Here is a 72,089-nt window from a genome sequence, read left to right on the forward strand (position 1 = left end):
ATCCAAGCATGACAACAAATATAATGTAATATAGCATGTGCTGTGAGAAAAGACTTGGAAATACATAAAATTGTAAAGAAAACAGCACATATAGGAAATATTTGGTGGGAACTTTGAGGTATAATTGCTGAATACATTGCTTGCATTCTGAACCTAATGATCATCATTAAGAAGCCCCAGGACCACTCATTTATTTTTATGTTAATGTAGTCTTAACTTTAGAAATAATTTAGAATTTCTAACACAGATTCTTTCTGCACTGTCTGTGTGTTTTTTTCATAATTGGGCACAGAGGTTTATTATAATAGAGGATTTTTGTGATTATCAGAGATACATTTATATGGAATTCAGTGCCACAGCACCATCCACCGACAACATGAAGACCAATAAGGGAATACCAGGATTCGCAGCATTTATTCTGAGAAGATCCATTGTGGTTCTATTTGATTTAAGGGGACCCCACAGTGAGGGTGTATAACATTGACTGAGTCAGAGGAAGGAGTGGATGGATAGTAAGTACGGAAAAGGTGGGGAGGGAGGGGTGGGTAAGAAAGAAGGAATGGGAAGGAAGGGTTGAAAGGGTTAATGGTACATCTCCCCTTACATTCCCGCCCGTAACCTCCGTTCACAGGATAAATCCCTCCTCTCAGTACCCTTCTCCACCACCGCCAACTCCAGGCTCCGCTCATTCTGCCTCGCCTCACCCTATGCTTGGAACAACCTTCCTGAACCCTTACGCCAAGCCCCCTCCCTGCCCGTCTTCAAGTCTTTGCTTAAAGCCCACCTCTTCAATGCTGCGTTCGGCACCTAACCCTTACCGTTCAGTGAATACAGACTGCCCCAATTTGACTGCCCCTATCGGACTGACCGTTCACTTGTCTATTAGATTGTAAGCTCCTTGAGCAGGGACTGTCTCTCTTTGTTAAATTGTACAGCGCTGCGTAACCCTAGTAGCGCTCTAGAAATGTTAAGCAGTAGTAGTAGTACATTATAGTAGGATAGCAACTAGAAAGAAGCAGATTGGAGGATTATGAATGGTGTTTGATTGGTGGTTGGCATGGAGATGGCTTGGGGAAAGCGGAAAGGTTTTGGCGTTTTTTGTTAATCTCTGGGTGGGCAGGAGCGGGTGTGGGTGGCTGGGGTGGTTAGGAAATTTTGCCCATCCCTACCCACCCTATTGGTCTTCTACATCTGTTGTCTTGGTTTGTTATGTTTTTTTCTGGTGTTAGGAGTGGTAGTGGGTTGGGGTGGGTTAGTATTTTGTTGAGGTTGAAATTTCTTGTCTGGGGCTTGGGGGTGGGGGTGGGGGGTCAGTCGTAGCTTGTAGCTGGCGGGATTTGAGGAGAGAAAAAGGCTCCAGATGCAGTGAAGTTTATGTTTGGTTTACAGATGTTTGATTAAAGAGTAACTCATGGGCGGAACCGCCATGAGTACCGTGAGTCACATGGACTGAAGGGGGGTAATTGGGGATAAGGTACGGAGCTAGTTTTGTTACCAAATGGCAACTAATATAAACAATCAAAATGGGAGAGACTGAACAGTGCTGTAAAAAAACAAAATATGAAACCAGCACATAATCGGGGCAAACTGTCTGTTGTAAAAATATATAGATAGGATCAGCCTGAAACCAAGGCATGTTGACAAAAATAGAGGGAAGTGGGAGATAATAAACAGTACCAGGAATGATGTAGAAACCAGCGTATAACCAAGACTGCATACAACCAAAGGTAGGCAGTGCTTAAAACAGAATGAAATGATGTGTGATCAAACATAGCAGTGCTTAACTTAAAAAAGTGAGAGCAAACATGTGACCATATTCAAAAGGAGGGCACGCTCACTCTTTAAGGGTGTGGATATGACAGATGATACAATCAAAACAATATATGCAATCTACTCAAGGTAAAGTGACTAATATAGCATTATGTTGAAAGGAAGGAAAAGCCTCAAAGAGCTCAAAATCTCAAAAAGACTTGAGCTGAAGAGATCAAATCGATCACTAAATTATTCATCATCGGCAAAAACCTTCCCAGAAGAGCTTTCAAAAAAGAATGTTTGCTCTTATTTGACACCAACGGTGGCCAGCGTTGCGCTTCGGCCGCTTCAGGGTCCCGGTGGCTGAGTGTGAAACAAAACGCACAGTATACCGCTTCAATGGTCAAAATACCGTTGGCCTGGGGGGCTGTTCCACAGTATCAACAGTGGCGTTTTGGCTCTGAATCATCACACCATAGTAGCGCCATTAAAGATAAGTGCTATTTGTTATTTTGAGTTCTACTGCACAAGAAATGTATTGATATCAAATAAGAGCATATATTCTTTTTTTGAAAGCTCTTCTGGGAAGATTTTTGCCAATAATGAATAATTTAGTGATCGATTTGATCTCTTCAGTTCTTCAAGTCTTGTTGAGATTTTGAGCTTTTTCAGGCTTTTCCTTCCCTTCAGCATAATGATGTAATAGTCACTTTTCCTTGAGTGGATTGCATACCTCACAGGAACGCAATAAAATCTTCTCGCACATTCCTCAATCTTCATCCTCCTAATTGTAAAGGTCTGAAATACAAATTGTTGCATGCGTCTACCTTTTCCTATATGGGCACGCAGATATGGAACGCACTACCACGCAACCTGAAAACGGTCCATGAACTGGCCAATTTCCGCAAACTACTGAAAACTTATCTCTTCGAAAAGATTTATCGCAAAGATCAACTTGTGTAACTGCACAATCTTTACTATAGATAGGAATGTCTTTAACGTCTTTTGTTGTAATACAACCATGTACTTCACCACCATGTAACCCAAACCCTCTATAAACCAAATGTATATTTTCTATTTCCAATATCCACAATGAATTGTAAGCCACATTGAGCCTGCAAAGAGGTGGGATAATGTGGAATACAAATGCAATAAATAAATAAAATAAATAAATAAATAAATACATTGTTTTGATTGTATCGATTCTATAAATTGCCACCTCAGTCTAGATGCCCCAGTGCCTGGCGCTTACCCGCGGATTCTATGTAGTGTACTGTGAGAGGGTAGGTGAAAGGGGATCTGGGAAGGCACGCAGAAGGGGGGTGAAGGCAGCCGGGGAACTCCAACGGGGCAGACTTCATGTGCACAACACCCACATTCAGAAAGCTGCACTACCGGAGGCAGAGAGGTTGGCCGGGTTAAGGAAGAAGAGGAGGAACTACCAGTCCCAGAATCCCTCTCTTCCCCACCTGGCTGTGCAAGAGTTAGGGGAGGAGATAGAAGATTGGGAAATGGTCTCTGAGGAAGGTGATGAGGGCCAGCTGGAGAGGTTGGGGGCGGGGGAAGTTGAAGAGGAGGATAAAATGGAGGTTACTGAAGGACTAGAGGAGGAACAGATGGAGATTGGAGCTCTGGCTCAAACCCGAAAAGCTGCTGTAAGAGGGTGGCTAGCTGTGCCTTGGAGAGACTGGTGGAAGACCAGAGGAGAGAGACTGAGGCGCTGGGGGAGATCTCTACTAAAGAGGAAACAGGTGCAGCCCCTGGGAGAGAAAGAGGGCTGGGCACAATTGAAACCCCAGTCTGAACCAGGTGGGACCAAAGTTGTGTAGCTGTGCTGTAAGAAAGACTGTGTAAACTGTTTCATACTGAAAAGGTCTGGGCCTGCAACCTACCAAGCTATTGTGGTTTCTTTCTGATAATGTACTGTTCCCTAAAAGAAGTAATTTTGGCTAAAGTGAAGTTATATGGACTGTTTAAACCCTGAATGAGACTTTGGCAGCAAACCTTAACAACCTGGGAGTAAGGTGTTTTCCTTTTGTGTCTATGCTGAATGGAAGCAAGAAAATAAAGTTTTTTTTTCTATAAACGTTTTGCCTTGATTGAGCCTCTGTGAAAACAATAGAGAGAGGAGGAAGTCCTGCAAGCTCTCATGGGGTCTGGCGCTGAGTTCCCAGAACAGGCCAAGGTGGTGTGGAGTGAGGCAACAGTCGGGTGAGGAAGGAAGCTAAGCAGGGTTGAGCCTGGCTAGGCCCTGGAAGGGGGACCCAGCTACAGTACCTAGATTTATGTGAAATTCAGCATGTAAATCTATGCGTATTTTATAACTACACACATAGATTAATTGTTTTAACAAGCTGTTTATTAACAGCTCTCAAAAAGCAATAATGAGCACTAATTGGCAAAAATTAGAATTTATATGCATGCATTACTAAGTGTAATGTACTGTGCCTAAATTTTAACACACACAAGGAAAAATGCGCATGGAAATGGGTGTGTTGTGGGCGTTCCAAAATGTACGTGCCTTGTTATAAAATATGGGCCAGTGTGTGTAAATCTACATGCGGGGATTTACATCAGCTTTTTGTTGGTGTAAATGGGCATGTGTAGATTCATTTGCCTTAACTATGCCTAAGTGTATTCTAAATACTGCGCGTAGACTTATGCATGGTATTTAGAATATGCTTAGGTGTAATTACTTATCACACTTAATTTTAGGGGCCAATTCTATAAAGGCATCTTGGTAACCATTATGCATTGAGATTATCCTGTTCATATTTAAACCTTCATTACCCAAACTGCAACGGACGTAAGTACAAATCCACGTATGCTTCATCCTTCTCTTTCATCAGCTCGCAATTATGGAGTTCTTTACCAAAGACTATGAAAAGCATCCACAACCATCTAAATTTCAGGAAATCGCTTAAGACCATGATATTTGGGAAAGCTTATCCCAAGGACTCAGCATGTTGTCTCCTCTGCTTGATACACATCAATCTAGTGACAATTTTGGACACATTCACCCTTCCCTCCTCTCTCCTGGTTTCCCTTTTCGTCCCTTCCCCATCCTCCCCATTATTACTTATGTAGGTTTTCAGTTGTATTAGCATGTTATTACTGCATTGGCGTCTGCCTTTGCGGTGCACTGTAAGCCACATCGAGCCTGACGCTGTTGGGAAAATGTGGGGTACAAATGAGATAATAAATAAATAAACCTGCCCATGCAAATTTTCGTGCTAAGTGTGAAAATATATGCATAAAATTATAGAATTAGAGGTGTATGTCCCGGGCAATCTTCATGTTTAAATAGTGGCATTCTGAAACGAAACCACCATTTACAAGTTTATGCAATCTACAAAGCTTTTAAAATTATTTCCTTAAAAATGGAATGTCTTTTTTTTGCACCAGACATGAATCTCTCCTCTGTTACTCTTGTTTCTGGGTAAAATCATTTTTTTCTTATATTTTGGTGTTGAATGACAGAAAGGAGAGAATATGAAGCAAGAGGCTAATAGGGCATGCGGAAGGCGTCTGAGTCTACCCTGCAGACATATGTCAAGGAATTACAGGAACCCTTTTAAGGAATTGCCTAAGGCGGGAGGAATGAAACCATGGAATATACAATGAGTAGACTAGCTCACAATCTAACTACAATATCTTATGGCAGAAAATCTATTCTAAGACAGAGGGATTAGTATCATTCAGAGATAAGACTAATAAAAGTACAGGTCCACCATGCAGAGTACTTTTTTATACCCCACACTTTCCCACTCATGGCAGGCTCAATGCGGCTTACATGAGGCAATGGAGGGTTAAGTGACTTGCCCAGAGTCACAAGGAGCTGCCTGTGCCTGAAGTGGGAATCCAACTCAGTTCCCCAGGACCAAAGTCCACCACCCTAACCACTAGGCCACTCTTCCACTGTTGCTACTATTTGAGATTCTACATGGAATGTTGCTATTCCACTAGCAACATTCCATGTAGAAGTCGGCCCTTGCAGATCACCAATGTGGCCGCGCAGGCTTCTACATGGAATGTTGCTAGTGGAATAGCAACATTCCATGTAGAATCTCCAATAGTAGCAACATTCCATGTAGAATCTCCAATAGTATCTATTTTATTTTTGTTACATTTGTACCCTGCGCTTTCCTACTCATGGCAGGCTCAATGCGGCTTACATGGGGCAATGGAGGGTTAAGTGACTTGCCCAGAGTCACAAGGAGCTGCCTGTGCCTGAAGTGGGAAATGAACTCAGTTCCTCAGGACCCAAAGTCCACCACCCTAACCACTAGGCCACTCCTCCACTCACTCACAGCAAAGTTAGAGGATAAAGAATGGTATAGAGCAGTGTTACCCAAGTCCAGTCCTGAAGTACCCCTTGCCAGTCAGGTTTTCAGGATATCCATAATGAATATGCATGAAAGAGATTTGTATATAATGGAGGCAGTGTATTCAAATCAAGTTCATGCATATTCTTTGTGGATATCCTGAAAACCTGACTGGCAAGTGGTACTCTAGGACTAGACTTGAGAAACACTAGTGCAGAGCAGGGGTTCTCAATGCAGTCTTCAGGACACACCAAGACAAGATTTCAGGATATCCACAATGTTCTGTTTACTTGGGATATTGGCTTAATTATGTTTTGCTTGTTATAGAAAACAATATGGGCTTATCTGTTGATCAGCAAGTTATAACTTTGCAGAATAAACCTAGAAAACTTTATTTCCAGGTTCAGCTCTGTACAGTACTCAAGTTTTATCTATGCCAAATGAAATGTCAATGGCCAGATATTTCCTGTAGTTTTATGAATATGCGTTGGATAAACATAAAGGAATCCTGTTCAGAAGGAATGGATCCTCGGAAGCTTAGCGGAGATTGGGTGGCAGAGCCAGTGGTGGGAGGCGGGGCTGGTGGTTGGAAGGCGGGGCTAGTGCTGGGCAGACTTCTACGGTCTGTGGCCTGAAAATGGCAGATACAATCAAGGTCAGGTATACACAAAAAGTAGCACACATGAGTTTATCTTGTTGGGCAGACTGGATGGACCGTGCAGGTCTTTTTCTGCCGTCATCTACTATGTTATGTTACTATGAATACTGAATATGAAAAACTGGAAGACAACCTCCCCCCCTCACGCCATTCCTCACATGCTGTTTTTATGCCAAAAGTAGATAGTTTGAAAATATATAATATAATGTAATATTGTAATTTGTTACTATTAGTAATGATATTGATATTTATATTATTAATACCATTAATATCAATATTAGTATATTATTATTAAATAGCTACTTTTGGTGTCAAAACTGTTGGGCAATTTTTGGGCTACTTTTGGGCATGACTTAGGCTGGAAAAGTTTTGGCTCCCTGGCAACTCTGCTCTCGGTAACATTTGAATTAGTCTTTTTTCTCTGCGCTTCAATTCAGAAGCTCGAGCTCTCTCAGAGGATGGCTCTCACATTGTGTCTCAGACAACTGCTGGTTCTGACCCGAAGGGCCTGTCAGATACCACAAGACTCTTTAAAATGCTGAGCAAAAATTTCCCGATGGGCTCTAGAAGAGTACCAATGGGAGCAATAGTTAAATCTCTCTCTGCTGCTTCCGGCTTTCCCTCAGGGACGAAGCCCTGACTAGACAAGAACATTCAAAATGCTTTTAAACCTGTCAAAAAAGACTGGCGAGTACTGCTAGCAATAGGGCAGATACTCAAACAGCAGAGCTGCTACTTTTAGGTTTGCAGACTTCAAAGACTGCTGCTCCACTGCTAGGCTGTCTCCTCACACCGCTCAACTCCCTTTATATCAGAGTCTCCAGCAAAGACGAAAAAGAAGTCTGTGAAGCCAGACTCTATATCACTGATGTCTGCCTCTTGCTTTGTTAAGTCTACTGCATCTCAGATTTTGGGAGCTCAGTCCACCCAAGAAGCTGCCTTACTGCTAGTCCAGCTTTTTCAAAATATTCTTCAGCAAATGTTAGTGCAGCTGCCTTCTACCTCTACATTAGCTGGGTCAGCCCAACACAACCGTCTCATCCCGAGCTCCCTCAGCCTCATAGACCCTCTCCTGCACCATCTCTGCTGCTACAAATATCACCACCTCAGTCCCCACAGAGGCAGTTTTCTCCTTCTCAAAGATTTAATCCAATATCAGGAAGATGCTCTTTCAAAAGGTGAAATTATTTTGGATGAGCTACAAAATCAGCCTTCAAGGGACAGTGCCATAACCATTAAAGATGCTAATCTACCAGATTCTTCTGTGGACTCTAGTTATACTAAATTTATTCAAAAGATTCTCAAAGAACTGGCTCTGGGTTCCCTGGAAAGTTTACCAGATAAGAGAGATTTTGAGGTTATCATGAAGTCTTTTGATTTGCCTAGAGGACCTCTTGCAGTCCCAATTCATACTGTGCTTCAGGATCTTCAGTCCAAAATCTATCAAAACCTTTATTTTTTTCTAACCAGTTTCAAAAAGACTGGACTCTAAATACAAGGTACAAGCGGGTGGTGGACTTTGTTCCTGGAGAACTGAGGAACTGAGTTCGATTCCCACTTCAGGCACAGGCAGCTCCTTGTGACTCTGGGCAAGTCACTTAACCCTCCATTGCCCCATGTAAGCCGCATTGAGCCTGCCATGAGTGGGAAAGCGCGGGGTACAAATGTAACAAACAAACAAACCTGGACATTAAAAATCTCAGTTGTTTCACTATTCAGTAGTACTGGATGCAGTCCTTAAAAAGATAAGATTTGCAAAAACAAGTTTTTTTACACCCTCCTGATAGAGACCCTAAGGCTATGGACTCTATTGGCAAAAATGTTTTTCTGAGGGTCATGCTGACTGAAAGGATAGTTGTGCCTCAGCTGCATATTCTCCATTTTCAACATGCCCAGCTCACAAAAGTTTTGATATTCTATTATCCAATCCTGAAGCTTCCATCTTGGGTTATCTGACTGACAGATTAGGTTTCGTTGCTATAGTAGCCCACAAAGTTGTTTGGTTTAGAGTCTCAGGCCTTAGGTAGGAGCTACATGACAGACTAGCAGATGGTCCTTGTCTAGGAGACAACCTCTTTAAGGACAAGTTTAATGATACTGTGACCCAAGTCAAATTGAGCTACGATCAAGAAACTTAGCTCTCCAGCTACAGATTTATTTTCTGGCTACAGGAAATCATATATTCCTTACTCTCATAAACCTTATCACTCTCAATACTACCAACAGTGTTGCTGTAGAAAGAGGTTCCAACCATATACTTGTCAGATTCAGTCCCGACCTTTCAATCAATCCTCTTTTCAACGTGGCAAGCCAAGAGACAGAAAGTTTAAGTGATCTGCAGTGGCGTTCCTAGCCTCGACGACACCCGGGGCAGATCGCCGATGCGCCCCCCCCCCCCCCCCCCCGGGTGCACGCCGCTAGGGGGGATGCCACGGCACACGCCTGTCGGCTGTGAGTTTGAATCGCTACGCTAAATTCTCTCGTTCACTGCAGCTCCCTCCCTCTGCCCTGGAACAGGTTGTTCCGGGGCAGAGGGAGGGAGCTGCAGCGAACGAGAGAATTTAGCGTAGCGATTCGAACTTGCAGCCGACAGGCGCGCTCCACGGCACCCCTCAGCGGCGTGCACCCAGGTCAAACCGCCCCCACCGCCCCCCCTCCCTTGGTACACCACTGGTGATCTGTTTCAGCAGCGCCTTCTAAACCTGTTCCTCAGATTTGACAATTATCCTGTAAGAAGATTTGACAATCATCCCATGCTTGGAATAAACTCCCTGAGCCCATACTCCAGGCCCCCTCCCTGTCCATCTTCGAATCCCTACTCAAAGCCCACCTCTTCAATGTCGCCTTTGGCACCTAACCACTTTACCTGTATTCAAGAAATCTAGACTGCCCCAACTTGTCGTTTCGTCCGTTAGATTGTAAGCTCCTTCGAGCAGGGACTGTCCTTCTTTGTTAAACTGTACAGCGCTGCGTAACCCTAGTAGTGCTCTAGAAATGTCAAGTAGTAGTAGTAAGAAGTCATCTTCTCCATTTTCAAGACACTTGGGCCCTAATCACGACAGATCATCCAGTTGGGTTACAAGCACCTTCATTCAAACTCCACCAGACTCATCTCCCCCTCCTCATTTTTCAACATCAAGCCTGTATCTGAGAAGCTTAGTGTATCTGATATGAATAAGTATTGTCTAATTGTGTCCATTCCTTTGTTTGTTAAGATCATGGAGGGTTATGTGACTGAACAATTAGATTGTTATCTTCAAAAAAATTGCCATTCTGCATTCCTCTCAATCAGGTTTTTTGGAAAAATCACAGCACTGAAACTGTTGTGTTAACTTTGATAATATATGCTAAAGGATTATTTTGCAGAATTTATTAATGCAGTCCTTGGGTGCTACTCTTGATCGTGCTAAGATAAAACATTTCATCTATGCAGATAACATTACTGTAATTCTTCCTGCTTCTCAGCTATGGTCTGATATGTTATCTGTTATTAGAACTTGTATTTGCATGATAGATAACTGGATTCCATTCCACAGGCTTAAATTAAATAAGATTAAAACCAGGTTTTATGGCTGGGTCCTAAATCAGATCCGAGATATGTTGAGTCTATATCCTTAGATGGCAATCAGTTTTCTTTAGATCTTCATTCAAAAATTCTAGGGGTGGAGATAGACCATGTGTTATCTATGCAGTGTTATAGTCAATTATTAAACATTTTTTATGATGTTGAGCAAGTTGAGGACCTTTAGAAAATATTTCAGTCTACTGGTTTACAGAATTTTAGTTCAATCTTTAATTCTCACTAGACTGGACTACTGTAGTCTAATGTTAGCTGTTTGTTTTAAATTATTGATCCACCATTTACAGCTGGTACAAAATTCTGGTGTTAGGCTGATTTTTGGATTATCTCGGTTTGGCTCACGTCAGTCTTTCTATTCTAAGCTCCATTAGTTATCAGTTACTGAAAGAATACAGTTTAAATTAGGTAATACCATTTAAAAAATTCTTACTGATGAAATTCCTGATTATATGTTCAATTTACTATCCTTGTTGCAAGGATCTTCCTCTAGATATAATACTCGTAATCTTTTAAAACTTAGATTTCCAATGTATAAGAATTTAAAATCAATCGAACACCTTACTTTGTCTATCCAGTATCAATATATTTTGTCCTCGGTTTATTAAGCTTCTGAATTTCATTATCAGGGTGATTATGACTATCTCTGTGCTGTGGTCTAAAACGTGATTGGGAGTTATGAAGGATTGAAAATTGTGTCAGGTATTCCATTAATTGCAGTGCTACTAGATCCTCCATCATTTTGGTCAATAGTGGTATTGAAGCCACTGCTCTGTAGTTTGTGATATCACTGATCTTGCTAATTGTGTTTTGGGGGATTGGGGTGAGTACAATGTCACCTTTGTCTGTTGGGAATTGTGCTTTTGAAAACATGTATGTGATGTGTTTGGTGAAACATTCGATGAACCAGTCTGGTGGGCCTTTCAGCATATAGTTCTGGCAGTTGTCTAGCAGACAGTAAGCATATGCATATTTTGTCAGTACTGTGTTTAGTTTGGGTGATTTGAAGGAGGACCAGGTTCTGTCTGCCGCGGTATGAATGTCATTGGTTTTGCATTCTTGCAAGAAAACTGTGATAGATGCTTGTGATTTTGCAAGGTTTGATCTTGTGTTTAAAATATTGTGCAAGCTTATCTGCAGTTGGAGGTATTTCAGTTGATGACAACCTCTTGGGTTTTCAGCAGTTTGTTCATGAGTTTGAATTTTTGTGTGTGTGTCTGTTCTGGGTTTCCATAGGTGCATGTGTGCTGCAGGGGCGTAGCCAGACAACAGATTTTGGGTGGGCCTAGGCAAGAAGTGAGTGGGCACAAAGTGTTCTCTCTCCCCCCCCCCCCCCCCCCCCATCAAAAATATATCTCAGCTGGCAGGAAAATGCTTCTTTCCACCTTGGCAGTCTGCAGCAGGCATGCGCTGAAAACTGAGCATGCACAGGTGCTGGTATCATGGAGAGTAGCGCTTTCATTACCATCAGGGGGAAGTCTTCAGCTGGCGGAGCTTGGAATCCCCACCAGCTACCGGTAAACGTGTGCTACTGTTGGGTGGGCCTGAGCTCTAAGTGGGTGGGCCCCGGCCCACCCAGGCCCACCTGTGGCTACGCCACTGATGTGCTGTAATATTCTACTTTAGCTTTCTTTATGTTGTTTGTATATGTTCTTATAGCTTTTCTCAGTATGGTTTTGTTTGTGAAACAACAATGTAGAAAGCTAAAGCCTGTTTGGCAGAAAAGCAGCCAAGATAGAGATAAATGGAATTAGAGAATTCAAATCAATAGGTATTTAAAAAATTGATGAAAATTACAAAGAAACAATATTACTCAAATTTAATTGGAACTAAAAGGAACCTAATGTAAAATGTTTTTTTTTTTTTAAGTATTCAATCAATTGCCTGATACAATGAAAATGACCCAATTAGGAACTGATCATATGCTCACAGTCCAAGAGTTAGCAGATTCTTTTAGAGCTAGAATTGAAAAAAAAATATGTGTAACGATTGTCACCTTTACAACTGAGCACAGTAGTTGATTATGTTCAGAGAGAGGTTGATATGAATTAGGGACTCCCAGTGACAGACGCTGGTCTTCCTTTAAGTTAATTGGACATGATGAAACCGATAGACTACTTAAGAAGTATTTTTCTTCTCATACTAGTTTAGATAATTGTCCCATCTATCTTTTAGGTCTCCATCTACAGCTTTTGTATTTTGGATAACTAATTGGTTAAAGCTAAACCTTGCTCATGGAAATTTTCCCAGTCATCTTGGGCATATCATTCTTACACCTATTCCTAAGAACCCGTCTGAATCCCTGTCTTTAGTTTCTAATTAGAGAGCAGTTGTGTCAATTCCTTTCTTTGTTAAAGTACTTGAGGCAGTAGTTGATCAGCAGCTTATAAGCTATCTTGACACTCATGGTATTTTGTATTCCTCACATCAGGTTTTAGGGAAAAAAATTAGGACTCTGTTTACTAAGGTGCACTAGCATTTTTAGCATATGCACAAAATTAGCACACGCTAACTGTGTAGGCGCCCAAAGGAATATTATGGGCGCCTATACAGTTAGCACACACTAAAAGCACTAACGCGGCTCTAGCACGGCTTAGTAAACGAGGCCCTTAGTATGGAAAGAGCACATGGTACATTGGTTTCTGAGATGACAACCTGGATGAGTAGACGTTCTCGGGTTCTGCTGATCCAGTTTGATTTAGCTGCAGCATTTGATGTTATAGATTTGCTAGAAGAAATTGGTATTATGAGACCTGTATTGAATTGGTTACGGGGTTTTCTATAGAGTAAAAACGTATAATATGTTTGCTCCCCCATGGATCTCTGAATGTGGGGTAACACAGGGTTCACTAGAATAGAAATCAAAGCAAAATCCCATATATTTGGGATAGACTCTAGCTTGGAGTCTGTGTGGGATCTCTCTGATCCTATAGGTCTCCTTACTTGGAAGGAAAAAGGCCTCAAAGAGCTCTGGGATACACTGTATCTGTAGAGCTTAAATGGATCTATTCGATCCTCTCTTCATCACCGGCCAAAAAAAACCTTCTAGTACTAGGTAACATCAAGCACCTTCAATTGTATTCTTTATACTACATGTTCTGTTATTACTTTAAATTCTTGTCTGTTAGCTTGTCTTAAAGAGTTTAGATAAACTGAAGTCCTACACGGTACATTTACTGTCTTATTTCAATATTTCCAGCCTCGTCTATCAAATGGTGAGCTATAATGGTGAAAAGGACACTTATCTTTTCTTGTGCCTGTTCTTAATTGTCGGCGTTAAACTCTTCAGCTGCTATCTTTATCTCATCAATACCTCGAAACTCTCATGTTGTAACTTGAAGTCCTTTTTAGTGAGCGGGAAGCCCGCGTTGGGCTTATCGCCGCTTTGTAAAAGGGTCTTTTAGTGCATGGCCATTAAATCAATAAATAGAAAATCAGTCATTTTACTGCTGTGGTAAAAATGACTTTAGCATGCAGGAAAGACCCCCAAGTAAAAGCATGCTAATGGCCATTTCTCTGTAGCTTAGTGAAAGGGCCCCTATAGGTAAGAGTACGTGTGCTGTTCACAGTGCAAGTGCTTTTACCTGCCTCCAATAATGGGTGGAATCCAGGGTTGGCCAATCCATTAGTAAAGACTAGGTGGTCACCTAGGGCAGAAGTTTCTGGTGGGAGCTGCAGCCAAAGGAAAAGAATAATTCAATAACCATCAATGCCAACTTTTGTCTGTAGGAAGGGTGGGCAATTTTCAAATAGTTACACTGCAAATATCCGGAATAGGTAGAATAAAGTATCAACAACACACAAACAATTCTACCTCATACACAATGAGTTTGAGGGCACTCTGGCAGGCACACCATAAAAAAGTGGAGAAAAAAAGACTTCAGAACAATCGGTTCCACCTCGTTTTTAAAGGACACACCTTAGATATAAGGAGGGAGCCGTTTACAATCATGTGGCTTCACAAAAAAAACTAATACCAAATAGGGAACCTGTTATGTTTAGAACAAAGTAAGTTTTTTAACAATCTATTACACTCTGTACTCACTGTTATTCAATAATTTTACATTCTCTTCATATTTCTTAATTTTAGTGCTTTAATATAGAAAAACATAAGGGTGATGAGGGTGTTAATTTATGTTTTTCTATATTAAAGCACTAAAATTAAGAAATATGAAGAGAATGTAAAATTATTGAATAACAGTGAGTACAGAGTGTAATAGATTCACAAAAAAAACTCCACATAAACTTTCAAAGGAGCACTGCCATGTGTCACCACAAACCTTGTAGGAGACTCAATTCACTTATCCAAGCTTGGAAAATGTACTTAGCTCAATATACTGATGTCTTCGCCATTCATAATTCAATCCAGGTCCCAATGCTGTACTTTTTCAAAATTCCTCAAATCCCGACAGGGAAGCCCTGTTTCGCTATTTCATAGCTGCCTCAGGGGAATCTTTTCTTTCTTTCTCATCCAAGCATTTTAAACTCCCGTCCGTCTCCAAGACACCCTGGAACAGGTAGGGGGGATGGGCCTGGGTCCACCTGTCTGAAGTGCACTGCACCCACTAAAAACAGCTCTAGGGACTTGCAGTGGCCTAGTGGTTAGGGTGGTGGACTTTGTTCCTGAGGAACTGAGTTCAATTCCCACTTCAGGCACAGGCAGCTCCTTGTGACTCTGGGCAAGTCACTTAACCCTCCATTGCCCCATGTAAGCCACATTGAGCCTGCCATGAGTGGGAAAGCATGGGGTACAAATGTAATAAAAATAAAATACTGCTATCAGGGAGCTGGGTATTACATTTGAGGCTGGCAAAAAAGTTTTGTTTTTCTTTTTTTGGGTGGGAGGGAGTTGGTGACCACTGGGGGAGTAAGGGGAGGTCATCCCTGATCCCCTCCGGTGGTCATTTGGTCAGTTGGGGCTCCTTTTTGAAGCTTGGTCGTGAAAAAAAAGGGACCAAGCCGGCGAAATGCTCGTCAAGCTTGGCTTTTTTTTCCATTATCAGGCGAAGCCGGCCATCTCGTGAGCATGCCCCCATCCCGCCTTCACTACCCTACCGACACACCCCCTTGATGTTTTGCAAGCTCCGCGATGGAAAGCAGTTGAACCCGGCCAAAATCGGCTTTCGATTATACCGATTTGGCCGGGTTCAGGAGATCACCGGCCATCTCCTGATTTGTGTCGGAAGATGGCCGGCGATCACTTTCGAAAATGAGCTGGCAAAGGTCCATCAAGCCCAGCATCCTGTTTCCAACAGTGGCCAATCCAGGTCACAAGTACCTGGCAAGATCCCAAAAAAAGTACAATACATTTTATGCTGCTTATCCTAGAAATAAGCACTGGATTTTCCCCAAGTCCATTTAATAATGGTCTATGGACTTTTCCTTTAGGAAGCCGTCTAGACCCTTTTTAAACTCCACTAAGCTAACTGCCTTTACCACATTCTCTGGCAACGAATTCCTGGTAAATGACTTCAGGAAATTGCTCTATTTATGTGCTTTGAAGCAGGGGTCAATTTACGGACCCATAGTTCTTCCTATTGACTATATTTTCAAAGGGAAGCCTCATATGAAATTTCTCTTTGAAAATATACTTGCACTATAAGCTCTCTAAAAATTGTCCCATTTATTTTTTTGTTACATTTGTACCCCATGCTTTCCCACTCATGGCAGGCTCAATGTGGCTTACATGGGGCAATGGAGGGTTAAGTGACTTGCCCAGAGTCACAAGGAGCTGCCTGTGCCTGAAGTGGGAATTGAACTCAGTTCCCCAGGACCAAAGTCCACCACCCTAACCACTAGGCCACTCCTCCACTGTTGCTACTAGTTGAGATTCTACCTGCAGATCACCAATGTGGCCGCGCAGGCTTCTGCTTCTGTGAGTCTGACGTCCTTCACGTACGTGCAGGACGTCAGACTCACAGAAACAGAAGCCTGTGCAGCCTTCTACATGGAATGTTGCTAGTGGAATAGCAGCATTCCATGTAGAATCTCCAATAGTATCTATTTTATTTTTGTTACATTTGTACCCCGCGCTTTCCCACTCATGGCAGGCTCAATGTGGCTTACATGGGGCAATGGAGGGTTAAGTGACTTGCCCAGAGTCACAAGGAGCTGCCTGTGCCTGCAGTGGGAATCAAACTCAGTTCCCCAGGACCAAAGTCCACCACCCTAACCACTAGGCCACTCCTCCACTCCATTTACTGTATATTTTTTTCAACTCGCGCATGCAAAGAAATTAGTCCAAGTTGAATAGATTTGCAGTGACAGTAGAAAGAAAAAGATCCAGAAACTTAATGTTAGAGTCATTATCCCAGTTCAGGCAGAGGAGTATGTTTTTATGCATAGTAATCATATCAGAATCCAAAACATAGCATTGTGAAATAGAGTAGGATGGTAGCATGGTTTTCCTATGTTGATATTTGGTTTTTTTTTGTTTGTTTGTTTTTTTAAACTACAGCAGAGAAATTGTAGACAAATCTATCCAGCTCATAGACGGTCGGTAGCCCAACTGTTTGGGGAGGTTAAAGGGGGCGGAGCTTACCTCCATACGCTCCGTGGCAGCGACATCAATGAAGAAAAAGTCACTACAGGCTCGCCGCCAGCTTCTCCCTTCTCTCTGCACACAGTTTCCCGCTCTCGCGGAAACAGGAAATGCATCACCGTAGAAGGCGGGACACTGTGTGCAGAGAGAAGGGAGAAGCTGGCGGCGAGCCTGTAGTCTTTTTCTTCATTGACGTCGCTGCCACGGAAATAAAAGGTCAAAATGCGCGGGGCGGGAGGGCGGGCTGCATCACAAACGGAAGTCCACGATTGGGCTGGGGAGGCTTAGCCTCCCCAAGCCTCTTATACGGGGCGCCTATGATCCAGCTGACCCTATCTACTACAATAAAATGAGGAAAATGGTTAAAACAAAGCTAAAAGGATCAGCCACAAAAATTAAGACTCAGACCTGATGTATTCCATGTATTAACAAAGATGGAAAGAAGAGTAAATGACAGCCAACATGGTTAAAAGGTGAAGTGAAAGAGACTATTAGAGCCAAAAGAACATCCTTCAGAGAGAATGGAAAAAAAATCCAAATGAAGAAAATAAGAAGGAACATAAACATTGGCAAGTTGGATGCAAAGCACTGGAAGACTAAAAGAGAACATGAAGAGAAAATTGCCACAGAGGCAAAAACTCACAGTAACAACTTTTTCAGGTACATCAGAAGCAGAAAGCCTTTGAGGGAATCCACGGGATTGTTAGATCATCAAGGAGCAAAAGGGGCACTCAGGGAGGACAAGGACATAGCCAGAGAGTGAATGAATTAATTGCGTTGGTCTTTACCTGTACCAGAAATGGTTCTCAAGGGTGACAATGTGGATGAACTGAAAGAAATCTCAGTGAACCTGGAAGATGTACTGAGTGAAACTGACAAACTGAAGAGTAGTAAACCACCTGGACTGGATGGTATGATCCCTAGGGTACTGAAAGAACTCCAATATGAAATTGCTGGTCTCCTGTTGGTGATTTGTAGCCTGTTATTAAAATCATCTATAGTACCTGAAGATGGGGAAAGGGAAATGGGACTTGATATACCACCTTTCTGTGGCATTTTGTAACTACATTCAAAGCGGTTTACATATATATATAGGTACTTATTTTGTACCTGGGGCAATGGAGGGTTAAGTGACTTGCCCAGAGTCACAAGGAGCTGCAGTGGGAATCGAACCCAGTTCCCCAGGATCAAAGTCCACTGCACTAACCACTAGGCTACTCCTCTACTCATTCCACCAATAAGAGCCAACCTCATCAGTGATGTCACAATGGCTTGGCTCACTTCTGATATTGTGATGTCATAAGGGAAAGGGGGAAAGGGAACTGGGACTTGATATACCACCTTTCTGAGGTCTTTGTAACTACATTCAAAGCGGTTTACATATATTCAGGTACTTATTTTGTACCAGGAGCAATGGAGGGTTAACTGACTTGCCCGGAGTCACAAGGAGCTGCAGTGGGAATCGAACCCAGTTCCCCAGGATCAAAGTCCACTGCACTAACCACTAGGCTACTCCTCTACTGCACAGTATTACATTGGCCACCCCTCCATTGGAGGGTGGCCAATGTAATACTGATTTTTAAAAAAGGTTCCAAGGGTGATCCAGGAAATGATAGACCAGTAAGCCTGACTTCAGTGCTATGCAAAATAGTGGAAACTGTTATAAAGAATAAATTTACGGAACACATAGACAAACATGGTTTAATGGGACCGAGTCAGCATGGATTCAGCCAAGGGAAGTCTTGCTTCACCATTTCTTTGAAAGTATGAATACACATGTGGGTAAAGGCGAGCAGATTGATGTAGTGTATCTAGATTTTCAGAACGTTTTTGACAAAATTCCTCATAAGAGAATCCTGAGAAAATTAAAAAGTCATGGGATAGGAGACAATGTTCTGTTGTAGATTAGGAATTGGTTATTGGATAGAAAACAGAGCGTAGATTTAATTGGCCATTTTTCTCAATGGAGGAGGGTGAATAATGGATTGCCACAGGGATCTGTACTGGGACCAGCGCTATTTAACATATTTATTAATGATCTTGAAATCAGAATAACAAGTGAGGTGATTACATTTGTAAATGACACAAAATTATTCCAAGTTGTTAAAACACATACAGACTGTGAAAAATTGCAGGAAGACCATAGGAAATTGGAAGACTGGGCATCCAATTGGCAGAAGCAGTGGCATAGCCACAGGTGGGCCTGGGTGGGCCAGGGCCCACCCACAAAGGGCTCAGGCCCACCCAACAGTAGTATACGTTTAGCGGTAACTGGTGGGGATCCTGATCTGTGCCAGCTGAAGACTTCCCCCTGATGGTAACGAAAATGTTGCTCTCCACGATACTGACACCTAGGCATGCTCAGTTTTCAGTGCATGTCTGCTGCAGACTGCCAATGTGGAGAGAAGCATTTTTCCACCAGCTGAGATAGTTTTTTGGTGGGGTGGAGAACACTTGGTGCCCACCCACTTCTTGCCTAGGCCCACCCAAAATCTGCTGTCTGACTACGCCCCTGGGGAGAAGAAATTTAATGTGGACAAATGCAAAGTGATACACATTGAGAAGAATAATCTGAATCATAGTTATAGGATTCTAGGGTCCACCTTAGAAGTCAGCACCCAAGAAAAAGATCTAGGTGTCAATGTAGACACTACACTTAAATCTTCTGCCCAGTATGTAGCTCTAGCCAAAAAAGCAAACAGGATATTAGTTATTATTAGGAAAGGGATGGAAAATAAGACCAAAAATATTGTAATGCCTCTATCGTTCCATGGTGTGACCTCACTTTGAATACTGTGTTCAATTCTGGTTGCCATATCTCAAAAAAAAATATAGCAGAACTAGAAAAGGTTCAAAGAAGAGCGATCAAAATGATAAAGGGAACAGAACTCCTCTCATATGAGGAAAGGCTAAAGAAATGACTGAGGGGGATATGATTGAGGTTTACAAAGTCCTGAGTGGTGTAGAACTAGTAAAAGTGAATCAATATTTTACTCGTTCAAAAAGTACAAAGACTAGGGGACACAATGAAATTACATGGAAATACGTTTAAACAAATAGGAGGAAATCTTTTTTTATTTCATTCAAAGAATAGTTAAGTTCTGGAGCTTATTGCCAGAGGATGTGGTAACATCTGGGTTTAAAAAAAAAAGGCTTGGACAAGTTCTTGGAGGAAAAGTCCATAGTCTACTATCAAAAAAGACATGGGGGAAACCACCGCTTGCCCTAAGATTGGTAGTATGTAATCTTGCTACTGTTTGGGTTTCTGCCAGGTACTTGTTGGCCAGGATTGGCCGCTGTTGGAAGCGGGATACTGGACTAGATGGAGCATTGATCTGACCCAGTATGGCTATTCTTATGTTTTTTCTGTAAATGAAGACTTCATGTTTTTTCCTCTTTTGACTGATATCATATGAATTCCCAGTGAAAAGCAGAGCTTTCACTGCTACAGTAAATAGGTATCCACTCACCATGTTAAGAAATCTGCCTTTCCTAATAAGCTCCCAGAACAAGCAAAATGATGATCTCACTATCTACCGTGTCATGTTTTATATATATATTTTATTTTTTATTTTATTTTAAGTACTGTGTCTGTCTCGAGTACATCTAGTCCCCTAGGAGCAAGCAACTGAATATTTCAGTCTCAGTTTTTCTACATCTCTCCATCTACTGGAAGCAGCTACTTGAGCAGTTTAGCTGAATTCTTGAAATCCTCCCTGTGTGGTCACTGAGGGAAAGGGGTACTCAAGAGACAATCAACAGCTCTATTTCAAAACTCAAAAAAAGAAAACCTGTTAGCAAGACTCAGTAGAGAGTCCCGTGGTACAGAAATGGCAAAATGCGGCATTCTGTTCCCTTGAAAACTGAACAGCCAAGCGGCAGCTGCCTGCTGAGCATTTTACTGTTGTTTGTAGACAGATTTCACGTTATTGTCAGAAGTCCTTAGTCGTTTCTTTATGATACTAAGCACAACTGGTTCAAGGTTTCTCTTCTGGGTGCAGCATGTTATTCCTGTTCCATTTTGCCTTCACAAAGGACTATATGGTATAGTAGGGAAGGGATCCTTTTACTAAGCCGTGGCAAAAGGTGGCCTACTGTAGTATGGAGGTGGGGATGTGGCGCGCGTCAGGCCAGTTTCTACCGCGTCTGGGAAAAAGGGCTTTGTTTCAATGGGCCGGGAAAAGGGCCTGCGGTAAACTAGAAACCAGCACGTGCCTATTTACAGCCTGAGCCCTTAATTGCACCCGTCGCTCTAGCGGTAAGGGTTCACATGCTATACACATGGTGACCAGTCAGCGCGTGCCAACTGCTGATTAACGCTGGAAACGCCACACGTGGTAGGAAATGAAAAATAATGTATCCCAGCGATATGGGCGTGTGCTAAATTATTATTATTAGCATTTGTATAGTGCTACCAGACGCACGCAGCGCTGAACACCTGATACAAAGAGACAGTCCCTGGTCAAAAGAGCTTACAATCTAAATAATACAGACAGACAAGACAGTTACGGATGAGGGAAGTAATGGGAGCTAAAAAGCAGCAGTGAAAAGGTGGGTTTTCAGCATAGATTTGAAAACAGGTAGAGATGGAGCTAGACGTATAAGTCCAGGAAGTCTATTCCAGGCATAAGGTGCCACGAGAGAAAAGGAGCGAAGCCTGGAGTTAGCAGTGGAGGAGAAGGGGGACGACAAGAGAGATTTGTCCAGCGAGCGGAGTTCACGGGGAGGAATGTAGAGAGAGATGAGAGTGGAGAGGTAATGGGGGGCTGCAGAGTGGATGCATTTAAAGGTCAGTACGAGAAGTTTAAACTGAATGCGGAAGGGGACAGGGAGCTAGTGAAGTGACTTGAGGAGCGGGCTAGTGTGGGTATAACGAATTTGGTGGAAAATAAGTCATGCCGCAGAATTTTGGACAGATTGGAGAGGAGAGAGATGGCTGAGCAGAAGACCAGTGAGAAGTAAATTGCAATAGTCCAAGCGAGGGTCAAGTGAAACTACCACTATGGGGCCGTGCTAGCCTAGCAGTAGTCTCATTTTGGTGCATGCTTCACATGCGTAGAGCCTACCGCACCTTTGAAAAAAGGCCCCTAAGACATCTGGAGGCACTAGTTTAGGCCCTGATTTTACAAGCCCTATTTACATTTGAAACGTGCATAAACCAGCACTTAATCATTTAGGGTCCTGTTTACTAAGCTGCGCTAAGGGCGGGCTAGCGTTTTTAGTGTGCACTAAAATTAGTATGTGCTAAACGTTAAAGACACCCATAGGAATATATGGATGTATCTAGTGTTTACTGTGGGCTAAAAACGCTAGCATGCCTTAGTAAACAGGGCCCTTAGTTTGTATAATCATCTGGATTCCCATTTTATAAAGCCTGGACATGCAAGTATTGAACCCAAGTGTGTGCAAATGGCCAGGGGGCATGGTCTGGGTGTGTTGGATGGGACAAGGACATGGCAAGCTCATAGATGTTTACTCCCCATTTCAGAAGTGGACTAACCCCCTAATTTCATAAAGTCACCAAAAATCGCATATACAAATTTTGGTGTGCGCCCAATTTGCATGTGCAAATTAATTGAATAATGAGCTAATTAGTGCCAATAATTGGCTTTTTAACAAGCAATTATTGGCACTAATTAAAGTTAATTGGCATTTACGTGTGTAAATTTAGGCGTAGGATCTCACCTGATTGTTACACATGACCCAAAAAAGAGGGCATGAGAATGGGAGGTTCATTGGCGCTTTGGGGTAGATCGGGGACATGGTTTTTGATTACACACGTAATTGGGGCTATGCAGGCATATGCATCACATTTTCATTGGTGCAAATGGCAGTGCCTAAATTTATGCACAACTCCTGCGTGTAAGTGCTATTCTATAAACTGTGCCCCACTCCAAGCTGACGTAGGGTTTTCAGTGGCAAGAGTTTCCTTGTTTGGTGCTTGCTGCTGAGCATTGTGGAGAAATAGGGAATTAGCTCATCGGCATGTATTTGAATGCATTGGCGTGGTCGTTATTACCTGTGGTAGGGGCCTTTAAGCATGGTGCACCTGCAAATGCGGGCGCTAGTCCGGTGCTAATGGCCTCTAGCACCCATGTTTGATTCTGAGCTTTGGAGCCTATAAGATTTGTGTGCGGATCTCATGCTCAAATCTAAATTGTTGCCAAATAGTGCCAATAATTGATTGTTAGCACCCATTATTAGCACTAATTGGCTCCTTAGTCAATTTAATCGAGTGCACATCTCAGAATAGCGTGCATTTTGTGTGTGCAAACTTGCACACCATTTATAGAATTCAGAGGGTTGTGTGTGTATACAGGGACGCTCTAAAACATGAACTAAAATATAAGGGCCCCCCAAATCAAAAGGATCAATATTCAGCCCATGGCGGTCAACAATTTTTAAGAGGTTGAACTGAGTCCGAATGTTCAATGCTGGCCTATGTCTGGGCACCAGCGTTGAATATCCAACTTATAGCACTCACCTGGAAGCTAGCTGTGTACTGGCCAATATTCATACTGCGGTTAGCTTGGTGCATGGTTCCAGTGCATGGTTATCTTGGTGGACAAAGTTAGCCTTTTTGCCAGCTCAGCAAGGTTTAACTGGGCAGGTTAAGCCTTTTTGAATATCAGGCCCAAATGATGTATTTATTTATTTATTTATTAGGATTTATCTATCACCTTTTTGAAGGAATTCACTCAAGGTGGTGTACAGTAAGAATAGATCAAACATGAGCAATAGACAATTGCAGCAGTAAAAAATATTGAAATAACAATATAAAGTATGGCATTGTATAATAGTTACCATCGGGCTCATTTTCGAAAGAGAAGGGCGTCCATCTTTCGACATAAATCGGAAGATGGACGTCCTTCTCCCAGGGACGTCCAAATTGGTATAATCGAAACCCGATTTAGGACGTCTCCAACTGCACTCCATCGCAAAGACGGCCAAAGTTCAAGGGGGCGTGTCGGAGGCGTAGCGAAGGCGGGACTTTTGCATGCCTAACACTTGGATGTCCTTGACCCATAATCGAAAAAAACAAGGACATCCCTGACGAACACTTGGACATTTTCACCCAGACCTGTTTTTCTTACGACTAAAGCACAAAAAGGTGCCCGAAATGACCAGATGACCACCGGAGAGAATTGGGGATGACCTCCTGTTACTCCCCCAGTGGTCACTAACCCCGTCCCACCCTCAAAGAACATCTTTAAAAACATTTTCGTGCCAGCCTCTATGTCAGCCTCAGATGTCATACTCAGGTCCATGACAGCGCATGCAGGTCCCAGGAGCAGTTTTAGTGGGTACTGCAGTGCACTTCAGACAGGTGGACCCAGGCAAATACCCCCCTACCTGTTACATTTGTGGAGGAAACAGTGACCCTCCAAAACCCACCACAAACTCACTGTACCCACATCTAGGTGCCCCCTTCACCCCTAAGGGCTATGGCAGTGGTGTACAGTTGTGGGTAGTGGTTTTTTTTTTTGGGGGGGGGGTTGGGGGGTTCAGCACACAAGGTAAGGGAGCTATGTACCTGGGAGCAATTTATGAAGTCCACTGCAGTGCCCCCTAGGATGCCCGGTTGGTGTCCTGGCATGTCAGAGGGACCAGTGCACTACAAATGCTGGCTCCTCCCACGACCAAATGTCTTGCATTAGGACGTTTTTGACATGGATGTCTTTGGTTTTGAAAATCACCGAAAGTTAGAAACGTCCATTTCAAGGGATGACCAAATTTAGGGACGTCCAAATTTAAGGATTTGGACATCTCTGATGGTATTTTCAAAACGAAAGATGGACGTCCATCTTGTTTCAAAAATACGGGTTTCCCCGCCCCTGGATTTCGCTGTTTTGCAAGGACATCGCTTTCAAAAATGCCCCTCCATGTCACCACAATACATAATAGAACATTTTAATTGATAATGAAGGGTATAAGCAAAGATAGAATGTATAGATAGGTAAGAGAGTAAGAAGAGTTAGAAAGTAAGGTGAGTAATTTAAAGAAAGTTGCACATAAGGTCAAAGAGATGGTTAAATATTATCTCAGCTAGGATAGGAGTGGATAAACATGCTCCTTACTTTGAGAGTTATGGTCATAAATTGTCCTCTTAGAGAATGTTCAGGGGCTGATATTCAAAAGAAGCTGAGCTCATAAATTTATGCTCCTTAGTTAGGCTCATAAATTTGTGTCCTATTTTCAGCTGAATATTCAACTAAAAAGTTATTCTTAAAAATTTACGCATGCCAACCCTAGTAAATTTTCAAAGAAGCTAATTTATGAACATAACTCTCAAAGTTAGGAGCATATTTTTAAGCGCTGACCATCGCCATCTAAATTACCCCAGATATTCTATGTCTGCCATGTCCAGGCGCAGGCATTAAGTATCTAGGTCTGTCCATGCACGCGATGGCCACTGGCAGTTATGTGGTCCCTGCTGAATATTAGCTGGGCCCCACATAAGGTGACATCAAATACCCTGCCAAATCCAATCCCTTATTTATTCCACCCCAGCAATGGAAGGTCCCCTAACATTTCCAGACTCTCTCCCAGCCCCTCCCTAAGGTGCCCCCCATGTACCCAGAAGCTATACAGGTTTCAGTTGACATTCAGCGCCAGGATCCGCAAAGCTAAGCGGGCATAGTTAGGATTGCCTTTCATGCAGTACGATTCGCCCGCTTAGCTACGCATACATCGGCACTGATTATTTCCAGCACTCACATAACCCCAGTGCCTTCCCCAACTCTGCCCCTCATCTCTGAAAAAGATTTGTTTGTATATTAATGCCTTTCAAATATTTAAAGATCTGTATTATAGCCCCTCTGCCTCTCCTTTCCTCCAGTGTTGCGTGTATGCACTGGGATACTCTAGGTAAAGTCTAGGTCCCAAAAGTCAAAGGGGTCAATTCAGCTCGTGGTGGTCAGCAGTGTTTCAGAGGCTCACAACAGATCCTGCCTAGATTTGAGATGGCTGGTTAGTGCCACTATTCAGTGGCATCGACAACCATTGTGCTGAGCACTATTTAACTAGGCAGGAGCCCCTCCCTGCCCGCTTATCACTTTGAATATTGACCCACAACTGGAGCAGATTTATGATGGGGGAAAAAGTTAGGAGCGTATTACTGATTTTCAGCACAAGGCTCATAAATCTAGACACAGGAATAGCAGGCCTAAGTTTATAAGCATAACTTTTACAGTCCCAATTAAGATGAATTTTCAGCAGAAAAATTAGGCGCGTAACTTAGCTGTGCTGATAAATTGATGCTCTTATTTTTGAATATCAGGTCCTTTGAGTATAAAGTTATGCACTCGGTTCTAGTACATTTTCCAAGAGGTCAATTTATGAGCAGAACTTGTACTGTAAACCATTTTGTTGTGGAAATGGAAAGCAATATAGCAAGAAAGTAAATTAAATATCTTACGTAGTTGCGCAGGTGTGCACACTTTAGTCACTTTTGCACTCATTTGCATAAAGAATCATTCATTTGCATGATTACCTTCTCATGAATACATACGCAGGTGGAGCATCTTAATGTGGGAGCATCAGATTTAATTGACACAGTGTAACTGCCACAAAGTGAACTTAGTAAAAACCAGATATAAATGGCTACTTTTATCCACCACTAGGTAGTGAACTGGCCCATAGACGTAATGTTGTTGTCATTTTGAGAACTAAAAAAAAAAAAAAAAAAAAGAGCAGCCACCAATCTTGTGTTAAAAGAATAAGCAAACATTTGAAACCCTAGGATGGGCGACCTAGAGGTGAACTAGGAGAAAACCTCAACTCAAACTGAAAGGAAACAGGAGCATGTCTAACCTTTTTCCAGATAGGGTTGCTGCTCCTTTCTACAGCATCTGTTCCTTTGATAAGCAGATAAATTAAAATCTTGCACAGTGTGTTTATTGTGAATATGCCACAGCTGGCAGGATTAGAGTTAAAGTACGATATTATTTGAGGATGTAGTCCTTTGTCTTGTCAATAACAACTTAGACAATCGTCTCCATTCCGTAGACGAACCATATGCACGGTTTGAAAAGAAAAGAGCAGCTGCCTCTCGTCATCTTGACTAGTATCTGCTGATTGATATACAACAGAACACTTATCTCATGTTGCATCCTTGGAAGAGGAGAAATCTCATAGCTTGGACCAGTAACAATGATATGCAAATGTACTTCCTCCTAAATCATTCGTCTCTCAAACAATTGAAAAACAACAATGGAATTTCCTACATCATTTAGCTCTCACAATTCTTATTTTGTTTAGTGGGGGGGGGGGGGGTGCTTATTCCATTTCTTGAGTCCTATCGCTTATATTCATGGATACAAAAGGAAGTTAAAATCATAGGCAAGTCTTCCTAGCAGGAGCAATAATAATTAATTTGTGGCATTAGCCCATGTTCAACGAAGACAAAAGAGTTCTAGTAGAACCTTTATGATATTTTTCCTTTGCTTATCAAACATATAAAAGGCAAGTGAGCAACTCACCTGCAAATGCGCAGTACAGACTTCCCTCTCTGTCCCGCCCTCGCGTCAAGACGTGATGACGTCAGAGGGCGGAACAGAGAGGGAAACGGAGTTGGACTGTTGGACGCTGCCGCTGGATCCTGGAAACGAACATCCTGCGCACCAACCTCCACCTTCCCCCCCATCCCCACCGCCGCCGCCGCCCCCCCTCCGTATCGGGCCCCCTGCACTGACCTGACAGCGCCTCTCACCTCCGTGCGGAAGCACTGCAGGCAGCAGCAGAGTGATCTGCTGCTGCCTGCAGCACTTTCACACGGAGGTGAGAGGCACTGTCAGGTCAGTGCAGGGGGCCCGGCACGGAGGGGGGCGGGAGCGGCGGCGAGGAGGGAAGCTGGAAATCTCGCCCGTTTTAACGGGCTTAACGGCTAGTATTTTAAAGAAAAAGACACAATTCTGTTTAAAAGGACATCTGAAAGCTTTTTCTACAAACAACCCAGAGAACAGTAAGATATCCATAGCAGAGCCAGGGTTTGAACTTAGGAGTCTCGCTTCTGGGAGGCAAGTCCATGAGTAGGATTAAGAGCACTGGTGGTGTGCCTGTCCGAGGTTGGAAGATTACCATTTGTGTCCAAATAACAGCATCTCAAGCAATAACGACACTGGAAAATTTTAGAATCAGAAAAAAAAAAATCTTTGTAAAGATCATGTGTGTTATTCTCAAATTTTGTGTAGAAGTGTGTTCAAGATATAGAAGATAAACTGATCGTGTAAACGGACAATCGAGATTATCAGAGTGATTTGAAGGAAGGCAGGGTGACCTAGAGGTGAGCTAGAATGATAGCAGCACACATGCTGAAAGCAGACCTTTATTCTCAATTTAATGCCTCACATGATGAGACATATGTTAAATTCTTGTCATTTCTGAAGAATTTATAGATTGGAATTCCTAACTCTAATGAAGTAATCTGTGTTATCTTATAATATCAATATAACTATAGCTTCAGATTGTTCCTACATTAGCCCACTCAAAGGTAGCACAAGCAACAAAGAATGCAGTTTTCTCTAACACAAATACAATTACTGGAATTCTCTTTTGAGCAGGGACTGTCTCTTTCTATCAGGTGTTCAGCGCTGCGTGCGTCTGGTAGCGCTATACAAATGCTAATAATAATAATAATAATAATCATCATAGAGATTTTGGCTAGGTCCCAACATCCTCCAGTTTCTTGCAACAGCTCAGGGGTAGATCCTGTGACAAGAATTAGAAAAATCATTGATGAAGTTTGTGAAATTCTCTGCCACATTTACATATTAGAAATTTACTTTTTTTTTTACATTTTGAAAGTGAAGTGACTTTGGGGCTCATTTTCAAAAGAGAAAAACATCCAAAAAGTGGCATAAATCTGCATTTGGACTTTTTTTTCTCACAAAAGCATCCAAATTGGTATTTTCAAAACAGATTTTTAGATGTTTTTCTATGAAATCCATCAGAAGTACATTCAAATCACAAGTGGGCATGTCAGGGGCATGTTAAGGGTGGGATTTAGGTGTTCCTAACCATAATGGAATAAATCAGAAACATCCAGGGCTATATGTTGGACGTTTTGGTCTAGACCTGTTTTATTAACGAATAAGACACAAAAAAGTGCTCTAAATGACTAGATGATCACTAGAGGGAATCAGGGATGACTCCCGCAATGGTCACTAACCCCCTACCACCCCCAAAAGATGTGATTAAAAACATTACTTACCAGCCTGTGTGCCAGCCTCAGATGTTATACTCAGGTCCATTAGAGTTGCATGCAGGTTCCTTGGAGTAGTCTAGTGGTAGCTGCAGTGCACTGCAGACAGGTGGACCCAGGCCCATACCTCCCCCTACCTGTTACACTTGTGTTGGAAACTGTGAGCCCTCCAAAACTCACCAGAAACTCACTGTACCCACACACAGGTGCCCATTCACTCTTAAGGGCTATTATCGTTGTGTACAGTTGGGGGAGTGGGTTTTAGGTGGGTTTTGTGGGGGCACAGAAGACAAGATAAGGGAGCGATGGTGAGATGTGTACCTGGGAGCATTTATTTGAAGTCCACTGCAGTGCCCCCTAGGGTGCCCCATTTCTCTCCTGGGATGACTGTGAGGCCAGTCTACTAAGAATGCTGGCTTCTCCTACATCCCAATGGCTTGATTTTATCTATTTTTCAGTAGGTTATTTTTATTTTGAAAATGGACCAAAATAATAAACACAGAGAGCACAAAAACATCTAGCGTATAGCCATTTTTGAAAAAAAAAAATTAGACATTTTTCTGTTTTGAAAATGGCTAAATTCCCCACTTGAAGTTTGGATGTTTTTAGCAAAACATCCAAAGTTGGACTTGGACGTCATATTGAAAATGCCCCTCTTTATCACCTTTCTTGTGAGTGGATTGTGTATTTTGTACATTTCAGAGGGTAGAGGAACTAGATCACAAAAAGAGGAAGGATCGCTGAGGCAGGAATAGAGAAGGAAAGGAAGTTAGGGTTAGGAGAATGGGGTTTGGGAAGGGAGCATCAAGAAATGGGGAGGGAAATGTAGAGTATGAAGGAACATCCCAGATTAAAGAGGAAAAAAGAAGAATAAGGGATCAAAGATAAATAAGGGGGGGGGGGAAAGGAGGGAAGTAAGGAGGACCAGAATCAGGGGAAGGAGAAAGAGGGACAATAACCATGACTCATCAATGACCTAATCAGTGGCATAGCCAAGGGGCCCACCCAGTAGCAGCACATCTATGATGTGGCTGGCAGGGATCCCAAAGTCCCATCATCCAAAAACTCCCAACAATTGTCCCTCCTGTATACCTTGTAAATAGCAGATCTTCACCTGCAGTGAGCAGCGACTGATACATACTGCTCACACCAGCACCACAGCCTTTCCTTTGATGTATTCCTGCCTATGCGGAAACAGGAAGTTGCATCAGAGGGAAGGCTGTGGGGCCAACACGAGCAGAGTGTATTAGTTGCTGCATGCTGCTGGTGAAAATCTGTTATTTAAAAGGTATGCAGGGGGGGGTGGTGTTTAAGAGACTATATGGCATGCAGGCGAGAGAAGGAGAGACCAAATCACCTGTGGGATGGGGCATGGTTCTTTTGCCCACCCATCTTGGGCCCAAGCCCACCCAAAATTGGGTGTCTGGCTACGCCCCTGGACCTAATGATAAGGACACTAAAAGCTAAAAGGGTGGTAGGTAGGCTTTCTACAAAGCACTGGCATGCTATCAGGGCCTTCATGGGATTTAGTGAATCTCCAGCCCTATGGCCATGCTTTTTGTTTGTTTACCTTGTGATGTGGTCTGATTGGTTGTCTGAACAGACAGAAGCTACAAAAGCAGGACAGCACAGGTTGCAAAGGAGCAATTTGTGCCACCTCCTTAGCTCCTTGTGCTGAGCAGCTGCAGTTGTCTTGTGCACAATCACCTCAATGAGCAGAGCAGCAGTCAGGAGCAGGGAGAGTCCCAAAGTCGCACCTTCCCCCGTAGGACTGTGAGTCTGACAGACAGGACAAGAGATATAGCAGTGTGACGGCCTTAGCCTACCCTTGCCAGGCCCAGGAAGCCCTTCAGCTCAGAAGCCATGGTGCCGCATCTTCCCCTGTTGTGGCCCCTGGCCTGCCAATGAACTGTCACAGTAGGGAGAGAGGCACTGGCAACACTCATTGTAGTTCCTGCAACAGTTCAGAGAAGGCTGAGCAGCTGACTGCCACTGATTTGGCTCTGCCTCTGGGTCATTTGATAAGAAAAAATGGTATTGTTTTTTTTTTTTTGGGGGGGGGGGGGTCTTTGAATGATAGAGGGAGTGAATGGGGTAAGAAGGAAGAAGGGATGGTTAGAATAGGAAGGCTGGGGGTACAGAGGGGAAAAGATATATTTTGTTTGTTTAGTTTTTTTACTGTTGGTGGTCATTAGAACGATAGCGTGGGTGACAATGATAAAAAGAAGTGAATTAATGGATCCAGTAGCCTGAATCAGAGATCTTGCTTCCTACCCAAAGCTAGGGGCACAGAGATTGAGAGTAAGAAAAATGACTTTTTTGAGGGTCATTTCATGAAGAGGGAGAAGGTGGGGGCATTGAGAGAAAAGATGGTGAGGAGAGGGAAAGATAGGGGTACAGAGAGGAGAAAAAAAATACTTTTTTTTTACTGTTGAGGTCATTGTCATGGACAACCTACCTAGCTTTCGCAAATCCTTGAAGACATATCTCTTCAATAAAGCTTACAAATAAAACCCTTCAGGATCTAAATTATTCCCTACACAAATACATCAAAAACACCTCCCATATGACATTAACTTACACATATCCACCTAAATCACCTCATACCTCAGCTTGTTAGTGACAGTATATAAGATCATGTAATGTACATAAGAACATGTAATGACTGATTCATAACACCACTCTGTAAGCCACATTGAGCCTGCAAAAAGGGGGGATAATGTGGGGTACAAATACAATAAATAAATAAATTGGGATAGGGATGGTCAGTGTAGTACTTGGGGGTTGGGATGATGGGGAGAGAGAGAAGGTGGGGACAGAGGTGAGAAGAAAGAGTGAAGACAGGAAGGGTAGGGTACATAGAAGAGAAAAAATAAATACTTTTTTTTTTGCTATTGGGGCAGTTGGGATAGGGATCGGGTGGGGACAACAAAAGAGAAAGGATGGTAGGAAAAAAAGGATAGGGCTACAGAGGAGAGAAAAATATTTGGAGGGAATGATAGAGAGGGAGAGGGTAGGGTCAAGAAGAGAGAATAGATGGTGAGGAAAGGAAGGGTGGGGTACAGAGGGGAGAAAAAAAATCTTTTTTCTACTGTTGGTGTCATTGGGATGATAGAGAGGGAGAGAGGGGGCAACAAGAAAGGGGATAATGAAGATAGGAAGAGGTAGGATACAGAGGGGAGAATTTGGGGTAAAGGGGCAGGATGGAAAAAGAAGAGTATGAGTGTGCATTTGTTAAAGGAGGAAGATGAGAGGATGGAGCAGGGGGCAGGAGGCAGAGAATGGGGAATGTGAGGTAGGTGTTAATATCAGCTCCTCTTCTGGTTTCTTTTAGGGCAGGACAGGGAGTTCATATGCTGGGGCCACTGAGCCCTTCTTGCTTTGTATCCGGTAAGTGGGATCCTCTCAGCCTGAAAGAAACTGCTAGAAGGAATTGGTTGCCCCATCATATCACGTCCCACTGATACTTGAGAGATGCTCAGCTCTTCTTGTTGTTGCTCTGGGATTGAGAGGTGATGTGTTGGATCTGCCAAGTCCCTCTTTCTGTTTCTTTTGGGGTGGGAGCAATCCAGCCACAGAAAATAAGAGGGGCTTGGCAGCCCCAGTTTAGAAATATGATGTGATAGAACTGTCAAGTCTCTCTTGCTTTTTCTCTGGGGGAGAAATGTGATATGCTAGGGCCACTGAGCCCCTCTGGCTGTTTTCTCTTGGGGTGGGGTGGGGGCAGGAGGTGTTATATCCTACGTTGTGGTGACTGCTTGCATTTTTTTGTTGGAACAGAAGCCGTAGACCACTGCCTTCAACACCACCACCTTTTTGGAGACTTGGGAGCACAGCTGACAACAGCATTTCCACCCACTACGCAGAACAGAGAGCAGCAGATCACAACCACCACCTCCTCCACTCTGAATCAACTTAGGAGCAGAGCAGATACCAACCTATCTCAGCACCATTTTCATCCCCACTGCAGATGCAGAAGTTAAGAACAGCAAATACCACCAAGAACTTTTCTTTGGTGCTGACTCCTAAGATGAACCCTAGCATCAGGTAACGATGATTTGGATTTTTTTCCCCAATGTGCATCAGTTTGCATTTGTCCACATTAAATTTCATCTGCCATTTGGATGCCAAGTCTTCCAGTTTCCTAAGGTCATCTTGCAATTTTTCACAGTCCTCATGTGCTTTGACAACCTTGAATAGTTTTATGTCATCTGAAGATTTAACCACTTCACTCATCATTCTGATTTCCAGATCTCTCTGGCACTCAACTATTCACCCTCCTCCATTGAGAAAAATGCCCATTTAACCCTACCCTCTGTTTTTCTGTCCAATAACCAATTCCTAATCCACAGTAGGACATTGCCTCCTATGCCATGACTTTTTAATGTCCTCGGGAGTCTCTCATGAGGAACTTTGTCAAACGCTTTCTGAAAATCTAAATATACTACATCAACCAGCTCACCTTTATCCACATGTTTATTCACGCCTTCAAATAAATGAATGAAGCAAATTGCTGAGGCAAGACTTCCCTTAGCTGAACCTATGCTGACTCTGTCCCATTAAACCATGTTTGTCTATCTGTTGCATAATTTTATTCTTATAATAGTTTCCACTATTTTGCACGGCACTGAAATCAGGCTTACCGGTCTGCAATTTCCCGGATCAAATTTGCATGGAGTCCAATTCATGGTTTGAAAAGAAGCAGCTGATGCAATATTTGTGCATTGTTATGCACATATCTTAAATTTAGTGCTGAGTCAAAGTGCTGGATATATTCAACAGTGCAAATTTTTATTTTGTACACTGAGAGGAATAGCTGCATGTTTCAACAACATCAAGTAAAAGAACTCGATTACTAGATAAGCTTGTAAAAGTAAGAATTCCTATAGTGGCTGCTACGTAATAGAATTATCGTTCACGGATTGTCAACATTATGAAATAGAATACAAAAGGATTATTTAAGCCTCTTCAAGATATAATTAATAACGTTCATGAATGGGACGGTGAAGCATTACACAACACAACAATGATTTTGCTACTGAGAGAAAAACATGTGATTTATACTAAATTGAGCCCGCCGATTCCAAATATGAACTCCGAATTTGCCTGACACATCTAGATTTTAAGTTATACGTGCAAAGCCTATTCACTTATAATATTAATGCTTGGGATGCATTTGTGCTAGTAATGCAGAACTTCCTTGGGAACAGACGAGCTGGAAACTATACTGAAGTAGTAGACAACATGCTTAAAGCATATGAACAACTTGGCTGCTGAATGTCATTGAAAATGCATTTCTTACATTCCCATCTTGACTTTTTCCCACCCAATTTGGGACACGTAAGTGACGAACATGGAGAGAGGTTCCATAAAGACATTTCTACAATGGAGAACAGATATCAAGGCCGCTGGAATCCCAACATGATGGGGGACTACTGCTGGTTTTTGCAACGGGAAAATATGACCGGTCACAAACGCAAAAGTAGATGCCTGAAGCACTTTTAACAGTACTGGGCCTTGCTGAAGTAAGACTTTTAAACTGGAATACGAGACATTTTTGAAATTTTGTTATTCCATTACATTTTCATATACTGTTTACTACGAAAACTTTGATGTAGATCAAGTAATTGTTGGAGTAAAACTCGTTCTGTAAAAAATTATTCAATGCTTTCCAAGTGCTTAATTCATTTGGCCAAACTTATGCATAACAAAATTTCCTGACGTGTTACAACAATTCTGACTTTGGATTTGGAATACGCACACTGAATTTAGTATAGGACAAATGATTTTTGCCTAGTAACACTCGAAAAAAAATTTTGTTGGGCTGTGTTCTGCTGCATCGGGTTTTTGAGTTTTTCTTCCTGTTAACAATTTTTGCTGCACTTTTTGCTCACACAGATGTCTTATTTTCTATTTTACAAGCAAAACAATTTGATATTTCATATTGCCAACATAAGGTAAAAACATAGTAACATAGTAAATGACGACAGATAAAGACCTGAACAGTCCATCCACAAGATAAACTCCTTTTACATGGTATGTGATACTTTATATGTATACCCGAGTTTGATTTGTCCTTGCCATTCTCAGGGCACAGACGGTAGAAGTCTGCCCAGCACTGTTCTTGTACTAAACGTTCTAAAGCTAACATCGAAGCCCCTGGTTTTGCTTCCCAATTACCAGCGTTGCCACCCAATCTCCGCTAAGATTCTGTAGATCCATTCCTTCTAAACAAGATTTCTATGTTTATCCCACGCATGTTTGACTTCCATTACCGTTTTCATCTCCACCACCTCCCGCGGGCGGGCAGTCCACGTATCCACCACCCTTTCCATGAAAAAATACTTCCTGACATTACTTCCGAGTCTGCCCCCTTCAACCTCATTCATGTCCTCTAGTTCTACCGCCTTCCCGTCTCCGGAAAAGGTTTGTTTGTGGATTAATACCTTTCAAATATTTGAACATCTCTATCATGTCACCCCTGTTTCTCCTTTCTTCCAAGGTATACATGTTCAGGTCAGCAAGTATCTCCTTGTACAGTTTGCAATGCAAATCCCATACCATTTTTGTAGCTTTTCTTTGTACTGCTTCCAGTCTTTTTACATCTTTAGCAAGATACTGCCTCCAAAACTGAACATAATACTCCAAGTGGGGCCTCACCAACGACTTGTAGAGGGGCATGAACACTTCCTTTTTTCTGATAGTTATGCCCCTCCCTATGCAGCCTAGCATCCTTCTGGCCACGGCCGTCGCCTTGTCACATTGTTTCTTCACCTTTCGATCCTCAGACACCAACACCCCAAGGTCTCTCTTCTGAGTCGAGCTTACTAATCTCTCCCCTCCTATTCGTTATCTCTCTTTTGGGTTTCTGTACCCCAAGTGCATCACTCTGCCAGACCCTCAACCATTCTTCTAACTTTTGGAGATCCCTTCTCATTGTTTCTACTCCCTCCAGGCTATCTTTGTGTCATCCACAAAAAGCCAAACTTTTCCTTCCAACCCTTCAGCAATATCGCTCACAAATATATTAAACAGAATAGGCCCCAGCACCGACCCCTGAGGAACTCCACTGCTCACCTTCCTTTCCTCCAAGTGGATTCCACTTACCACCACCCTCTGCCACCTGTCGATCAACCAGTTTCCTACCCAGTTCACCACATTTGGTCCTTAGTTCAGCTGTCTCAACTTATTCACAAGTCTTCTGTGAGAGACCGTATCAAAGGCTTTGCTGAAATTCAAGTAGATTACATCTAGCACATGTCCATCATCCTGTTCTTTGGTCACCGAGTCAAAGAAGCCAATAAGATTCGTTTGGCAGGATTTTCCTTTGGTAAAGCCATGTTGCCTGTAACCCATTGGCTTCAAGAAAGTTAACTATCCTTTCTTTCAGCAGCGACTCCATTATTTTTCCTACCACCGACATGAGACTTAATGGTCTGTAGTTTTCCACTTCTTCCCTGTCTCCACTTTTGTGAAGAGGGACCACATCCGCTCGTCTACAATCTCATGGAACCTCTCCCATCTCTAAAGATGTATTAAATAAATCTTTAAGAAGTAGAATTCTTAAATGGTCAAAGATAAACATTTCAGGAAATATATGATAGCTTGGAAGACGATATGGACCCTCCAAAGAAACGAAATTGTGGATATAAGTTTTTTTTTGTTTTTTTGTTACATTTGTACCCTACGCTTTCCCACTCATGGCAGCTTGTTACTCCAAGTATGGTTAAGTTGAAATTTGTAGTTCTTCCAGATCCTTCTAAATCTATAACATATGCCAAATCTTTCCCAGAGGATGCATTCTCCTCTTTGAAGGAAAATGCATTTTGACTTTGTCAGGCTTCAAAATGAGCTGACAGTGATGTATGCATCTAAAAAGTTCCATGGGAAATATCCACACAAAATCCATAAAATATTAAGCGATACAGGGCTAGGTTCAGTTGGCTTCAGGGAAACTTACAAACTTGTCACATTGATTCTTAAAATTTTGAGCTTTACAGCTACAGTGGAAAGAGCTTTCTCATCCTTAAAAAATAATTTAAAACTATTGTAGGAATACAACAGGGCAAGAGAAACTTTCATCTCTAGCAAAACTATCAATTGAAAAAGAGCTACTCAACTTTAAAGTCAAATATAAAATTCTATGATGATGTCGAGCATTTTATAAAAAAGGAGAGGAAGACAGAGTTTAAGTTTAAACGAGCATTTCCAGAAAGCTCTTAGCTCTACACACAACTCAGTCCAAACCATTGAGTGAAAGTTTGCTACCTGGTTCTGTTTCAAATATTAGGGGCATTTTCATGGATGTTCCAAGCTCCAGTACCGTTAATTCAGCGCAAAGCCACAGTGTTAGAGATCTTAACTGGTTCTGTTTCATGTTTTAAGTGAAATTTTTATGGATGCTGTACCAACAATTCGGTCCAGATACACAATGTCTGCCGTCTTGTTAACTGGTTCTGCTCCATTTGTTTAGGAAATTTTCATGGATATTTCAGGCAGCTGTACCATCAGTTTGGCCCACAGTGACAACGACTTTGCATTGCCTACCGTCACTCCTATTTGAATATAACCTGAAGAGGGAATGGGTGACAAGGCAAAGATTATTTTATTTTGTTGCTTGCACCCTGGAGTTCATGTGTCTGCTTCTCTCTGCTTTTGCATCTTGTTTGTGGGTACACAATAACTTGCTGTTTCAGTCTCAGAGTATCACAGAAAGTCTGTATTGTTCAGAGTATTTTTTTTTAATGGAATCTGAGTTCTACATCACGTAATGTCAGTCTGTGTATAAATCTGAAGGATAGATTTCTGAAAGGTGTTTGTGATACAGCACTTTTGGGGTTTTTTTTCACATCAACACTGAGGTCAAAAGGAGAAGTGGCAAATGTTATAGGTGACTCTCAGAAATAGACCAAGACGTGACATCATTCAGTACAAGCATTGAGCACATTGTTTAACCTACCCCTCTATAGACCCCCGTGGGATCCTTCCACACGGAGGTGTACAGAGGGTCTGGTCTTCGAATATCTTTCTAACCGCCTCCCTGAATTCCAATGACATCCCTTCCCATGGGTATTGGTGCTGGGGAGGCATCAGAAGGCTCAGTTCAAATCTTATTCCCATGACCACAGCTTTCTGTCTCTTTGGATCTAAATGAATCTTTGGCTATTTATGTTCAGTGAGAAATCTTACTTGTGTGTGTGTGTTAGTTTGCAAAACAGATAGAAGATAGAGAATAAATTGAAGCAAGGACAGAAACAGTGTAGTTAAAGAAATAGTCTTTTTATTCTTACCAAATCAGACTTTAATCAGATACATTCATCAGACAAATTCTGGATTCAGCTGACCGGAGCTCTGCGTCCTAGATGCGTTGGGGAGATCCTCTGAAATATGCTTGGGTGACCAGTCCTTATATACCATCTGGTCCCCATACAAGTCTATTGAGAGGGACTTTTTCTCTAATCTTGCTCAATCTCTCTGAATCATACCCGGTCAGGTGCCCATCTTTCCGTTTTAGCTATTGCAAGTTATTGTGTAATTTCCTTTTCTGTCAACAACTTGTTCTTATGAAGATATCTAAATATGGATATATCAATTTCATAACATCTTGTGATCTGGGTGCCAACTTATTAAAGACAGACTCCGTGTTATGAACCAAACTTCTTATCATTTCTGTCTTTAATTTCTACATCATGTGTGTTACACTCAATTTGGAAGTTGCACCAGGTTTCATTAGAACTCACCAAACAGTCCTGCTCTTGCAGGCTCTCTGCTATAAGGCCATCAGCTGGTTATCATGCCTAATCAGTGCTCTTCAGCTGTTTAAAGCTATGTAGCTTGGCCCACCACTATTCCAGTGGATAGGTCTCAAACTAGAACGCATATTAACCTGCAGGAAAAGCAAGTCCTTGCTCAGCCAGTCATAGATTTTTAAACCTAGCTGGTATTTTTACAGCCTGAGTCCTAAAATCTGGCCTTCCACCCTTCCGGTGGGCATCCAGTGAGGGCCTCTTGCTGTACTATAATTATACATTAACCTAGGTTAAGGGTACATTGCACTAATGTTTAGCATATCTACTAAATCCTGTTATAAATGTCACCGTGCGCTATTGCTACAAAGAGTCAAGTGGTTCCTGTGTGCTCTGGCTCAGAAGAGGGGCCAACAATAACAATGGAGGAGGAGATATGTAAATGGTGGTTTGACCCATCTGCTCTCCTCCCTCATAGCTCTGGCACCCAACTCACCCCAAGAGGATCCACACTCATTCCTGACAGTTGCTGGCTTCAAAATGCTACTTACTCACCCTTAGCAGTAGTCTCATAGTACTTATTTGGCAGGCATACCCATATTTAGCAATCTGATTGCTAGTGAGTTGGAGTACTGTGGACTGGAAGGAGAGCTGGGTCAAATCTCAGCATTAAATTGCTAGGGGGTAGGGCCTCAAGGAGCAAGGGAGACTTTAACCTTTTAGTCTCACTTTGGGATGGAGGAGGAGGGCATCAAACCCACAAAGGAGTTGATGTCACCTCAGGAAAGGGGGTTTAGGGAGCCTCCAATTCAAGCCAGTGGGCCCTTCGATTTATTGCACCACCCACATGAATGTCCCTTTTTTTAAAATTTCTCATGTACTGCCACAGCTAGGAATGTACAAAATCCCTGGGTGTAGCAACATGAGAGAAATTTCATGTAAAGTTTACTTGAAAGTATGTAAATGCATTTATTTACCCAATATTTGATATAACGTCTTTCAAAATATAAATTAATATCAAGGCAGCTTACAAGCCAAGAACAAAAACTGCATATACAATATATCCAGATTAGATGGTAGAACAGAGAAGAAAAAAACACAGAGGACAGGGAAAATGGGTAGCACAACATTGCAAACCTGTAAACTGGTAGGGGGCCAGATTGAAAATAATAAGTATTTAAAAGGGTGCTGCACAGCTGTAAGTGTGAACTGGAGAAATTTTAATGGGCTGAAAAGGACCAGTGGTGTAGCTACGTGGGGCCACGGGGGCCTGGGCCCCCAAAATTTGCTCTGTGCCCCTGGTTTGGCTGGTGGGGGTCCCCAAACCCCGCTAGCTGAAGCCTTCGTCCAGTGCTGGTCTCTGGTACTGCCGTATTGCCTGCCCTTCTCTCTCTTCCCCTCATGTCCGGCACGCTCCTTTTAGTGAAATTGAGCATGCTCAGTTTTACTAACAGGAGCATGTTGGACGTGAGGGGAAGAGAGAGGAGCGCAGGCAATGCGGCAGTGCCAGAGACCAGCACTGGATGAAGGCTTCAGCTGGCGGGGGTTAGGGAACTCCACCAGCCAAGATATGTTAACAGCGGTGGCAGTACTTGGGGAGGAGCAGGCCAGCGAGGCGGATGGGGAGCAGTAGCGGTGCGGTGGCAGACCAAGATGTGCCCCCACCCCCACCTTGGGCTCTGGCACCCTCCCACCTCGAGGTCTGGCTACGCCCCTGAAAAGGACTACTCAAATATTCATGTTTTGGCCCATCTTACATGGACAGTAGGAGTTCTCCATCCTCAGAAACATGGGCATACTTCTCTACAGTTCACCTAAAGTTAGGGACTGGGAGGATGCATGTTAAACACAAATTTTATAATGGCAATTATGCAAGAAAGGCGGAAGAAGGGAGATATGCTAGAGACTTTTACATACCTAAGGGGCATAAATGCACAGAAGGCAAGTCTTGTTTAATTGAAAGGAAGTTCTGGAAGAAGGAGACATAGGATGAAGGTGAAAGGGGATAGACTCAGAAGTAACTTGAGGAAATACTTCTTTCATAGAAAGGGCGGTGAATTCATGGAATAGCCTCCTGGTGGAAGTTGTGGAGCCAAAAACAGTATCTGAATTCAAGAGAGCTTGGGATAAATACATAGGATCTCTACGGGAGTGAACTCAAAGCTGGTGTAAATGCTCACACCAAACTGCTGTCAGTTAGTCATATAACTGATAGTCTTCTATAACCCATGCGTGTAAGTACAAAGCATGCCCCTGACCTGCCCATGCCCCTCCCAGGTCCCCCTTGCAGTTATGTGTTATGGAATCTGTGTATGCAATTTGTGAGAATCCCATATAAGGGCAGATATGCACATAAATACTAATTAGTGCCAATTATTGTATATCGTTTATTAATTTTATTAATTTTTATTTATGCATGAATTTGTACCCCACATTTTCCAACCAGAGTTGTCGGTTCAATGTGGCTTAAATGTACTTTATAGTCATCATCTTAATATATATTTATAATAACTGATCTACAGATAGGAGTAACTAGTGAGATAATTAAATTTGCTGACGACACAAAGTTATTCAGAGTTGGAGAGCGGATTGTGAAAAATTACAAGAGGACCTTACGAGACTGGGAGACTGTGCATCCAAATGGCAGGTGACATTTAATGTGAGCAAGTGCAAAGTGAAAAGAGGAACCCAAATTATAGCTACGTAATGCAAGGTTCCACTTTAGGAGTCACTGACCAGGAAAGGGATCTAGGCATCAACAATAATGATACGTTGAAACTCTCTGCTCAGTGTATGGTGGTGGCTAAGAAAGGAAATAGAATGTTAGGTATTATTAGGAAATGAATGGAAAACAAAAATGAGGACTTTATAATGCCTTTGTATCGCTCCATGATGCAACCACATCTTGAATATTGTGTTCAATTCTGGTTGCCACATCTCAATAAAGATATAGTGGAATTAGAAAAGGTACAGAGAAGGGTGACGAAAATGATAAAGGGGATGGGAAGACTTCTCTATGAGGAAAGACTGAAGCAGCTAGGGCTCTTCAGCTTGGAGAAAAGATGGCTGAGGGGAGATATGATAGAGATCTATAAAATAATGAGTGGAGTGGAACAGGTAGACGTCAATCGTTTATTTACTCTTTCCAAAAATACTAGGACTAGGGGGCACGCGATGAAGCTACAAAGTAGTAAATTTAAAACGAATCGGAGAAAACTTTTCTTCACTCAACATGTAATTAAACTCTGGAATTCATTGCCAGAGAATGTGCATTGTATTCTATAATGATGCACATGGAAATCCTTTAACACATAAATTCAAGGAGTCATGGCCAGGGGCATTTTGGAGCATTCCCAGAATTTACACTCATAGTTACAGAATAGACCTGATCGGTGTCTAACTTAGGTGCCAGCAATTACACCTGCTTTCAGCGGGCATAATTGCTGGCACTTTAACTTAGGTACCACTCAGCCACTATTCTATAAAGGGCACAGAATAGTGCTCAGTGCTTAAATTTTTCAGTGACAAGTTCTCAGCACTGTCTACAGAATCTAATCCTAAATGTATAATTGTTAATGCAAGTTTATAGAATTTCATTTTATTTATTTAACTTGATAGTCTGCCAGTCGCCCAAAGGCAGCGGGTGACAGTCAGTGAATTCCACAGAGGAAGGAGCTAAAACTGAGAAACAAGCCTCTGAAGTATAATTGAGATGAAACCTATTGCAAGAAGGGATAACAAGAAAATTTGCCTGTGAGGAGTGCAGAGTAGATTGGGACTGGTATAAAATTAACATAGAATTCAGGTGGCATGATAGACTGGAATAATAGGCACAGAAAATCAACAACAGTAGTTTGAACATAAATCTGTCTACATCCGGAAAACAGCAGTGTTCCATCCGAAGAGGAATGACATAGTCTGCCTTTTTTGCATTGTAAATCAATTTTTAATAGAATAAAGATGCTTCAAGTTATATTGGGTAGTACCTGCTACTAGCGAATTACAACAGTCAAATCTTTTAATTAAAACTGTGTGGATTAATGTATTCAAAGCTTTGAGCTCTAGAAAGGGGAACAGAGAGTGGATTTTTCGAAGAAAAATAAAGAACGTCCTTACTATTTACCAATATGCAGTGCAAAAGAAAGATAGCAATGAAAACAGACTTCCAGTGAGCAAAGAGCTTCCTTAATTGGAATTTGAGACCCTATCATAGAGGGTTGATAGGAAGAAGATGGCCTGTTCCAAGCAAACCACTTAGTTTCTGATTTTAAAGGCTTCTACTTACTACTACTACTACTACTACTACTTAACATTTCTAGAGCGCTACTAGGGTTACGCAGTGCTGTACAAATTAACAAATAAGGACAGTCCCTGCTCAGAAGAGCTTACAATCTAAAGGACGAAATGTCAAGTTGGGGTAGTTTAGATTTCCTGAGAAAAGGTGTAGTGATTAGGTGCCGAAGGCTACATTGAAGAGGTGGGCTTTGAGCAATGATTTGAAGATGGGTAGGGAGGGGGCCCGGCGTATGGGCTCAGGGAGTTTGTTCCAAGCATGGGGTGAAGCGAGGCAGAAAGGGCAAAGCCTAGAGTTGGCAGTGGTGGAGAAGGGTACTGAAAGGAGGGATTTGTCAAGAGAGTGGAGGTTACGGATGGGGACATAAGGGGAGATGAGAGTAGAGAGATAAGGAGGGGCTGCAGATAGAGTGCATTTGTAGGTGAGTAGGAGAAGCTTGAACTGTATGCGGTATCTGATGCAAGCTATGCAGCCACATGTGCTGGGCCATCATCCATTGTATGCTGTATGGCAGCATCCCAAGAGTCACTTGCTATAAGGAATTAGATATCATTTTATTTTATTTTATTTATTTATTTGCTGCATTTGTATCCCACATTTTCCCACCTATTTGCAGGCTCAATGTGGCTTACATTATGCCGCAATGGTGATCACCATTAACGGAATGATAAATACAAAAAGGTGTTACAATCAAGGTACATGAAAATATCGCATAGATCAGATATAATAATAAACATCGAATGAATTGGGAGAAATAAGTAAATGATTCATAACAGGTACATAAGAATAGAATAGGACATGTTAAAACATTCAATATTATTAAAGTAAATTAAAGTAACCAGATTGGAGAAGTCAATGTTGGCTTGATCTGATACATATTAGGTTTTAAGTTCTTTGTGAAGTATTCGTGTTATAAGTCTTTTTGAATAGGTTGGTCTTCAGAAGTTTCCGGAAAGTTAATAGGTCGTGTGTTATCTGTATAGCATTTGGTAGCGCATTCCACAGCTGCGTGCAAATGTAGGGAAAGCTGGACGCATATATCGATTTGTATTTGAGTCCTCTGCATTTAGGATAATGGAGGTTTAAGAAAGTTTGTGATGAGCTTTTTAAATTTCTTGCTGGAAGGTCTAGGAGGTCTGACATATATGACGGGACATCTCCATGAATGATCTTATGAGTCAGGGTACAAATCTTAAATGCAATGCGGTCTTTTAGTGGGAGCCAGTGTAATTTTTCTCTGAGGGGATGGGCACTTTCATATTTCGCTTTACCAAATATGAGTCTAGCAGCGGTGTTTTGAGCTGTCTGGAGTCTTTTAATGGTTTGTGTTTTGCAACCGGCATAGATGGAATTACAATAGCCCAGATGGCTTAATACCAGTGATTGCACTAGAGTGCAGAATACCTCTCTTGGGAAAAAAGGTTTCACTCTTTTAAGTTTACACATTGCATGGAACATCTTCTTTGTTACATTTCTCACATGGCTATCAAGGGTAAGATTCGGGTCTATTAAGACCCCCAAGAATTTTAATGTGTCCGCAACTGGAAGAATGTGGTTTATTGTTTTTATATTAGTATAATTAATTTTGTTAAACTGCGATGAAAGGATTAGGCATTGAGTTTTTTCTGCATTGAGTTTCAGTTGGAATGCATCCGCCCATGAGTTCATTATTTGGAGACTGTAATTGATTTTATCTAGGATTGTTGTTAGGTCATTTTTGAACGGAATATATATTGTGACATCATCGGCATAGATATATGTGTTTAGGGATTGGTTTGATAGTGACTTGGCTAAAGGTAACATCATTAAATTGAATAGAATTGGTGAAAGCAGCGATCCCTGAAGCACTCCACATTCCGGCTTCCATGGTGAAGATATAACTGACTTTGATATTACTTGGTATGTTCTTGCTGTTAGGAAGCTTCGAAACCAATTCAGTACATTTCCTCCAATTCCAAAGTAATCTAGGATGTTCAGTAGGATATCATGGTTAACCATATCAAATGCGCTAGACATGTCGAATTGCAAGAGAAGGACATTGTTGCCAGCTGCAATTAATTGTTTGAATTTGGTTAGGAGTGTTATAAGTACATCTACATAGGATGAGGGTAGCAAGATACTAGGAAGATACTGAAGAGAACTTTGGCCAAAACTGAGTCCTAGGGAACTCTACAAGAGATATTATATGCTCCACATTGGTTCTTATTAGAAAGAAATGTGAGATAATAGGATTCAAACTGGCTCAGGGCAGTGCCAACTAAACAAATGTCCCAAAGCCTCATTAGGAGTAATGCATGATCAACAATAATCAAAGGCAGAACTAAGGTCTAGTTGGATCAAAAGAATGATTTTTCATGTGTCTATAGACAAGTGAAATCTAATTTGAATATGTCAGCTCCATGGATACCTGAATGCGGAGTCCCCCAAAGATCTCCACTCTCGCCGACCCTCTTCAACCTGATGATGATACCCCTGGCCAAATCGTTATCCAATCAAGGCCTCAATCCATACATATACACAGATGACATCACGATTTACATCCTGTTCAAACATGACTTAAAGGAAATCACCAATGACATCAACCACAGCTTCCAAATCATGCATTCATGGGCGGATGCATTTCAATTAAAATTTAATGCGGAAAAAACACAATGTCTTATACTTTCATCACAACATAATATAAGTAAATTCACCACTATAACCACACTTAACTTTTCCCTTCCCATTTCAGACACTCTGAAAATTCTTGGAGTTACCATTGATCAAAATCTCACACTTGAAAGCCATGTGAAGAACATAACAAGGAAGATGTTCCACTCAATGTGGAAACTTAAAAGAGTAAAACCTTTCTTCTAAAGGGTTATTTTTCGCAACCTGGTACAATCAATGGTTCTGAGTCATCTTGATTATTGTGATGCACTCTACACTGGCTGTAAAGAGCAAATCATCAAGAAACTTCAAACAGACCAAAACACTGCAGCCAGATTCACATTTGGAAAAACAAAATACGACAGTGCCAAACCCCTAAGAGAACGACTACACTGGCTTCCACTTAAAGAGCGTGTCGCGTTCAAGGTCTGCACTCTGGTTCATAAAATCATTCACGGAGATGCCCCGGCCTACATGTTAGACCTCATTGACTTGCCAACCAGGAACGCTAAAAGATCAGCAGGCACATTCCTGAATCTTCACTTCCCCAGTTATAAAGGACTAAAATACAGATTAGTACATGCTTCCAGCTTTTCCTATGTGAGCACGCAGTTGTGGAATGCACTGCCACTTCCCCTGAAAACAATCTATGACCTAATCAACTTTTGTAAATCACTAAAGACTCATCTCTTCAAGAAGGCATACTACAATGATCCATAATAGGAATTTGCAGTGCATCACCATTTACCTGATATTCTGAATGCTATCTCACTATACCTGAATGCTTAATTCTATTATGTTATCCATGTTCTTTATGTAACACCAACTGTATTCTTTTACTCTGGAATGGCGAATGCCATGATGGAACATTGTAAGCCACATTGAGCCTGCAAATAGGTGGGAAAATGTGGGCTACAAATGCAACAAATAAATAAATAAATATTTCATCAAACATTGCAACAAACGCAGACTTTGTGTGATATCATATCTGTAATCCTAATGGTTCAGGATAGAAGGTGTTATTGGATTTGGAGAATGTGGCTAATTGTTGGGCCAGAGTTTGCTCGGTTAGCTTAGTCACAAAAGGTAAATTAGCAAAGGGACAAAAGTTATCCATTGAAGAGGAGTCCAAATTAGGTTTATTTAGCTGAAGATGTATAATAGACCACTTTTATCCTGTAGGGCAGGGCTTTCCAAATCAGTCCTGGAGTACCCCCTTGCCAGTCAGGTTTTCAGGATATCCACAATGAATATGCATGAAAGAGATTTGCATACCAGTGTATGTAAATATCTTTCATGCATATTCATTGACAATATCCTGAAAACCCGAGTGGCAGGCGGGTATTCCAGGACTGACTTGGGAAACGCTGCTGTAGAGACTATCCATAAACATAAATTGGAATTAATCGTCTAGCAAAGTTGCATATTGTAAAGCGGATCCTCCTTCCCTCAGTTGAGGCACCAAAACACAAAACAAGGCACGGTTGTCATTCACCTTTCTCAATCAGGTTAGTTTCCCAGTGCAGGCTTCCACAGCTGCTTCCTCTCCCTCCCTCTTGGAGAAGAGTAGCAGCAAATAAAAAAAAAAAAAAAGAAAAAAAATACCTTGTTCAGTGTAGCGGGGTTTGCCAAAACACAGTTCAGTTCTAGCCAAGCTTGCAAAAAACACAGCTCCGTTTAGCCAGGCTTTCAAAAACACAGTTCAGTTCTAGCCAAGCTTCAAAACACAGCTCAGTTTAGCCAGGCTTTCCAAAACACAGTTCAGTTTTAGCCAAGCTTTCAAAACACAGCTCAGTTTAGCCAGGCTTTCAAAAACACAGTTCAGTTTTGGCTTTGCGCGGGCTCAAAGCCTAGGGTCCCACCCTCTTGGTCAGTCATACTCCTACCTGACCTCCTCCCGCTTGACCCGGCTTGGCCCCGCTACTTCCTTGGCTTTCGCTGAGCCAGAGCTGAAAAGTCCATCGGCTCTTCCATGGTGTTCTCCGGTTCAGTCAACTCCATAGGGCAAGGCTCACTCTCCCCTTCTCTCTCCTCAGGAGCCCAATCCATATTCTCCTCGCCCCGCCCTTCTCCCAGCTGCTCACCCTTTCTTTCATTAAAGCTCTTTGGTGGCTCTTCTTTCTCCACCCACCTGTTCCACCACCTCTTCCACCAGGTTGGAGAATCAGCCTTATTCCTTCCCCTGCGGCCCTCCTCTGGAGACTCCTGGGAATGCACATAGTTTCTTTTATCCCCGGTCGCCCTTGGGGCATGCTGGGAGTTGTAGTTCTTTATTTCTAGTTTTTTCCTGGGGAATGCCTGCCTATAACGGGGGTATTCTGGCCTATCCCAGGGTTCCTTTGGGGCCTGTCCTACATACTCTTTACAATATACATAGGCCAAGGAGTCCCTCAGCACCCAGGATAAAACCTGATCAGTAGGAGAGGTGACAAGTTTCATGGAAGCAAATAGCTTTTCCAGAGGATGGAGGTCACTTACATCTCTTAAATTTGGTACCCATGAACATTTTTATTGGTTAGTACAAAGGGCCATGTAAGAGATAGGCTTCATAGATAGACTTCTTTGAACATTTCCTAGGGCTGAGTTCCTAAAATTATGCTTCTAGTTTCACTAGGTTCCTAAAGTTCAGAGCTTAATACTGATTTTCAGCACAAATTAATAGCAGGCCTAAATTTAAGAGCATAACTTTAGGCGTCTAAATTCAGGTGGCTTTTAAGTGGAAAACATATCCCTCTGTTTATTAAGCCACTGTTATGATCCGGTAGTAGTGCCCCGACTGAGCACGGCAGAGATGGCGTGACGCCGCACTCGGTCAGGCAGCCAGACAACCCCTAGCTTCACCTGGGAAGTGACCACCGTTCACCAAGAGTTGAGCTCCCAGCTGCAGGTGGCCACCAGGACTTCTGGAACCGACGGGGTTGCACAGCCGCTGACCAGGCTGACAGGCAAGCAGACACAGTCCAATAGCCAAGTAATCCGTAGGGCAAAGAATAGTCAAACCAGTCCAAGGTCTAAGCAGGCAGCAAACAATTGTGGTCAGGAAAACAAGCCGAGGTCTGGTACACAGGAAAACAGGAACTGAGGAAAGCCAGTGAATAGAACTCCAGCGTGGACCTCTGAAACAATTGAGGCCAAAGCAACGAAAGACTGAAGGCAGGGCCTTATGTAGTGGAGGAATTAGGCTCAAGCATGTGCAGCTGATTCAAGATGGCTGCCCCCATTAGCAGAGGTGCCTACGTCCAAATATGGGCTTCCTTCCTGACCTCGTTACTCCAAGAAGGCTTCCAGGACCTGATCTATCCAAGATGGCTACGGCCATTGATCCAACCCAGATGACGGTTGCCAGAAATAGGAAACAGAAACAGACCCTCCTTCCTTCCTGAAGCTAACCAACACCAAGATGGCCGGCTATCTTCGCCGGACCACGACTCGCCGGCGAATCGGCCGCGCAGGCCTGGCAACAGGTGAGGGACGTAACAGCCACAAAACAATGCCAACATAGCCCATTGAATGGGCTGTGTTGGCATTAGCACATGGCATCCACTAGTGCGGCTTAGTAAACAGGGGGATTAGGCTCCTAAGATTGGTAAAATAATAATGATAGGGGCAAATTTAGGAGCCTAACTTTGGTGTCAAAAGGGGCGATTTTAGAAGCACTTTTATGTATAAATAGCTGCATTTACAAATGTAGATTGCATAGGCATGTAATAGGTGATTTCAGAAAGCTGCTATTTACATGTAGAGATCCACACTAAGCAGACATTTCATAGTGGCATGGTGGTGTGTGGTTTGGGTGTTCCTTGGGCAGGAAAAAAAACCAACAGATATACACTCCATCTTAAAAAGGAATACACATGTATGGGAAATAATTTCTCTATCAAGTTTTACACCAGCTCAAAAGCATTCAGAGTTTTTAAGGAAGTACATTTATAGCCAAAGTACTGCATAAGGGATAAACAGATAATTCTCCTCAATCCCCCTGTCAGGGAGTGGGTGGTACATGGCTGAGTTTCCATTGGATTACTCTCTCACCGAGGCTGAAGTTGAACCACATTATAGCCAGTGTTGCCAGTTACCCGGTGCCCAAACCCGCCCAAAAAGTTCACACCCCCACCCCCGCCGTCATCAACCCCGCCCCCGCCGTCATCAGCTCCACCCCCGCCATCATCAACCCTGCCTCCTCCATCATCAACCCTCCTCCGTCATCAGCCCCACCCAAAATGTCATCAACCCCGCCCAAAACGTCATTAGCCCCGCGGCCCGAAAAATCGCACAAAAAACAGCGGAAAAACCCAAAAAATAGCCCAAAAAACCGCGGCCCGCAGCGGACAAAAATTACCCGCAGTGGGTCACGGAAAACCGCCCAATTGGGCGGGAAAACCGCCCACCTGGCAACCATGATTATAGCAAGTGGTGCTAACCTGTTGAGTAAGAGGGATGGGGCTCAGGCAGGGAGGGGATTAAATGCCTTAAAGCAGAACAGTTCAGGAAGGCCCCAAGTGAAGAGGTTTCCAGGAAGACAATAGGGCTCTGAGTGAAAAGTGAAACTAAGATCTGCTGTTGTTGCTGAAGCAGTCTGCAAAAGCTGGTCCAGAGTGCAGAATGGAGCCAGAGCTGGAGCTGTTTGTCCCTGAGCAAAGGCCAGCTGCTGAAAAAACTGCAGGCTAGCGTAAAAGACTCCAAGCTGCTACCAAACACAAAACCTGCTGCCAGAAAAGATACAACAACTGAGGCAGATGGGGAAACCCGGAAAGGAGCAGCTGGCTTAAGTCAGTGCTTCAGTGCAAAGACAGTGGGAGAACGACCAAGGATACCAAAGACAGGAAGATGTTCCTTAATAAAAGAGTTTATTTGGAGGATGAAGACTCGACACAACGTCGTGTTTCGGCCGTTAGGCCTGCATCAGGAGTCTCTTATGCAAAGTGTTGCTGGTCAATGTTGAAGACAGTCTTCAAAGTAGTATATCAATCTCTTGCATGAGCCCTGACTTAGAAAAATGATGAAGAAAAATCATCAAAAATAACGTAATAGTAAAAAGTATCACAGACGCTACGGAGTGATAGCTGAGAAAGGCCCTTTGGGTTACGTCTTCTACCACGGACAGAGAAAAGCTTTTCCTTTCTGCAGCGGCGACGGCAGGAAAAGAAGAATGAACAGAACCAGCAACACTTTGCACAAGAGACTCCTGATGCAGGCCTAACGGCCGAAACACGACGTTGTATCGAGTCTTCGTCCTCCAAATAAACTCTTTTATTAAGGAACATCTTCCTGTCTTTGGTATCCTTGGTCATTCTCCCACTGTCTTTGCACTGTTATATTTACCGTGGGGCATTTTGAGTTCTCCGCCTGCCAGCGGATTTCTTTTTACTTAAGTCAGTGCTTCAGCATAAACTGGTGGGAGACCAGTGGGGGTGCACAGAGAAGTTTAAAGGAAGCAAGGTTTCCAGATGGAAACCAGTGAGCAAGAATGACAGAAAGCATGGATAGCCTTACAACAATGCTCTGTGAATGTAGATAATTACTGGCCCAAGGAGTGGGGTACATAAGAACATAAGAATAGCCATACTAGGTCAGACCGATGGTCCATCTAGCCAGTGGTGTGCTGGAGCAGGCTCTCATGGGCTCGCGAGAGCCGTTTGTTAAATTTTTAAGAATTTTGGGAGCCAGTTGTTAAAGTTGGCCCTCTGTGGCTACTTTAGCAACTGGCTCCCAAAACATGGGTTTGGGCCCCCTCCTGAATTCTCTTTTACTTTGCAGACGAGGAGGCTGAGCCCTGCCAGCCAAGTAAATAGACTGCTGCTGCTCCCTGCTCTGAGCAGCATGCTGGAACTTCTCGCACATGCACAAGACACAGAAACAAGCAGCGGGGCGTAGTAGCAGTTCATTTATCACTTGGTGGGGCTCAGTATCCCTGTCAGCAAAGGTATGGCTAGCATGCCTGCATGAGGGGAGAGGGACAGAGAGGCATGTGTTGCCCCCTCCCAGTCCACTCCTGCCCCCCCCCCCAAATTGCAGGGTTGGCTATGCCCAGAGAGAGAACCCCTTGTTAAAAATTTACAAGCATACCCCTGCATCTAGCCTTTGGTTACCATATGGCTCCAGAAAAAGGAGGACGGATTGAGCCAGCCGGGTTTTACTTCCATTGCTTTAGCAATGGAAGTAAAACCCGGCTGGCTCAATTACTTCCATTGAAAGCAATGGAAGTAAAACCTGGCTGGCTCAATCCGTCCTCCTTTTTCTGGAGCCATATGGTAACCCTAATCTAGCCCAGTATCCTGGTTCCAACAGTGGCCAATCCAGGTCAGAAGTACCTAGCAGAAACCCAATTAGTAGCAACATTCCATGGTACCAATCCCAGGGCAAGTAGTGGCTTTCCTATGTCTATCTCAATAGCAGACTATGGACTTTTCCTCCAGGCACTTGTTCAAACCTTTTTAAAGCCAAGATATGCTAACTACTGTTATCACATCCTCTGGCAATGTGTGCTTGAACATAAGAAAAGTAAGGCCAAGCAGAGTGCAATGAAGCAGTCACAAGCAGTGACTGATAAAAAAAAACCCCACCTGGGGTTGCCAAGAAGGCACCAAGAGGAAGGTAGCCAAAAGTATCTAAGAGGGAGCAAGTTAGGCGACTGCCAAAAGTCAAGGATCTTCTGGAGGTTAAGCATCTTGATAAGGCCAGGAAGCCAGAAGGTATGCCTGAGCATGGGAGTGAGTTTTAACCCAAGCCCAGAAGCCCCAAGGAAGAAAGGGGATATGTTGAGGGCCACAGGCAGAGTTTAAGTACTCATGTGCAGCCCAAGAGGTGGAAGAAAGTCAACCACTGTACTCTAGAAATGACAGAAGACCTGGATTGCTTGTCTGCCACGGAGTCTCAACCAAGTGAAAAGATAGAACCCCTCAAAGATCACCCAGTAGAGGTTCAGGGCCCACCTCGAGATCTAGCTAGTGAGTTGGAGGAAGCTGATCACTGGATTAAAATTCTGGAAGAAGCTGTATATATTGGTCACTTGCGGAAGGAAAAGAAGTCCTTCCAAAAGCAACTTGTAGAGGTTAAGGACCAGCTGCAAAACCAAGGTGAAGAAATAAGAGAATATGAAGGCACGTTGCAGCACATGGAAGCGGAGAAAACTCAGGAGAGCCCTTGAACCAACAGACTGAGGAGATGAGGCATTTGGGTTAGTGTTGCTTATTTTTTCCACATGTATATTTGTAACATGGCTGCTCCTACTGTGCATGCCAATACATACGTGTGCACTCTCGCATGTTCTTATAGATCTTTTGCAAATGACTTCACATATAGCAGAGACTTTTGTAAAATAGCACTGGAATTCTACACGGATCAACCTGGACATCTGAATTCCGACCTCAACGTTCTATACTAAATGGGTCGGCACCAATAGGAGCTCAGTTTTAAAAAAAATTGCTATGGCAGATCTGAAGGGGATAAATGAAAAATATACCAGATTGTTCTTTTGTGGCTGAATTGATGACTCTATTACGCTCTTTCCTTCTTACTGCCAAAGAGCCTGAAGCTTATCAGCTTTTATGTTATTTTTTCTTTTTAATTTTTTTTTTTTAAATGAAAAAGAATAGAACTGAAATGTTGATTTTTTTTTTCCACATTAAGGTTACATCTAAAGTAGCATTCAGATATCTTTCTGCCAGTGGCATCAAAGGAGAACATGATTATCACAATTTTTGTTTATCAGAAAGGTTATTATATTTGTATATTGTGAATTGGTTTCTAACAAAGCAATGTGTCTGATTTCATGATCTTTTAATTTTTTTTTTCCTGCAGCCTTAAGCTATTTTATATAACATCTGCAAAAACCTAACAGTGGAAAGAACAAAGTTAGCATAAATCATAATGTAGGCATCGCACAAAATATGCTTTTCTTCCCTGTCTGGATTCTGTTAGAATTATAAATCACCCTAGGCGTGGGATAATGAAGCGAACATTAAAACCCCCAAAATAAGTAATGGGAACATTCATTGCATTTCCTGTTGATGAACTTTGTAATGAAGCTCAAAAACAATTAGCAGGTTTCTATAACAATATAAATTGCTATTAATCTGGCTGATACATTATATAATATCTTCAAAAAAAAGTGGAGAAAAAAAGACCTTGGTGAACAAAGCACAACTCTTCACTCACGTATAGAGCTTAAGGCCGACACCCATCACAGGTCAAGAAAAAAAACTCCACTTGTGAAAAAACGCTAACACTCTCAACAGAAATAAACAAATTGCTATAGAGCATCAAAAAATATATAAATAGTACTTAGTTACACAATACCTTTGACCTTTGCCAATCCTTAATCATCTGCTTCTACATAGCTGATCATCAAAATCCCGACAGGGAAACCCTGTTTTGCATCGCTGCTTCAGGGGATAACTGTCCTGTTGTATAGCCAGAGCAAAATTGAAAATGGCCACTTCCTATTTAGGAGACGCAAAGGGGAAAAGGATAGTGATAGGAGTGTACTACCGTCCGCCTGGCCAGGACGAACAGACGGATGCGGAAATGTTAAAGGAAATCAGGGACGCAAACAAACTGGGCAACACAATAATAATGGGGGATTTCAATTACCCGCATATAGACTGGGTTAATGTAACATCTGTACACGCAAGGGACATAAGATTTCTTGATGAAATCAAGGACAGCTTCATGGAACAGCTAGTTCAGGAGCCGACAAGAGAAGGAAAAATACTAGACTTAGTCCTTAGTGGTGCTCATGATCTAGTGCAGGGGGTAACGATACGAGGGCCGCTTGATAACAGTGATCATAATATGATCGGTTTTGATATTGGCATTGAAGGAAGTGAAACTAGGAAATCAAGTACGCTAGCGTTTAACTATAGAAAAGGTGATTACGACAAAATGAGAAAAATGGTGAAAAAAAGACTGAAAGGAGCAGCTCGCAGAGTAAAAAACTTGCATCAGGCGTGGATGCTGTTTAAAAACACCATCCTGGAGGTTCAGGACAAATATATTCCACGTATTAGAAAAAAGGGAAAAAAGACTAAACGTCAGCCGGCGTGGCTAAACAGTAAGATAAAGGAAATCATTAGAGCCAAAAAACAATCCTTCAGAAAGTGGAGAAGAGAACCAACTGAAAGTAACAGGATAGATCATAAGGAATGCCAAGCCAAATGCAAAGCGGAGATAAGGAGGGCAAAAAAGGACTTTGAGAAGAAATTAGCGTTGGAAGCAAAAATACATAGTAAAAATTTTTTTAGATACATTAAAAGCAGGAAACCGGCCAAAGAGTCGGTTGGGCCGCTGGACGAAAATGGTGTTAAAGGGGCGATCAAGGAGGACAAAGCCGTAGCGGAGAAATTAAATGAATTCTTTGCTTCGGTCTTCACCGAGGAGGATTTGGGGGGGACACCGGTGCCGGAAAGAATATTTGAAGCGGGGGAGTCGGAGAAACTAAACAAATTCTCTGTAACCTTGGAGGATGTAATGGGTCAGTTCAGCAAGCTGAAGAGTAGTAAATCACCGGGACCTGATGGTATTCATCCCAGAGTATTAATAGAACTAAAAAATGAACTTGCGGAGCTACTGTTAGAAATATGCAATCTGTCCCTAAAATCGAGTGTAGTACCGGAAGACTGGATGGTAGCCAATGTTACTCCGATTTTTAAGAAGGGTTCCAGAGGAGATCCGGGAAATTATAGACCGGTGAGTCTGACGTCGGTGCCGGGCAAGATGGTGGAGGCTATTATTAAGAATAAAATTGCAGAGCATATACAAAAACATGGACTGATGAGACAAAGTCAGCACGGATTTAGTGAAGGGAAGTCTTGCCTCACCAATCTAATGCATTTTTTTGAGGGGGTAAGCAAACATGTGGACAATGGGGAGCCGGTTGATATTGTATATCTGGATTTTCAGAAGGCGTTTGACAAAGTGCCGCACGAAAGACTCCTGAAGAAATTGCAGAGTCATGGAATCGGAGGTAGGGTATTATTATGGATTAAGAACTGGTTGAAAGATAGGAAGCAGAGAGTAGGATTGCGTGGCCAGTATTCTCAGTGGAGGAGGGTAGTTAGTGGGGTCCCGCAGGGGTCTGTGCTGGGTCCGTTGCTTTTTAATGTATTTATAAATGACCTAGAGATGGGAATAACTAGTGAGGTAATTAAATTCGCCGATGACACAAAATTATTCAGGGTCGTCAAGTCGCAGGAGGAATGTGAACGATTACAGGAGGACCTTGCGAGACTGGGAGAATGGGCGTGCAAGTGGCAGATGAAGTTCAATGTTGACAAGTGCAAAGTGATGCATGTGGGTAAGAGGAACCCGAATTATAGCTACGTCTTGCAAGGTTCCGCGTTAGGAGTTACGGATCAAGAAAGGGATCTGGGTGTCGTCGTCGATGATACGCTGAAACCTTCTGCTCAGTGTGCTGCTGCGGCTAGGAAAGCGAATAGAATGTTGGGTGTTATTAGGAAGGGTATGGAGTCCAGGTGTGCGGATGTTATAATGCCATTGTATCGCTCCATGGTGCGACCGCACCTGGAGTATTGTGTTCAGTACTGGTCTCCGTATCTCAAAAAAGATATAGTAGAATTGGAAAAGGTACAGAGAAGGGCGACGAAAATGATAGTGGGGATGGGACGACTTTCCTATGAAGAGAGGCTGAGAAGGCTAGGGCTTTTCAGCTTTGAGAAGAGACGGCTGAGGGGAGATATGATAGAAGTGTATAAAATAATGAGTGGAATGGATCGGGTGGATGTGAAGCGACTGTTCACGCTATCCAAAAATACTAGGACTAGAGGGCATGAGTTGAAGCTACAGTGTGGTAAATTTAAAACGAATCGGAGAAAATTTTTCTTCACCCAACGTGTAATTAGACTCTGGAATTCGTTGCCGGAGAACGTGGTACGGGCGGTTAGCTTGACGGAGTTTAAAAAGGGGTTAGATAGATTCCTAAAGGACAAGTCCATAGACCGCTATTAAATGGACTTGGAAAAATTCCGCATTTTTAGGTATAACTTGTCTGGAATGTTTTTACGTTTGGGGAGCGTGCCAGGTGCCCTTGACCTGGATTGGCCACTGTCGGTGACAGGATGCTGGGCTAGATGGACCTTTGGTCTTTCCCAGTATGGCACTACTTATGTACTTATGTACTTATGAATGGCGACTAAAGTTGCACATCAAATCTGCACACGTAGCCAATTTACACATCCAATTTAATTGTTTAGCAAGCTAATCAGCACTGATAATTGGAAATAACAAGCAATTATCAGTATTAATTGGCACTAATTAGCATTTACGTATACAAACATTTAAGCATATTCTGTAAAGTGGTCCACGTAAATTCTAATGCGTGGATCACGAAAGGGGGTATAGCCATGGGAGGGGCATGGGCATTCCTGAAAATTAGGCACACTGTTACAGAATATGCTCGATCTATGCCTAAATAAGATGTGGGCATTTGCACCAGGTTTTAGTTGTCATAAATGGCTGCACCTAAATTCTGATGTAGGGAAAGGACGAAGCATGCCTACAGGTGGGGGCCCTCTTAGAGGTCCTTGATGAGAGTTTTGCTGTTTTGGTGTACAGAGAAGTATATATATATATGCTGCTGGCATTTACTCACGTGCCCATGTACATCTGAAGGGCGTTGTTCTCTCTCCTAGGTGAATTACAGCATAAGAGAGAGAAGAGGAAGACATCCAACCGGTAACTGTCCAGAAAAGGAGAGTAAGAGAGGAGTGTAAAGGAGAACTCTGAGAGGCCCTTTTACGAAGCCACGTAGGCACCTGTGCACGCACAACGAACGTCAATTTTCAACTACCACCCAGCTACCGTGTGGACCAGGCGATAATTAAATTTTTTACGCGTGTCCAAAAATATATTTTTTTTCGAATGCACGGTGCTAACTGGGTGGTAATCGACAGGGTACATGCGTGATGATTATCGCCCGGTTAACGCATGAGACCTTACTGCTAAGCAAATGGGAGGTGGTAAGGTCTCAGACCCAAAATGGACGTGCGCCAATTTTTATTTCGCTGCACATCCATTTTTTGCCTAAAAAAAAAGAGGCCTTTTTTACAGACACGCTGAAAAATGGATCTGCATGAGTCTAAAACACACACCTACACTAGCGCAGGCCATTTTTTAGCGCGCCTTTGTAAAAGGACCCCTCAGTCTTGTGAATGGCTACTTAAAATTTTCATTTTGTCCAGTGTTTCGCTTGAAGTGAGGCCTGCAGCTACTTAAGGAGTTTTTACTTGCAGATAATACTTTTGTCGTTTTTGCCTTTGTACTTTGAATCCTGTTAATTTATTCTAATGTAGGCCCTGAGCTTTGTTTCCCCTTATCCATCATGACCCTTTACTTGATTTAGAATTGAATTTTTTTACCTAGTTAAAGAGACATGTACTCAGGGCTTTCTTTGAGGGGGTACTTGGGGGTACTGAGTACCGGCACCTTTTCCATTCTCTGCTAAAATTTTGACCCATGGACCCCAAAAGTTTTAATGAAAGAGCTCAGGCTCTACACACCAATTCTGTCTTGTCATAGATTCTGTGACTGGTTGCAGGGGGCCTGGCTATTGTGGGTCGGGTCCCTCAGTGATCACCCTACTCCTGAAGGGTGGCCTAGCAATTTGAGTGCCAGCACCTTTTTTGCTAGAAAAAACACACTGCATGTACTATATACATTTCCTTTGTGCAGAGCCTCTGAGGCTACTCCCACCCCTTAGCAAGAGGCCAGTTACATCAGTAATAGGAAAAGGTGGTGGGGGACATATACTGAAAAAAATGATCATTCACTTCAACCCCTTTTCAACTAATTGCAATGCATAAAGAAGCTAAAAGGCAAAAGGTAAGAGGCAGGAGAAGAGAGGATGGATGATGCCTGGACCGGGGCAAGGGAACCAGCAGGGGGGTGGAGATCTCTTTGAAAATGAAATACAGAATTTTGTTGACGAGGTGTGTGAGTAAGAACATATGAAGGAGGCTCATGCGCTTCTAAAAAATAAAGGTCTATAGGGCAGAGCATAAATTAGGAGTGAAAAGTACACTGCGATATGCATGCAGTTTGATAAGGTGTGAGGTGAAAGACAAAGGTATCTATGCACAGCTGTGTAATACTGAGACATATAAATGAATCCAACCTATCTAGGATGGGAGGCAGAGTAGCTCTCACCTATTGTAGCTAGTCAGACCGTGAGAGCCAGAAGAAGTCCCTGGCTTTCCTTTTAAGATCCTGCCACTCACAAGAGACTTTTGACTGAAGTGCTAGAGCAGAGAATACTGGGAAGCTTTTACTTTTGCTCTTAGAAACGGGGATTGCTTTGATAGACTTCCATTGTTACTGCAATACCCTTCCCCCCAAAATGTGCAGTACGAAACAGTGTTTAATGGATTATTCTCATAGCAAGCCACCAAATGGTGGAATGATTTGCTATTGAGTATAAGGAAATTAGATTAGTATAAAGTTAAATCTATCTTTTTAAACTTTTTAACAATGGCTGAATGATTTTCTCTCTTATTTGTATATTCCTGGAAATTATACAGCTCTTCTAGGTTTGTAAACCACATAGAACTCCGAAAGGATTTTGCGGGATATAAGCCTTATACTATAATATAATATAAATGTAGAAAATGACAGCAGAGAAAGACCACATGGCCCATGAAGTCTGCCTATCCATACTTACTATCCCTTCCTCTCTCCTAGAAATCCTGTAGAAACATAGAAATACAGAAAATGACAGCAGTTAAAGACCACATGTGACCTCCGTCATCTGTTGTAAATTAGGTTAATTCCTAAACAATGTAAAAAGTTTCCCTTCCATCCTTATATCTAGCTTAATGGAGGAAAAGTTGTCTATCCACACTAGTTTCCTATCCAGCTTATAATCAAAAGAGAAAAACGCCTATATTTCGACGCAAATCGGGAGATGGGCGTTTTTCTCGCAAAGGCGCCCAAATCGGTATAATCGAAAGCCGATTTTGAGCGTTTCCAACTGCACTCCATCGCGGAAACGAATAAAGTTGATGGGGGCATGTCGCAGGCGTGGTGGAGGCGGGACTAGGCCGTGGTTATCAGCCGAGGAGAGATGGGCGTCTTTAGTTGATAATCGGGAAAAAAAGGCGTTTTTACTGTGATTTTGGGTCACTTTTTTTGGACCCTTTTTTTTCACGAACAAGTCCCAAAAAAGTGCCCCAACTGCCCAGATGACCACTGGAAGGAATCGGGGATCACCTCCCCGGACTCCCCCAGTGGTCACTAACCCCCTCCCACCAAAAAAAAAAACCCACTTTACAAACTTTTTTCCAGCCTCTATGCCAGCCTCAAATGCCGTACCCACCTCCATGACAGCAGAATATGTTCGATCCTCTCACAGCATTTCCCTGGGTCAGATGTGGCTCTCGGGTGCACTACAGGGTCACATCAGCATTGCATTGTGGTGGATGTAGGGTATTGGGCTCGGTGATTTTATTAGCTTGTGTTACAGTCTCACGATGTTGGTAGTTGGTAGGCTCTTCTCCCATGGTGCTTTTCCCCCTGCCTACTGGGTCAGAGTGTGTCCTGTTGTGTTTCCAGTAGTCCATGAGATAGTGGCCATTTTTGTTAGCCAGTTTTAGATCCCTTCCATGTGTTAGCCATGTTAGAGAACTTAGTTCTTACCTTGAATGTGGCTGAAAGAGGGCATTGTACTGCATTCTGCCAGATCTGACCTGCTAATCTCAGTACCAGGGAGACTCGTTGCCAGTGATGGGGCACAACCTCTGATCTGCAGTTAACTGTGAGTAAGCGTGCTTATTCCAATAAAGGACGTTTTCGGAGAGATTAGTCTTCAGGTGTAAACTGGTGTGCCAATGTTATACAGCAGTAACAAGTCCTAGAGGCCTGTGTGTATGCAGGTCCCTGGAGCACTTTTAGTGGGTACCGCAGTGCACTTCAGCCAGGTGGACCCAGGCCCATCCCCCCCCCTACCTGTAACACTTGTGCTGGTAAATGGGAACCCTCCAAAACCCACTGTACCCACATGTAGGTGCCCCCTTCACCCCTAAGAGCTATGGTAGTGTTGTACATTTGTGGGTAGTGGGTTTTGGGGGAGGGGGGTTTGGAGCTCAGCAACCGTGGTAAGGGAGCTATGCATATGGGAGCTTTTTCTGAAGTCCACCACACTGACCTAGGGTGCCCAGTTGGTGTCCTGTCATATCAGGGGGGCGAGTGTACTACGAATCGTGGTCCCTCCCACAACCAAATGGCTCGGATTAGGATGTTTTTGAGCAGGGGGGTTTTAGTTTCCATTATTGCTACAAAAAAACAAACGCCCCTGCTCAAAAACATCCATTTTTTCGAAAATACGGTTCGGCCCGCCCCTTCACTGACCCGTTCTCGGAGATAAACGCTCATAGAGATAGGCGTTTCCGTTCGATTATGCCCCTCCATGGCTCATAAAATGATGAGAAGACTGATAGGCTCATAGGGTATGAGTGGGAGGTCTGGGTGGTATGGGCTGGTGTAAATGATGGGTGCATGTAATCATTGAGTGAGTGGGGGGGGGGAGTAGGGTTAATATAAAAAAAGGATATGGGGGAACATCAAGTGAAACATGAAATGTGAAGGCAAATGGGAATAACCACATGCAAGTGTGCCAAGGACATTGATTGTGAATGTTGCCAAACACCTGTAAAACCTTTACATATTCTCTGTTATCTGTTGATATTAACTGTTGGTTTTACAAAGTAATGTGAATGATAATGCCATTGTTCTCCTGTAACACGTGGAGGGGCATAATCGAAAGGGACGCCCACATTTTTCTGAAGACGTCCTCGCAGGACATCCCCGTGAAGGGGCGGGGAAACCTGTATTATCGAAATAAGATGCACGTCCATCTTTCATTTCAATAATACGGTCAGGGACGCCCAAATCTGGAAATTTAGGTCGACCTTAGAGATGGTTGTCCTTAGACTTAGTCGTTTCTGATTTTCGACGATAATGGAAACTGAGGACTCCCATCTCAGAAACGACCAAATTCAAGCCCTTTGGTCATGGGAGGAGCCAGCATTCGTAGTGCACTGGTCCCCCTCACATGCCAAGACACCAACCGGGCACCCTAGGGGGCACTGCAGCAGACTTCAAAAATTGCTCCCAGGTGCATAGCTCCCTTACCGTGTGTGCTGAGCCCCCCCCAAAACCCACTCCCCGCAACTGTACACCACTACCATAGCCCTTATGGGTAAAGGGGGACACCCACTAAATCTGCTCCAGGGACCTGCATACTGCTGCGATGGACCTGAGTATCACAATTGAGGCTGGCAAAAAATATTTTTTAAGAATTTTTTTTAGGGTGGGAGGGGGGTTAGTGACCACTGGGGGAGTAAGAGGAGGTCATCCCCAATTCCCTCCGGTGGTCATCTGGTCAGTTCGGGCACCTTTTTGTGGCTTAGTCGTAACAAAAAAGGACCAAGTAAAGTCGTTCAAGTGCTCGTCAGGGACGCCCTTCTTTTTCGATTATGGGTCGAGGACGCCAATGTGTTAGGCACACCCAATTCCCGCCTTTGCTACGCCTCCGACACGCCCCCGGGAACTTTGGTCATACCTGCAACGGAAAGCAGTTGAGGAAACACAAAATTGGCTTTCGATTATGCCGATTTGGGCGACCCTGTGGGAAGGACGCCCATCTTGCGATTTGTGCTGAAAGATGGGCGTCCTTCTCTTTCGAAAATAAGCCTGATAGTAGATGTATTTTTAACAAATATTTTCCCCTCCTCTGTGGCAAGAACAGGTAAACCAGGAGGTCAGAATCCTCCTTGGAAAAGTGAGGCTTCCTGGATCTAAGCCTGAGAGCTCCCATGAGGGAAACTGGAATCAGAACACACAGGGCTCTGATGAATATTCTCTCTCTGGTGAGTGGAGGTGTAGCCTATTGGTTAGTTCAGCAGCCTGAGACCCTGGGGAACCAAGTTTGATTCCCACTGTAGTTTGTTGTGGCTCTGAGCAAGTCTATTGCCCCAAGTACAAAATAAGTACCTGTATATAATATGCAAACCGCTTTGATTGTAACCACAGTAAGGCAGTATATCAATTCATTCCCTTTCCTTTTCTTAACTCCCTTCACAAATCCAATTCCTTTTTCACACCAACCTTCTAATGTGATTTCCCAAAACTGAACATGATAAAACAAAATAATATAGTGCATTTTCAAAGAGCGGAGATGGTTCCTTCCTTAACCGGCAATACCTTCTCATCTGTGATTGAGCTGGAGACCTTCTTAGAGCGGAAAATCTTTGACCCAATGGTGTTGAGGCAGAAAGCAAGGTCAATGCAATGATGTCTGGAGCTCTATGCAATCCTTTAATCTTGTGTTTCTCCCCAGCCCCCTTCATTTCCATCTGCCTCCAGCCCTTTTTACAACCTACCACTCAGCCCAGCTCCCCTGGATGCTCTAACCCAGCACTTCCACCTGCTGCTCCAACCATGTGCCCAGCAGGAGGAATATTACTTCATAACACGCCAGAGAACCTGTGGCTCAAGGAACTTCAAAGCAGTTTCAGAGCATTAGTGCAGAGTCTCTGTGTTCAGGCATCTCAGGGCAGAGAATCTGTGGCCCAGGGATCTGACACAGAGGTTACTGAATGTTTGTGATTGAACTACACTCATCTGCCTTACAGAGGACAAGGGTTGTTTTTTTTTTTTATATTTTGGTAAAGGAAAGCCAGGTTGGAAATAGAGGGAGAATTCTGATGGAAGGGGTTCCTAGCATGAGGAACTCGTCTTAGAGGAACAGTTCAAGGTGTACCTCTTATGTCTTCGAGATTTGAGAGATGTCTTAGCCAACTGGTAAACACAGTTTCCTGATAATAAATGATATTCTTTAACTTAGCCATAGAATTTGGACACTTGGGGGAGGGGAGGGAGGGTAATTTTAAAACACTGAAACTATATTTAAGCCCCTACTTTCCTTTGAAGAATACTGGTTATGTTATGTTTTACAGGACTTATTGTCCGCAAATACCAATGTATGGTTCATTGCGGATCACAAATCAATAAAAAATGAGACATAACCTCAAGAATTGCATGCTATCATGAAAAAAAAACATCTTAATCATAGTTATAAAAATACATCATCGATACTCCTAATCAATCCAAATATTCATAGAACATAATCATTTTAAGAACTTTACGAAATGTCTGATAGCTCCGAAGCATCTGCATTTCTAAAGGTAAAGAATTCCATAACGAAACAACTAGATAATGGAAAGAAGAATTAAACAACTTAAGCCTTATTAAATGGACTGCTGGAAAATTTAATAACGTGGTCACGGGTTCTCCTATTGTTATTCGAATAACCATGCAAAAACTGGATATATAAGCACTTATATTTTAGACATAAGCATTTATGCCAGCCGAAGAACTAGTGTAAGTGCCAGAGATAGACACATTCCCCCAGATTCTCTAAATAATGCCAAGAACTGGGTGCACTGACAAGATGCACGTGCACCTGAATTGACTAACGAACCATTAATGAGTAATAATTGTATGCTAACAACCATGATGTTAATTGGCACCAATTAGGATTTGCACATGCATCTAGTTGCCGCTATTCTACAATGCTGGGTGCCCAAATCCCTTGGAGGGGCATAATCGAACAGGTACGACCATCTCTAGGGGCGCCCATCTCTAAGGACAGCGCCGCAAAGGGGCGGGGAAACACGTATTATCGAAACAAGATGGGCGTCCAGCTTTCATTTCGATAAAACGGTCGTGGACGCCCAAATCTCAACATTTAGGTCGACTTCAGAGATGGTCGACCTAAATGTTGAGATCGCCGACCTTAGAGATGGGCAACCTCGGTTTTTGCCAATAATGGAAACGGAGGACGCCCATCTCAAAAACGACCAAATCCAAGCAATTTGGTCATGGGAGGAGCCAGCATTCATAATGCACTGGCCCCCCTCACATGCCAGGACACCAACCGGGCACCCTAGGGGGCACTGCAGTGGACTTCATAAATTGCTCCCAAGTCCATAGCTCCCTTACCTTGTGTGCTGAGCCCCCCCAAAAAAACCCTAAAACCCACTTCCCACAAATGTACACCACTACCATAGCTCTTATGGGTGAAGGGGGGCACATACATGTGGGTACAGTGGGTTTTGGGAGAGGGTTGGAGGGCTCAACATTTACCACCACAAGTGTAAGAGGTAGGGGGGGTGGGCCTGGTCCGCCTGCCTAAAGTGCTCTGCACCCACTAAAAACTGCTCCAGGGACCTGCATACTGTTATGATGGAGCTGTGTATGACATTTGAGGCTGGCATAGAGACTGGAAAAAAAATGTTTTTTAATTTTTGTGGGGGTGGGGGTGGGAGGGGGTTGGTGACCACTGGGGGAGTAAGGGGAGGTCATCCACGATTTCCTCCAGTGGTCATCTGGTCAGTTCGGGCACCTTTTTGAGGCTTAGTCGTAAAATAAAATGGACCAAGTAAAGTCGGCCAAATGCTTGTCAGGGACACCCTTCTTTTTTCCATTATCGGCCGAGGACGCCCATCTCTTAATTATGCCCCAGTCCCGCCTTCGGTATGGTGCCGACACGTCCCCATGAACTTTGGTCGTCCCTGCGATGGAAAGCAGTCGAGGATGCCCAAAATCGGCTTTCGATTATGCTGATTTGGGCGCCCCTGAGAGAAGGACGTCCATCTCCCGGTTTGTGCCAATAGATGGACGCCCTTCTCTTTCAAAAATTCACCTGAGAGTGATCCCAAATGTGCGTAGAGGGGATTGCGTTTAAATATCTTCCAAAAAGAACAACAGTGGATATATAGATTGAATTCTGTACATCTGATTGGATTAAATTCCTGTATTAAATGGCATCACTTTATTAAGATATATTTTATTTTGATTGAAGAGTGCAGCAAGTTAGATCGTTCAGTGATGAGAGTTAGAAGAGAATATGTTATTCCACCAATGTCGAAGTGGCGTTAAATGATTGCTACATCTTTAAACCTTTGAATCAACTATTCTGCCTAGACGTGTGATTGGTTAAAGTCTGGTATACATACCCAGTTTCAGATGCCAAGCCCCCATTTTTGAACCTGTGTGAAGGTCGCTATTGAACCCTAAAACAGTGAGTACACTTTGTTTAAAGACAAGATAATTATCTGACATATGAATGAGTGTTAAATTTTGTTTCTCTTTTATCCTAGTTTGTCTGAAGGTCACAGCCCCCTGAAGCAGCAGGGTTAGGCCTTGCAAAACCCATCATTGGGCCATCATTGGGGGAGACCTTGTTCTGTCACATGGAAGTTAAGTGACATTTTATAAAATGTTTAAATTAAAAAAAAAGTGGCATTAAAAATTTTTTGGAGGTTTTTTTTAAGTCAGTGATTGAGAGATGTTGGTGTGCGTATTATTAGCACCCGTCTAATTCTGAGGCTTTTTCCTCCATTGTATAGGAATGTGCTCACATTATATTGTTATCAGGTGACATTAACTGAGCTTTACACAAAGATTTGGTGAAGCTATTATTTTATTTTTGTGCCCATGTTTGAGCACCATTTATAGAATCCAGCACATAACTTATTACTCCTCTGGACATGTGTATGGAAAGTTCCTTTCCCTGAAATTTAAAATAAGGTTTAAATATGACTTGTTAGATAGCTTTTTCCTGAAGTAATAAGCTGATTTAGGGTGGGTGGTGGTTGCAACACCTGCAGTTAGGCAAGTCCCTTTTGTGTTAACCAATATGGTTTACACTGTTGTGATATGATAAGCCTCCCTAGCGTCTTGTTGTATGTGTGTGTGTATGGCTCTGCCCTATTTTTAATGACGTTCTGATCTGGATTGTTTTTATATTTTTGTTGGAATGTAAACCGCTGTGATCTTATGTATTTACGGCAAGCAGTATAGCAAATAAAGTAAACTGAAACTGTAATTGTAACTGTTACTGTGTCATGCTCCTCACTGGTGCGTTTGTCACCGGCCCCGCTCCCTGCTCGCTCCGATCTGCGTCTCCGTAGGAGGAGGTGCCGGGTGTCGGCTCGTGTGGCAGGACCCATGGTCTTGTAGCCTCAGGGGCTGGAGTAAAGAGTTGCCTGAGAAATATGCAGTTGGTGAGACCTGTTTAATTTGCTTAGTAGGAACCAGGTCACCCTGAGCGAGAAGGGGTAGCACACTAATTTGCATATGATCTGCATATTGAGAACCAGGTCACCCTGAGTGAAGAGGGGGATATCACAAATGGCACCCCAGATGGGACTTGATTGTTGAACAACCACTGGGTGATGAGGATATCAGAAGAGCCCTGCTACTCTTGGCAGTTGAATACCCCTGTCTAAAAGGTGAAGCCAAGGGAAGAGCTGAGGACTTGTGTGGACCCAGACAGTCAGTGTATCCCCAGTGAAGTGAGATGGAGGTGTCCTTGAAGATTCCAGAGGCTGTATTCCAGAAGCCTCTCAAGGGGCCAACACTAGCAAAAGCACTTTGCTCACCTACCCCAGGTAAAGGGTACCTAGGGGGGAGGTGAGGGTGGATTTGTAAGATCTGGAGGCTTGGGAGTGGCTGTAGGGGATGGAGGAGGCCACAGACCCCAGGTGCAGCACAAGTGTGGGGACCAGGAGAATGAACAGGCCACACTTGGATGTGGTTTTTTTCTGTGATTGCAGGCTGCACCCCATCGGACGGCCAGGAAGGATGGAGGCCGGAGAAGGCCAGAGCACTTGCCTGAGTCGATGGCCAATGGAGAAGATCTGGCAAAGATGGACATTGAGAACCTGTCTTTAGGGGACTTGCTGTAGAACGCCCAAAGGAGTCATCAGGTGACCTCTTTCTCGGAGGGATCATGGTATCGTCAGGCGCCCAGGGAAAGGGAAGGGCCCGGGCCATGTGAGGTCCTAAGAGGAAGATAAGGGACCTAGGTGAGCTAGGTGACCCCTCCCTTGGAGGGATCATGGTATCGTCGGGCGCCCAGGAGGTAGGAGGGGGCTCCAGGAGAAGAGGGTCAGGTAGGGCCCGCTGCAGTGAGAGCCCCTCAAGGCCTAGTGAATGGGAAGGGCCCGGGCCATGTGATGTGCTAAGAGGGGGATGAGGAGCCTAGATGGGGGTGGGGAGGCCCATGGCTAGAGCAGGGATGAGCCGGGAAAAGTGCATGCCCTCTTTGAAGAATTGCTGCTCCTCAGTGGAGAAGGCTTAGAGGGTTGCTGAGGTGGAGCAGCAATTATTTTAAGGGTGGGGATATGTGAAAAGTAAGAGGTTGCTAGGACTGGGGAGAGTCCTGGGGTGGCAACAGGTGTAGCCGGTTAGGGGCTGGGGCCTGTGTAGCTAATTAACCCCTTTATACCCACCTGAGTTGTGAAAAGGAGATAGGTGAGCTGGCAGCAGAAGAAGAGAGATCCCCCTGGAAGATACTGGCTGACCTTATGGACTGGTGGTGGACTGGGTGTCCAAAGGAGACAAGCAGGCTGAAAATCCTGGGGTAAGAAGGCCCTAAAGCATTAATGTTGGACTGTGGGTCCTCAGTACTTATAGGAACTGTGTGTTCAAAGGACTGTGTGTCCCAAGTACTTGTAAAGAACTGTGTGTTCGAAGAAGGAAGGACTGTGGGTCCAGGACTCTGTGTCCAAAGAAGGGGGGACTGTGTGTCCCAGTACTAAGAGAAGCAGGCTGCAAAGCCTGGGGTTAGAAGTCCCCAAAGTATCGAAGCTAGTACTGAGCCCATGTATCTGTGTGGGGAGGCTCAGTGTGAAGACCTATAAAAGCATAAAGTATTAAGCTAGAAGAAGTGTGCCCAGGGGCTGGAATAAAGAGTTGCCTGAGAAATATGCAGTTGGTGTGACCTGTTTAATTTGCTTAGTAGGAACCAAGTCACCCTGAGCGAGAAGGGGTAGCACACTAATTTGCATATGATCTGCATATTGAGAACCAGGTCACCCTGAGTGAAGAGGGGGATATCACACAACGCATGTAAATTTGGGCATGCCCACAAAATGCCTATTTCCCTGCCTATAACCATGCCCCTTTTTGAGTGTGCTCATTAGAATTTAGATACAGTGCGTTATGACATACATTTAGTGTGTTAGGTGTGTAAATTCTAATTATTGCCAATTAGTGCTCATTATTACTTGTTAAGTACATAAGTAATGCCACACTGGGAAAAGACCAAGGGTCCATCGAGCCCAGCATCCTGTCCACGACAGCGGCCAATCCAGGCTAAGGGCACCTGGCAAGCTTCCCAAACATACAAACATTCTATACATGTTATTCCTGGAATTGCTAATAACACTGATTGGCTTGTTAAGCCAATTAAACCATGCCCATTGTTATGGAATATGCTTACATTTAGGTGTTGAATGCTAGGCACGATAAATAGAATCTGGCAGTATGTGTACGCCTACCTGTAAAATAAGCGCAATGTAGTACATGTGTGTATCTACTTGAACTTGAATGGATGATGTTGATCTAACATCATACACAAACATGGAAGTAGTCAAGTTTTTATTTCTTATTTTAGATTTAGATTTTGCTCGCACCTTTTTAAGTAGTAGTGAGTTACATTCAGGTACTCTGGATATTTCTCTGTCCCAGGAGGGCTCACAATCTAAGTTTGTACCTGAGGCAATAGAGGGTTAAATGACTTTCCCAAGATCACAAGGAACAGTAGTGGGATTTGAACTGGCCACCTCTGGATTGCAAGACCAGTGCTCTAACCAATAGGCCACTCCTCCACTAGGCCATTGCCCCATGGGACCTTGGGAGTTTTGAATGCCTGAGACAGACGCCACTGCCATTATTGGAAAACTGATAAGTAATGTTTGAATCCCTTATGAACCTTGCTTTTGGAATTATGCATATGCTTGAGGTATATTTTTTAGTTATAATGAAGATTGGAGGTTACCATGTTTAAAGTATCATTAAGACAAGCAAGAGAGCTTATGTCATCTAAAGTATCATTAAGATAAGTGTTTCATAACTATCTAAATATGAAAATTCATTGAGGAATGCTACACTGAAGTTATAATATTTGGATATTTTGCTGTTGACCATCTGAGGATCCATCTCTTTAAATTTTATTTATAACCATTTAAATCTTTACAAGCGATAAAACAACTTGCCAGAAATACAGAGAAGGTAATATATAGAAATTATTTGATTCATCTCTTTAAAAGAAAAAATTTTTACCCCTCCGAAGGGACACCACCTTGTAGTGGTGGAGGGGCTTCTGTGACTCAGAGGGCTATGCTGAAGGGTTACCCATATCAGACAGGCCTCTGAGGAGAAGCCAGACGAGTGTCCCAAACTGGGAGAGTGGTAAGATGGCGACCTGAAGTTCGTATGCCCAATGGCCCAGCTGCCCTCTGAAGTTTCGTATTCTTTATGTAAATTTCCTCTCTGCAATTGCAGTTACCTTAACTGAGAGGAAAGGGACAACCGGCGGTCAGCCGCCGATGGCCAGCATTTTGTCCCCTGAGCAGCAAGTGCGGGATCGCTGCACGACGAACTGCCCACAGATGAAAGGGTTGGGAAGTCTTTTGATTAGCGCCGGCGAAGGAGCGTCAACGCTCTTGGACCTGGAAAAAACAACTCCATCGCTCCCAAATTATTCAAACACCATGTCCAAAGGAGTGGAGGAGTGAGTTAGAGGCATATGCTGAAACGGAGGACGTTTACAGCAGAACCCGAATCGGCGGAACCACTCCTAAACACCTATGAGAAATCAACTTGGAGTTTTTGACTCCCATGGAGGTTACATTGAATACCATCTGGAAGGCGCTTCGGGACCTAACGGTGGCAGTAAATAATTTTGTTTCAGATATAATTTTATTAGAGAGTAACATGGACAATTTAACTGAACCCTTTGCGAGTGAGAAATTGATATAACAAATGATTCTACACGAGCAAGAAATGGTTATGATTTTGAAAATGATAATAGACCAGAAACTTTGAATAATAAAATTAATATTATTATAGATAATTAATATCGAGTTTATTGTTTTTCCCAGAGTTCCGGGTATGAGTCCTAAAGTTTTCCTCAGAAATATTTCCTCAACTATTACTTTAAAAGGAGTGAAGCCTGTGAAAACTGGGATTACTTTAATCAATGGGATTTGAATTAGAGATTTAAGTATTATGTATTGTTAAATAACTTCTGCTTTTTAAAAGAGAAAGAATGTAATCAGATGTATTACTTCTAACTAATATTGGACAATAAGTATGTTTTCAATTAAATGATTTGACCATACACCGTATTGGCCTTGAAGAAGCCAACCAGATGATCAATGTGGAATAATGAATTAGATGAGTAATATCTGGGGATAATCAGGTTAATACCACGTTTTTTTCTGTTTACTGTTTAATTGATCTCCTTGTCTTGTTTCACTCTCCCTATTTAGTGGTCTAAGGAAGAGAATAGAATTACCTGACTGAAATAATTCCTATATATTACTTTCTCTGTATTTCCGGCAAGTTGTTTTATCGCTTGTAAAAATTTAAATGGTTATAAATTTTATAAAAATGTTTTGTGGTGCCTGAGGTTAGAATTGGTATTGACATGAGTCGTAGTCTCATTATTTAAGAAATAGTTTCATCACACAGTGTATAACTTGTGTTTAAGGAATAGCAGTGGATTTTTGATATTTCAATATGTTTGTGCGTACTTGTATGTGAGTATTCTAAATATTTATGAATGTAATCAATATGTAAATGTTAGCCCCACCCCCCACCCCCCTTTATGGAATTACCCCCGTGATGTCCTATATCCTGCCTGTAATTTAGAGGAAATTGCGAACACCTAGTGAGACTAATACACTTTTTTTTTTGTTCTGTTTTCATTAGAAATCACATCACCTTTGCGCAGGGGACCTCAAATTAATTATCTTAAGCTACTTTTGTAGCAATTGTACAAATTAGGGGTGCCGTTGTGGACACCTCGTATTACAACTCTGCAATCCAGTCACCTATGTACTTTAAGCCACTCGTATGCAGTGCTTTTCCCAGCTGCTGAGCACAAATTGTTTTCCCTACATCTAACTCTCAGCATTCAATAAATTCTGCACTTTCTAAATAGCTTTTCAGCCTACTGAGCTGCTTCAGACAATAAATATTTTATAACATTTAGCTTTTCCAGCCACTAAGCTGCTCTGGCCAATTAATGAATTGTTTCATTAAAGGGTTTTTTTTGCCTTCATTCCAAGTCAGTAAGTGACTCTAAACAACTAATATATTTCATAGGGAGTTTATGTTCTAGCCACTGAACACCTTCAGAACAATAAATCTTTGTCATAAGTTGCTTTTTGAATAACCAGGTGGCTTTAAATGTTAAATTTTTTCTTACAATAACTACTTTTCCAGCTGCTGAGCTCCTCTGAATGTAAAAAAAACAACAA

The sequence above is a fragment of the Microcaecilia unicolor genome, chromosome 3 (assembly GCF_901765095.1).
Source record: "Microcaecilia unicolor chromosome 3, aMicUni1.1, whole genome shotgun sequence".
Taxonomy (NCBI): Eukaryota; Metazoa; Chordata; class Amphibia; order Gymnophiona; family Siphonopidae; genus Microcaecilia; species Microcaecilia unicolor.